Source organism: Myiozetetes cayanensis, unplaced genomic scaffold (genome assembly GCF_022539395.1).
Source record: "Myiozetetes cayanensis isolate MyiCay16 unplaced genomic scaffold, myiCay2020 scf2-11, whole genome shotgun sequence".
Classification (NCBI taxonomy): domain Eukaryota; kingdom Metazoa; phylum Chordata; class Aves; order Passeriformes; family Tyrannidae; genus Myiozetetes; species Myiozetetes cayanensis.
In genome coordinates this window covers 61,254,685-61,320,257 of record NW_026087411.1, presented here as the reverse complement: position 1 = coordinate 61,320,257, position 65,573 = coordinate 61,254,685, and the positions used below count along the sequence as shown (strand labels likewise).

The 65,573-nt window shown below is 40.4% G+C and overlaps 1 protein-coding gene across 1 annotated transcript; it reads right to left on the bottom strand.

Moving 5' to 3' along the window:
- Positions 1–6,463: 6,463 nt before the first annotated feature.
- On the bottom strand, positions 6,464–42,455 carry SOGA3 (SOGA family member 3). Its single transcript, XM_050315976.1, is given in 9 exon segments — positions 6,464–6,574; positions 12,853–13,188; positions 14,476–15,651; positions 15,992–16,066; positions 34,928–35,086; positions 38,753–38,977; positions 39,310–40,043; positions 40,046–40,249; positions 42,358–42,455. Coding segments are annotated over 7 exon segments (2,610 nt in total). The 5' UTR covers positions 40,176–40,249; positions 42,358–42,455; the 3' UTR covers positions 6,464–6,574; positions 12,853–13,077.
- Positions 42,456–65,573: the final 23,118 nt, after the last annotated feature.

The window sequence follows — 65,573 nt, the reverse complement described above, 5'->3', positions numbered from 1 at the left end:
TTCATGCTATCTGCTGAGATCCAGTGGCTTCATTTGTAAATGAAAAAGTGTTAATTCCTGTCACCCAGCACATTCAAACTAGGAACCGTAATAAATTATAAATTAGAAAAAATACCAACATCATAAAAACCTCTTCTGCTTACAGTATAATTCCCAGTGCCAAGAATCCCATGACTCTTTATAAACATCCATTCTTAACTTGCTCTTACAAAGAAAGAACAGAGCAGGCACCTCTGAACAGCCATCTGCCTGCCCTCTCACAGTGCACAAGGCCATCACAACAGCTTTTGAAAGAAAAAGAATAACAACATGAAGAACATGTGGCTATTTCATGGGAAGTGCTGTAGATGAGAAGTATTCTCACATTCAGAGACTTAACACTTGACCTCATCCTGGGCTTTCAGATTTCACTTCCAAAGCTCAGCTGCTCATGGAAACTGAGGGCTGAACTTTGCCATTTCCAAGAAACAAGAGCTTCATATTGATTCAGCATAGTAGTAAGAAGGAAGGACAGCATCTGTAACTATAACATCATCTCCTAAACCACACAAGTCTTCCTGGAGGAATCCAGGAATTAAGTTAGGTTTTGATGGGATAGAAAAAACTAGCAAATAAAAATACAAGCTGATAAGGCAGCAAAAAATTTATTGAGGAAATCCTTCTACAGATGATGGTATTTTAAAGGTGTCTATCTCCCTTTTTCTCCAGGCATGTGGCTTTTGGAGAAGAAATGTCAGGCAACTGAAATCAAGGGCAGCTATGACACATCTTAAGAGGGGACCTTAGGTTACCAGTAACCTTGAGGTATCACTTGCAGGTTTATCTGGTCCTGCAGTACACAGCAATTTGCTTCATTTTCTTCCCCTCAGCCCCATTCCATTCTTTATCTCTTTTTTTGTCTCAGCCATGCTTTCCTAATCCATATGCTAATAAAGAACATGATGAAAACAGTCTTTGTTGACATTGCCAGAACTAGTAATAGCCAGAATACCTTTTCATTACCATCATTCCAAAACATTTCATATACCTAAGAAAATGAAGTTCAACTACTTACACAGATCACATTACTAATTTTTGGAGTATTCTCACCTTGGCAGTGAAATTAGGTACAACTCCACAGAAAAGTCCTAACACAAAAGGAAATATGTGGCAAAGACCAACATATCTGTAAGTAAGAACTGCAGATAAAATATAAGACAGCTGACATTAGGGAGTTATGCTGCAGGCTGGTTTAACGGGCAGTGTATGCCTGTAATTCCTTTGGCTCTGGCCATTTTACTTCTCATACTTTCACGTCAGCAATCTCTGCCATACATTCCTGTGTTTCTCAGCCACAAGACAGTGTTGGCAGAGAGCAAGAAAAAACTGATCCATGTGTATATTAGATGAAAAATGTGAAAAGCTCACAAATGAAAAACCTTGCCTCTATATGTTGCCAGACTCAGATAATGCATTATAGTGCCAGAGGGTTCTGCTGCAGGGACAATTTGGGGATAAAAGAATAATAAATAATTGCCATAACTATTTCTGGAAGGAGATGCATTGCAAATGGCAGGGAGTGAGCATTTGTTAGTATGTGTAAACACAAGTGGCGTCAGGACTTTCATGCTATTTACTGTACCTGTTTACTCTCCTAAAAGCCATCCATAAATGGAACAGGTTCTAGCCAGAATGATTCTATATCATGCAGCATTTAATATATGCATTCTTTTTAATATTACCATTTACCCCAGCAGACATTGCCATCTAATTCCTTTTTGCCAGATTAAGATACCTAGATATTTTTGTTACTGTGTATTTTCCTAAACCCCATATTGTTCAGAGTATGTACTTGAAAAAACCTTGTATAATATAGGCAGTGTGGCTCATGCCCAGCAGAACTGGCAGCAGTATGTAGAGCCAACAATCTCATAGCACACAAAGTGACATTTCACCCGCTGCTCTTTATTCATGACTGTTAAATGAGCAATTGCAAATACTGCTTAATCCAAGGTTTTTCATCCAATTATTATCTATTAGAAACTTCCAATGACACATAAGAAATAGGATAAAATTCAGAAAAAAAAATTTTGAAGTGACTTCACATCACTTCACCCCAAGTGAAAATGGTAGTGCTCAGAGCTTTGTTTAGAAGTACCTCTTCTATTTTCTTCTGCATGACTTTCCATTGACATTCCCATTCTTTCCTTTCATTGTCAAATCTCTCCAACAATTCCATCTTCTCTTTATTCCAGTTCCTCTCAGTATTCTCCAGTTGTTTACGCAGGTCCATGGTTACAGTCTGTGAGACAGCAAAGAGAGCTCTGCTTTTTTTCTTTCTTCCCTGAATGATTCCTGGAAGTTTATCAGAATAAGTCTTACTTGTGTTTGATTCTAGCTTTCAGGGAACAAAAAACAACCAAGCAAATTCACCAAGTTCATAACTGAAATGTGCTTTCAGGAAACAGTATCATATGATTGCTTGATATTTATCTGGAGTGTGACTGAAATATGGACGAACTAAGTGTTATAGGACATAAACCCAAGGGCACAGAGGCCCAGCCTGGAAAGGGGAGGTGAGACATGCATTCAGCATCACAGAACCCAGTAACATCTGCCACAGTGGGCTTTGTACCATGGCCACTTTGCATCTTTGCCATTAGTCTTCACTATAAATGTGTTTTCAATGAATTTGAGCCTGTGTAATACTGAATGGCACTTCAGGAACATGGGATCCTGCAACATCTGCCCTTGAGGATAAAATATATTTTAGGTTTGTTTAAAAGACAACTGCAAATGTAAAGGTATCATGTTTACTCATGCACTCCTTTCATGCCTGCATGGAGCATAACAAAGATTGTGACATTCTTTTGACAATTAATGACTGTAAACTTGATATATGCAGAAAATTCTCATGGCAATATGAATACTTTGAAATACATGAAGGAAAACAGGACAGGAAAGCTAATAACAGGTACAAACACATATACAGTAGAGAGCATCATTCTACTATATAAAGGACTATCAGTCACTATAAAGACTTCAAGCTTTTTGGATTTACAAATCTAAATCTATACATGTTAGTTTCAGGACCAGCATAGGGAAAACTACAAAATATTCTCCATTAGGACTAACTCCAATCTAGTTCAAAACCTTTCTCAGAATATTTAACTAATTTGTACTTCAGTTTCTTCTTCCCCTTAAGAAGTCTTTAGCATCTCAGTGTCTCTGAATGAAAAAATTATTATATGAACCACCAAATATTTGTATTTTAAGGGAAATATTTTAGATCTGCTCAAGTGGCTTTGGAGAAAAGCAGCTACAGATTTTACAGATCTGGTGTTACTCTTGACTTCTTAGGCTTTACAACAGAAACCCCACTACCATCAGCACATTTACTATGCCAGAAAGACCAAAATAACACTCATGCATTTAATTATGATGGCTCCTGTGGTATAATGGCTGGTATACATATGTTGATACTTCAGTTTGTTAATTTTAGTTTTCAGAGCCAATTGTTTTGTTACTTAAGTGGACATGGAATCTAGTTCTAGTGATAAAACACCTCTGCATTGCTTTGGTCCCTTGCCAGAAATCAAATGGGCAGGCAAATGAATTACCAGAGGGTTAACTAGGGCTCAGACCACTTTACCTTCCTGCAATTTGTTCATTTCCCTGACTGATGATCAGTGATTGTAAACTCACAGGAACTGCCCATTTCATTGCCCGCATTTTCTATGATACAGTAAAAATTTATTCCTGAGCTTCGCACAAAGTTCTTCCCCATCCCATATGTTATTGAGCAAGTCTTGTTGATTCAGCTGTGGCTACTGTGTAATCACCATTTACCAGTGTCCATTATTTCAGCTCACTGGGAAGATGATGCCAAACTTGGAGTAAGACTCTTTCATGAACAAGCAGAAGAGCTCAGATGAAACCCAACAATTTACTCAGGTCTTTGGGTCATAGCAAGTCCTCCCACAGGATCTCTCAAGCCATCATGGGCCCAATCTTAATTCAGGGCTCTCAAAACAGTTTACCCCAAGCACCTGTTCTTGGGGCTCTGAAATGGCAATCTGTCCCTCAACTGCCTACAAACGCCTTTCCCTTGCCTAAAAACATACAGGGTAGTTTTATAAAGACATGAAACTCCTTGAAACTAAGACCTGCTGAAGGACAGCACAGTGTCTCATGACAAGAGAAGCCAAGCCCTGGTTTGCTCGCAGCCTCTTAGGGAATGCAGCCTGGCTATAGAGACTGCACCTCTCCAGGCCAGTGTTTCAGCTTTGTGCCAGACTTCAGTAAGTGCTGACCAAAAGCAACTTGCAAAAAAATAATATTGCATCTAAGATCTGTTGCAGTCTAAACATCTATTGATAATGAACTTTAAAAACATTTCCATACTGTCTCACTTTGCTAACTCAAAAATTGAAATTTTTAGTACAGTCATTAGCTTTTGCCTTTTTTTTTTTTTGGGGGGGGGGGCTACATTTATGCTTTAATAACCTTTCAAGCTACCTCTGAGAAACAAACAAAAGACAACTCTCTGCTCCCCTATAAACCTTATACAAATGCATGTCAGAAAAAACTTTTAAAAACCCCATGTGCAAGTGCTGTGAAGTCATGAACAAGACAGGAAGACACAATCTTGCACAAGTGGTGATTTTGCTAGTACACTAATAGTAATAATGACCATACTTTAATCAGCAGCATATTACTAGAAAGGTCAATACTGTATAGCATATTATTTTTACACATATAAGAATAGATATAATATGTACTCCTTTAAAGCACGAATATAGTGTTGAAAAGGCCCCTGGTGTTTTCTTAGTACTATTGCCATGTTTGCATTCATCTTAACAGTTTTCCATTTCTTCATATGGAAATCTGATTATAAAAAGAGATGAGACCATGAGAAGGAAATCAAGCCTTGAAAGAGGTTAGTTACAGAAGTTACAGACAGCCACTTGTAGCTCTAAGGTTCACAAAAACGCTTGTATTGCTTCTTACACTTCTACAATTTCCTGTTGACATAAATTCTGAGAAGAAAACTCATGTTTATTGATGTTAGCAGCTGAATTTTGGGGGCGGGGGTGTTGCTTGCTTTTTCCCCTACTAGAAATAAAATCCACTGTGCAGTCCTGGTATATACCCTCTGTCTGTAGAGTGCACTGAGATGTCCCCATGGGTATTTCACGTGGCTTAAGCAACACAAAGGCATGTAAAATGCCACATTATAATTTGCTCTGTGGATCAGAACAGTATCTGTGCTCTTGCAGTATTGGCAATTTCTGCATGTCCTAGACAAGGTCAGAAGCTCATTACAACAGTCAAATTCAAGCAAATAATCAATGTTGTCTACATCAGCTGCATTTGCCTTTAGTCCTCCCTCCTTTCAAGCAAAAAATGTTTTAAGCAACAACTTGATGTTAGTCATTATTCCCCTGTATCATACTCATTCCCTTTCTATCCACATATTAAAAATGCAAAATAGTTTGCAAACAACCTCTATCAACTTCTGAAAATAATGTTTGACATCAGCCAAGGTGTTATTTTTCAACAGATTTTAATTAGATTGGATGTATACAGCCCTTCAGAGACACAAATCTTTCCTTGTTTTTACAGAAAAAAAATGAAATTAAATTATATTTCCAACAAAGAGCTGTATTTTGGATGACTAAGAAAATTGTAAACATATGTATTTGTTCACTTACAGTCGTGTGCCATGTGTCAAAATATTGTGTGCTTTATACATAAAAAGAAAGTACAGTTGAGTGAGAGAAGGGAAAGAAATGAGAAATAGAGAGAAATTAGAGTCAGAAAGAAAGAAAGAAAAAGAAAAAAGAAAGAAGGAAGGAAAGAAGGAAGGAAAGGAAAAGAAGAAAGAAAGAGAAAAGGAAAGGAAAAGAAAGGAAAGAAGGAAAAGAAAGAAGGAAGGAAAGAAGGAAGGAAAAGAAAGAAGGAAATAAAGAAAGAGAGAAAGAAAGAAAAGGAGAGAAAGAAGGAGAGAAAGAAAGAAAGAAGGAGAGAAAGAAAGAAGGAGAGAAAGAAAGGAGAGGAAAGGAAAGAAAGAAAGAAAGAAAGAAAGAAAGAAAGAAAGAAAGAAAGAAAGAAAGAAAGAAAGAAAGAAAGAAAGAAAGAAAGAAAGAAAGAAAGAAAGAAAGAAAGAAAGAAAGAAAGAAAGAAAGAAAGAAAGAAAGAAAGAAAGAAAGAAAGAAAGAAAGAAAAAGAAAGAGAAAGAAAGAAAGAAAGAAAGAAAGAACAAGTGCTCACAATGTTCCGTCATCCCTGTTATGTTAACATATCTCTGCCTGCACTGAAGAAACTAGCTGAACTAATGAAGTCTTTCTCTAAGAATAAAGATCATATATAACATACATGAACATCGCATCACACACATAAATAAATAACTGCTGCATCAGTAATATGTTTTCTTTTTTAATCTAAAGTGTTCAAACCCACTGATTTAAAATAAACTGCAACCATACCTTTCATGGAATAAGAAATCCTTTAGAAGTTTCTCTGTCCATTTCTAAGCAGCAGTGAAAGCAATGAAACATATAGCTAGCAGGGATCCAGTTCTGTGAATCTTGATCTTTAAAAGAAATAAGAAAGCTGAGCAAGTCACAATCTTTCAACTGGGGCAACATTTGCAACTCTCTTTGAATAACTCCTCAACTTTTGCAAACTGAAAAACAGTTCCGTTCAGCATCATCCCCGCAGCTGGCTTCCACGTGACGTCAGTGCTTGGAGGATGGTTTTAAAGCCACCTCTTCCAGCCCCCAGCTCTGTAACTTTATATCTCTTCATATTTTGTGTAAACAACTCCAAGTCCAGGACATTTTTAGGTTTTATAGTGCAGTCCAGTCTTTAAAGCTTGCAAAGCAGATAGTGTTAATATTAAAGCTATGACAATAAGCAATTTTAGGTTTCTTTTATTGCGGTCCAGATTTTTTGCTGTTTTTCAGACACAGCTTTCAGGGTTATATTTTTTTGTATGATTATTTTGAGCTTTGCAACTTGATCCTCATAAACTGCTTTTTAAAGGGAGTTTTGTTTAAAGCAGCAAAACAACAACAAAAGGTTTTGTCAGTTAACAGCTATCTTAAAAAGCTAAAAGCAAACCACTCCTCCCTAAAATCTTTTTCTGTACTCTAAATATGCTCTTACTTACGAAGCATGGAATTACTAGGCACTGTGTAATCCTACTGTCTGGCATTCTGAGAATTACAATAATGGTTTCTTTGGGATATACCCAAATATTCCTGGTACTTTATAAGGTTTCTGGATCAGATTCTCCAGTCTGTTAAGACACTTGGTGTCTCAGCAAAGCAAAGCACTTGAAACTGGATGGAGAATCTCCCTTTCACAGGGAAACTCATCTCTGGCATAAGTCTGGTAAGGAAGGTTCAAAAACACCTTGGCCTGGATATAAATCACTGGGACTGCCCATAGCAAGTACTGGCATGGGGCAAGATAAGTGAGTGTATGTGACAAAAATGATCCAGCAAGTCTAAGTCCACAGGAGACCCTGAAGGCAGCATAGCAAAAATTAGCTGCTCCCCCTGCTGAGCCGCAGGCACAAGGAGCCCAGCTCACTCCTTGTGTCTCTGCCCACAACTCTCCTGTTGCATTGTGTGATAAATTGCTTTCATTTGTCAACTGAGAGAGACCTCCCAGGTGGAAGCTCCACACACACATATGACTGCCCTGCTGGGTACTTGTGCCTGGATGTGTCTGTGGACAGTGACTGAGGCACAGTTAGTAAATTTGTATTTCAGGAAACATTTTTCCCCACATGTACCTAGAGAAGGGCCCCCAAATACTTGACCTAGGCAGCATAAAACTGGATAAATCCTGCTATGAGATGGGTGTCTTCGAATGCACTAAGCAGGAGTGACATATATTTTTGTGGGGAGAGCAGCTGATGACAAGAGGATCAGTGAGACAAAGGGCATGATATGAGGTTTCACACAGTCTTGTCTTAGTCAGCACTCTCATCTTTAGAACAGTAAGTTTCTATCTGTGATAAAACCCATGCACAGTATAAAGATTTTAGCTCTGGGTGCATTTTATAGTAAATACCAAACCAGGTTTCAGGGAAAACACATTTTTTCTCCTTATATGGTCTAGCTGTAAGTCTCAGTGAATACATTACTAGGGTGCTTATTCTGCTCCCATGTAACATAAATAATGGGACTCGGGCTGTTTGCAAAAATTTTAAAGATTATTTAAAAATTGAACAAAGATGCCCAGGTACACCACTGAATATTCCTAAAGAAAATCCCCAGACTCTAAACTCTGAGGATTTAAAAATAAAGCAACAGTGTGACTTTCTTTTGTGACATTAGGATCCAAACACCAGCTGACATGGCTGGGGGTGAAGCTGGAGTGCCTGGGAGCAGAACTGAGCCCACAGCTGGAGGCCAGGTGCCACAGCACAGCCTCCTCCCTGAAGCCAGCACAGCTGCACCACTGCACATGAAGACAGACTCCTAATATATGTTTTTTTTTACTCTTATCCATCAGTATAGGCTATTATTCTTTAATATTGCTAACTCAAAGCCTCTCGTCTTGCTATGTAAACATTTTGAAGTAAAAAGAATAAAATTAAAGAAAACAATGGATTAAATCCCAGGCTCAGTTTTCACTCAGGCAAAGGCCCACATTTCTGTTAGTGTGAAGAATTAGAAATATGTGAGACTGAGGAGTTCATTAGGAGACAAGCACTGGACCAACCTCATAGGTCAAAGGGCCACATTAAATTCATCCTAATACGGGAAAGGCAGAATAAAGTTGAGACAAAGAAAACATGCAGTGAGTTCTGAAAACCTGGGATCATTATTCTATATACCCTTAAGTGTAGCAGTAGTGACTTCTGCTTTTGAGGAAAAGAAGTTATTTAACAGAAACTGTCCCTACTGTCCCTCCTCCAGCAGCTGGAGCCAAAGCAGCAGATGTGGCTTTCTGGCCTCTGGCACAGGTAAAATAAGTAGGAAGGTTTATTACATTCAACACACTGCTTCCCCAGGAAAGCATATTTTGTCTATATCTGGTATCAGCTCTACTTGTGTCAAAAGTCAGCACCTCAACAAACAAAAGGTGCAAGGGCATTTTAAACAAGCCCTCTACTAAATTTCTCTTCATCATGAAGGACTGGAGGCAAAGCAGCATGAGTTGCAGCATGGGCTATAATCTGATTACATACTCGAGGTAGTGTGTATTCTCGTTAATAGTCTGTGCTCAAGACTGTTTCCGAGCTTTTTCGGTTCTGGGGCACTAGTTTGGTTATGGCACACCCATTGTGCTATCGCCACATAAACTAGAGACAAAAAGGAAAAGCACTGCTGTCACTGAAGTCAGCCCATCCACAAAATTAGATTCCTGAATGTTGTACACCTTGGTAACACCAGTATATACATTTTGGGAGTGGATATATACAATTGGTATATATATGTATATGTGTATATGTGTGTGTATATATATATATATATAAGATTGGCAGAAGGGAGTAAAAATTCTGTCTCCTCTTACTGTTGTGCACTTCTGAGATAGCACATAACTCAGCGGAGGAATAGAGCCAACAAAGTGTTATGTCATGTCGCTTCTCCAAGGTTACATTGGAAATCAGTGGCAGATAGTTTAGATGTTTACTTTAAATAGAGCCACTGTAATTTTCCTCATAGGCAACTGCATGTGTAATGGCAAAAGTTGGGTTTGAATATCACTTCCCCTGGCATTAAATCAGAGACAGAAATGTAAGCCAATGGGAACTATGTCCATGATACTGATGCCTTTAGAAGTCTCCTACTCACCTATCAGATTCTGGGGTGATTAAGGGAAAGGGCATGTAATACCCTGAAGCTCTGCTTGTTTTTGTAAACAACTCTCAAAGTTCATGTGCAGTTCATCTCTTTTTATAACACATATCTAGACAGCCATGTTTTTTGGCAATTTTCTATTTTCCGACTGCCAGGCATTTTTCTGCACTACAGCACCTGCTCTCTTCTGGTTTTGATTCTGAAACACTGGTGACATGTGTCAGCAGACACTTATTCTATCTCTAAACTGGAACTTCAGGCACAGATATTCTTGGTTGAAAGAAATATCTCTGATCCTAGAGAAGATGATCAAGGGAATTTTTCAGTAGTGGTAAAGAAAATATTTGCAAAGGGATTTTGTCAGGGCACTCAGAGCTGGCTCTAAATAGAAAATAAATACAATTGAATTTATTTGGTTGCGTTAAAGGAAAAAATACATCTGTTCCCTAAAATACATAAAAATTCATTGGAGTGACTGCCAATTTACACAAGTGTAAAAATGTCAGAATTAGGCCTATAGATGAAAGAGTTTTCCTTTTGACAGAACATGGAATTAATTCCTTGGGAACACAGGAAACAGAAAGTAATATTTCAGAGAAATGTTAAATTAAGGCAATCTCATAGTTCAAATTCAATGACTTTTTTTCCCCAGAATGTTAATATTTCACCAGAATGTTACAAAATGGGAACTGTTACTCCACTAGGTGAGACCTGAACTGATAGGTAACCTGGCATATCCAGCTTCTTGCCACATGCAGTTAAAATTTGTATTCTTCATGTTATTGCTCTTCAGAATTACAAGCTATGCAGCAGGCAGAATCAGTGAATCAGAAGCATTCTGTCTGCTTCTGCCCAGCCTGACTCCCCTGCACTCCTGCTAGAGGATGCTGATGTATTCAGCTGCATTTACTCACTCACCTGTGAGGTGGTCTCTGCCCACCAGGCCAGTAACTGAGTGGGGAGAATCTGCGTCCTTTCTTGCAAGCATAATTGTTGCATTTCTTAATGCTAACTTATGTCAGTTTAGCAAGACAGAACATTTATTTGTTTGGCTAGATGTTGTCTTCTGGCTAAGAATAAATGTTCAAACAGATTTTATTAGCTTTCTCAGCAACTTTTTAAATTGCGCAATATCTGGTGTGAAACAGATAAGCAGTTCCAATCCCTGACTTCAAGGAGAATGAAAAAGGACAGGAAAAACACATCTCATTTCTCACTGAGATTTCTCTGTTTGTGGGGCTCCTCACTATTCTCTTTTCTCATCACAGACTGAAAGATTGCGAGGAACTTCTAAAATAATTTTGTATACTTTGGTGTGCTTTTATTTCAGATTGTAGCCTGTGCAATAGCTCCCTAAATGTCTCAAAAGGTTTCATCTTTGATTTGCTTTTTTGATGCCCAATGGAATTAGGGCTAGGAAAGGTCCACCTATATGCAAGAAGAAAACACCATGAGAAAGCAGTTACAATGGGGTTGTAACTGCCAGTGTTTGTGCAGAGATTATCTCCACCTCTTGTCTGAAGACATACGCTTAAATTAAAGTAGCTTAGAAACTCCTCAAAATTAGTTTGGGCCTGACTTTGTTTTTATTTGGGACACCAGTCAAGGCTATCTAATTATCTCATATATATTGATTACAATTTCCTTTAGACATATCTTGCTAACTATAACATAGATAATGACAGCATCCCCTGGCAGGAATAAGTATTTAAATCAAAGAGGTCAACAATTTAAATGATCATCATTACTACACCTGCAGAGTACGATGAGGGAAAGCTAGACAAACAAGGAGAAAAATACAATATTTAATTAATACCAAATATTTTGAGTTTATTATTTTTTTGTTCTTAAAACATAAATTTTATTTCTCCACCTCTCTTTGAGAGGATTTTCTCTCAAAGTGGTGTCTCTCAACAAGTAGCAGAGCACAATCCAGGTGTGAAGATGAACTTTTCTCACTGGGGAACGTGTTAAGTGAAGTGTGCTAGCATAAGTCAAAGGGAATTCTTATTGCTAGCTGCTTTTTTTTCATTACCACTATTATTATTAGATTATTTAACATGGCAACTGCAGGAAAAAATGTCACTAATACACATATTTGTTCACCTTTGGAGAATTCACATTTGTGGGACTCAGTGGTTTCAACATAGGTTGAATAAAACAGAAAAGAAAACTGAGCCCCACTGGGCAGTTCAGATGAGGTTTTCATGGTGGGAGATCTACTGTTTGTAGGAACAGCCCATGTAAGTGTGAAAGAAAGGTAATGAGCCACCTGTATTCTTAGTTCAGCCTCTCATAGGCAAGACAGAATATTCAGGGACTACTGGTGCACACCTACGTACACAAGCTTCCCTCACCTATGGTCACTGGCTACCAATGGTATGGTTAGATGGGGATCACTCAGCAAGCCAAGAGTTACCATGTTCATTCAAAATTCATTCTGAAACCTGGAGAATGTAAAGCTGTGGTAGCTACAGACTGGGAAATGTTATATGATAAATTCGACATGAGACAAGGTGACTTACATCACTCTCATCAGTGCAAGTTAGGCTCTAGCAGGGCCATTTTTCTAGAGCATAGAGAGAAAATGCAGCCAGCCTGTATCTCTCCAAAGACTCCTACACTACTCTGATACCTCCTTCTCAGGCATCTCATTCTCAAGGGCTCCAGCTCCTAGACACAGTTCCAGAGTGCTTTATATACCAAGCATTCTGATTTTGTCCCCTCCAGGGTGTCAAACCCACATTAATACAGTGCTGGAAAACATCATCATCACAGTCATGCAAAATAAATATACAAGCTGTGACATACCACAGCAGAATACACGTGGAATGTGATTTTACCATTCATATGCAGCTAGAACACAATTTCTGTTTCTGGGAGTGGGAAGAGGAAAGTAACAGAGTCCTCACACCCACTCTGCATATTTCTGTTTTGTTTCTGATTTGGCACAAATTAATAAATATTAAAATGGTTTCAGTCACTCAGGAAGCTTTTATCCAAAAATGATAAAACCAAAGAAAGTGAAAAATACCATTTTCTGTTTGCTTACCTGGAACACTGTGGTGAGCAGGTTTCCTATGCAACTGGGTGACTTTTTGGTATGTTTTTTGCAGCTTTTTTGGTTTGGTTTTGGTTTTGGCAAACAAGTAGTCTTCAGTGTTTTTACAGCAGTGGCTATTACAGAAACTATGTCTCTTGCACTTCTTATCTTGGAGGGTGGACAAAATAAACAAACTGAAAATAACACTACAATGAACAGTAAATGATGAATGGCTTACAGTACAAAAAACAGTGTAAAAAGGAAGACAAGTTTAAATATTGTTGTGTATGAAAGGGATGAAAATAATACAAGGATGAGAATAAGTAAAATGATAGGCTGGAACATCTGGGAAAGTAAATACAAAGACAAAGAGAACAGTCAATTAATGGAATAGCAAGTCCAAAGTTTCAACAAAACAAATAGTGAATCAGACTATGCTTGTGGAGGGACCAAGTGCCCATCTCCCATTTACTTCAGTAGGAGTTCTGCATGGTCAAGCCTTGAAACGTCCAATTGTTAAATGTTCAATTGTTGGTATTTGTTTAGAAAAAATACTAATTAGTTTGCTTTAAATTTGTGTAAGTCCATGCAGTGCTCTGCCTTTAAGCTAATGGGAGCTCTACAAGCTCAGAGCTATTGCTAGATCAGAAAGTGAGCATGCTAAATGCCGTCTCTGATTTCATGCAATACATGTATAGTAATTGATTAGCTTTAAACTCACTGTGTCTGTGACTTTCTGATACAAGGAAACAAAAGACTAATTAGTCAGCATAGGAATAAGAATATCTTTCAGCTTCACCTGGCAACTACTTTGACTGTATAAACTAGCAAGACAGCACAAAGTAAATTAACACAGCAAGAGACTTACAAAACATTGGGTAATTCCATGAGCAATAACAAGATATGCCAACTATAAGAATGTATGATAAGATAAGAGTAAGTAATTTTCATTTTTCATGGCAAAAGATCTTGAGTCAGTAAGGAATTAGCTCCCCAAAACCGCTCTGAAACAGTTCTGCACAAAAATGAACCACAAAAAAGATTCTTGTCACTGCTGCATGCAAGCAGTGACCCATAGGCCTTCAACAAGATGCAATCAGTTACAGCAATTCCAATATTCACATTACTGTGTGGCTCTGTGATTCCATAAAGTAGATTCACATGGTTTCTTTTATCCGTGGTTTGCCATATTCTCTATAATTTCTGAAATTTATAGTTTCTTCCTGTTTAAAATTAACAAAATTTTTCTTTTATTCACTTAAGAGGAAACTAACCACTAAGAAAACTATCACATGCACTTATGTGCCAAAAATACTGTCTCTACTGCCTTTAGTGGCAATGAAGGCACAACTCTGTCAAATGCCACTGCAAAGCCAGAAAGGAATAAAATCTTCTACCTCCTAGCACATAATTTTAATTTCCAGGAGACCAGACTTATTCACTGTTCACAAACAACTCTATTGGTAGAACATGTTTTTATATGGCCAATTGGGGATTTTAAGTAACTTGAGAAATAATGATTGTTGTCCACTGTCTAGAGTAAAGAATTTTCATGTGCCATAAATTGAATTTGAGGCTTAATTTGCTTGTCAGAGCCTTTTTACCTGTAGGCCGTAATAAGTAAAAGTCTACCTGACTCACTGACAAAGGTTCATCTGCACTTCGATCATCCGAAGACTTTGGAACTTCGAGTCTGTCAATGAAAGCCTGGAGCTCTTTCCTGAAGGCCTTCATCTGCGCATTGATGCGGTAAAGAAGCTCATGCTCACGTATTCTGCTGCCATCGTCTTCCTCATCCATCAGTCCAAAGAGGTCCCCATTAGCTACATAAATTCGTGCCTCTGTTATGATGGTGCTTGTGTCAGAAATTAGGCGATCTATTGTCTTGCCCAGCCGCTCAGCTTCAGAGCGAATGTCCTTCATCTGCTGCCTGTCAGTGAAGCTTTTCTGCCACCCAGATGGTGTTGGATAAAAAGACCTCGTGGGTGTCAGGCACCGAATGTTGCGCACCTCTTCGGAGTCACTTTCCCCACCTATGGGGCCTTCCCTTTTGCGGTGAGGAGGGCGGGAATCATCATCACTCTCCTTTTTTCCTGCATCACTTTCTGCATCACTGTCTCTAGGACTGCCACGGATCCCAAGATGAGAGGCCAAGTCATAGCGCTGCATGTTGGACATTAAGACTCTGTTCTCATACTGGAGTTGCATGACTTTGCCACTCAGCTCATTGATCTGCATTCGTGCAGCTTTCAGCTCCTCCTGTAACGCTTCTGTCTTGGCGTTGTCATGGTGCCTAGAGCTCTCATGGGCCCCAGACTTGTACTTGTATTTGTTCAGCTCAGCTGTTATGCGCTTGTTTTGTTCTTCCAAATCAGCTACATTTCTCCTCAGCAATTCTGTTTCATCTTCTACTAGCTGCAGATGCTGTCGTAATTCTGACAGGGATTCACTCTGCTCTCCCAGGAGTGGGTTAGTGGTCCCTGAGAAATCATCTCCTCTTAAATCATCAAGCTCTGCTTTTAGTCCTCTATTTTCTACTTCTAGTTCCACTATTTTCCTCCCAAGAATGTTAGCTTCCTCCTCCACAAGTCTCAATCGAAGCTTGAGTTCAGCTTCTCTCGTGGTAGGTGGCCCACCTGCTTCACCTTTTGGCAAGGGACTGTCCAAATCCCCATAAAATGATCTGTATTTTTGCAACTCATGTTCAAATCTGTCTTTTTCTTTATCTATTTTAGCCATTTTCTTCCTCATCAAGGCTGCTTCTTCTTTGACAAACTGCAGCTGGCATTTCAGGTCTTCATTGTCCTCCTTAGGAAAAAAAAAACCAGTATTTGAAGAAGCTTGATGTCAAACAGGAGACCTCCAGTAGATAGTCTTAACTCACAAGATTAATAATCACAGGTATATGGCTTTATATATTATGAGATTTTCCTGCAATCATTTTTTCACTGATCAATACATTAAAAAGAGAGAAGTAAGGACTTATACCTAAAAGAGGAGAAAAGACCTCTCCATTTCACAGCATATATGAAAACAAAGGGCAAAGCAAAAAGCAAGACAAGTGCACATCTGCAAATCATGTACCCCATTTCATTAGTGTCCCTGAAGCCTCCACATAAGAATCCAGGCTACGGTTATTGCAACATACCTCTGTTGGTGTCTGCTGGGACCCTTTTTTTTCTGATTTTGGAAGGTCTTTGCTCCCTCTCCTTTTCAGTGATTGCTGCAATTTCAACAAAAGGAGATGCACTGAGTATTTCACTAAACAGGTATATAATTCACGTATCGTTCATTTTAAAATATAGCAAGTCAAATGCAATTATAAAGGAATTAATTTATTCTAATTTTTGAGATACCAAATACAGAGGGAAGACACAGCTGCCCAAAAATGACACAGCAATGGCATACAAGTAAAGCTTTGGTTTAATCAGTCTGTTACCTTTTTTGTTCAACACATTTTAAGACTAATCTATTATGAATGCTTAACACATGACAAGAGTAGTAAGAAAGCAGGTATCCCAAGTAGTAACTTACAGATGGGAAAGCTGAGACAAGCAGTGAAACCCAGCTTGCCCATTTGGTATTAACCTTCATGAGGCTAAGGCGCTTAAAAATGCCTTAGCCTTAGACATTGTGGTAGGGAAGCTACACAAAAGTATCTCGGAAATCTGTCAGCTGACATCAGAGTACACCTACAAGCACACCTTTCTCCATGTCCTAGTGTGGTCACACCTCTGTAAGAGTACACTGTAGACAAACTCACACATAGGTCTGGTCGCTGTTGTTTTGTTTTCAGAACATATCCAAGGAAATACAATTTAAAACCTCTTGGACTACAAAGTCCTAGTGAGGCACAAAGCATGTTAGCTCAAGAACAGCACCACACAAACACACGTATGCACCATCATATGAGCAAGATTCTTTGGTGTCCTCTCTTCTGCTAGGTAGCCCAAGTGAGTAGAAAAGAAACTCCTGCCTTTGAAGCAGGATGCATTGGAATTGAAGCCTGCTATTGTATCCAGAAAAATCTTATAATTGCTGACAGCAGAAAAGGTTGATAATGGGAAAGCAGTAGCAGTGGAAAATAACCAGCACTATCCCACTGACAACACTCAATACAGATCATCGAGAAAACAGCAGGAGAGAGGAAAGCAAATGAGAGAATATGTTAATACATAACACTCCACTTGCAGCTGTTCCCAGTTTTTATGTTCCCCAGGTAAACTGTAGGCCCTGAGGCAGGACAGCGACAAAACCAACACCATCTCCCTCTGAGACTATTCTCCAGAGAAGGCATGACCCTTCGTGCCTTTGAGAAAACATGAATTTCCTTGCACCAGCTAGGGGAGAATCCAGCTCTATCTAAAAGCCACTCTGTTCCCATAGAGTGGGAAATAAAATGTGTTTGTAACCCTCAAGAAACAGAGTACAGTGGGTGGGTATGCTGTACATAACAATCCTGTGCACTATTTGCCTGCTGGTACCAATAATTCCCTTTTTTCTGCAGATCAACCCCAGTAAAAAATCGTATATTCATGGACTGCTCACTCCAAAGGAAAAGTTAATGCCACAGAAGCGACTCACATATAAATCTGAGCAACCACAAGAGATAATTTTTCATTAGGTTTTTGCTCAAATTTGCTATAGAATTAAGCAATTAAGAAATATTGCCTCAGATTCAGAGTCAGAACTAAAATTCAATGATGTGTCTACCAAGAATCAGAACTGAAATTTTTATGTCTCTTGCAGAAACATTGAGTGCTCTCAGTAGACCAAATAATAAAACCAATCACAGATCATAGCTGGATATCTGTGAAACACAGGCTTCTAAGGTAATCCAGAAAAGACGTGAAAAAAGTTAAACAAACTCATTCTTCCCTCTAAATATAAATCCAACAACTCTGGATCCAGCCTACAAACTGGTTCTTTTCTGGGGTCACTCATCAGTTATCCTATTATTGAAATGGTATATTCTTTGGAGGAGTATTTTCGTGGTTTTCCTTCTGAACTGACAAATTTATAAAGCCTTAAACTTTCAAAGGAGCAGGTTTCTCCTCTGCATTACGACTAATTATACCACTATATATTTCCACTTTGAAAAAACCCTTTTAAATCAGTTAGCACCACAAACTTCTCCTTGGTCCTGATTCTTGCCAATGCCACTGACTGATAAAACAAATAAGGGATAGTTAACTACATTTCTGCTTGATTATCTAAATGCCTTTTATTCACCCTGCTGAGCTCAGCATCTCTCCAGGAATAATGAGGTTCTGAAATGCTGAGCTGAAACTTCTTGTGTACCATACAACATTTCAGAAGATAAAAGAAGCAAGAAAAAGTACTTTTGTAAGTGTGACATGAAAAAATACAACTCGTTTTTCTCCTTTCTCTCTATATTTTTAGTGTTTTTTCATAGTCAGGATAGCAACATTTTAATTACAACAGTAGTTGTGGCTGTGCAATGACTAGACACTACTTTCTGTGCCACTCTACTTGAATTACAACAAATCATCCACCGAGCTTGTATTATTCACCAAGAAATGACAGTGTTTAGCAACAAAATTTTGTAGCAGAAAGCAATGAAGAACACACACAATTCAACTGGCAGGATGACTGGGGTAAATGGATTAGGCCCAGCTGGAACTGGTCTGATTTCTTTATTTATGAAAAACACCATAAGACAGTTTCTGATCAGTAGAGGTTAAGATCTCACACATTTCAGCTGACAGACGATATCTGCAAAATCAGTGTCCCACAACATCGTGCCAGAGTGCAGAGGCAATACTCATACCAAACAAAGAATGCCACATATCAAGAAGTATATCCTGCTATAAATACTACATTTTTGAGAGTTTCTTCCAGAGGTGCATTTCATAATTTAGAGTGGCTACTCTTCCTATCACTTCTCTGAAGCCTTGCACTACTGCACTCTTCCAATCCAATTTTCAACATGGAAAAATTTATTGCTGCTAATGAAAAGAAATTCATCGCAGCAAAATGAAAAAAGGAAAACATATGGCAAAGCCAAAAAATAGTAACTCACATTTGTCAAAGCAAATCTTCATATTACACCTGCAACTAGACACTACTAAAATCATGTGTTGTTTTGACACACTAACAAAACTTAGACGGGGTGAGTGATTCAGTTACCTTCATATATAAAATTTGATCACCTTTCAATACAATTCACCCCTTGCTACCTTTTTCCCATGTCACAGGATACCAAGAAATCTACTGTAGTGCCACTAAAAGCCACCTCTACTGTTTTCTCAACTGTAGCAAAAAATTGGCCCCTCATATTCTAGAACCGGTTTTGAAAGTTTGTTGTGAAGGACAGTTTGGAGGCTCAGATAATTTTGCTTCCATATAATTAAAAAATCACATTCATTTCACATTATTTCACATAATCATTCATTCTAATGATTATGAGGTAAAAAGACAACAGTAAAGCAAGAAATTTAGGACTTCTTTTGCACTATCTGATCTGTAAAGCTTACCAGACAGTGCTATGGTATTAATAACCTTGAACCAAGTTATCCATCTGCAGGAGAAAAGAATAAGCAAAAAAAAAAGCATATAATACTGTTTCTACAATGGGGAGTTTACTAAACTGCTCAAATAATAATGAAACACTTGAACAACACTGGGGATTATAAAACCCATAACTGTGGCACGCATCATTATATTGTATAATCTCTGCTTACCTCTTTACCTGAGAGGTAAAACTGGGTTTCACCTGACTATTCTAGCATTCACTGTAGCCAGCACACATGGGGCTGCATGTGTGTTCTGATAATGCCGAGAAGTGTCCACAGCCTAGACAAGACTGCATAATGTTTGTATTAGATGCATACCAGATCACACACAACGGGCAATTCAGTTGTGATGTTCAGCAGCATCACTTCTCCAGTGACCTTCATTGGAGTTTATCCAGTGTCTTGCTGGAGATGCTAAGCACTGCTCAAGACCAGATGGCATAATCTTTCTCTTGCCAGCCCTAAACTGCAAGCCAAATGTGCAGTGCAAACATCACCTGCCAAGCTCAGTGCTTCTCAGGTGTAAAAAGACCTGAGATCTACTCTGAGAGTAACACAATGCAGAAATAATTGCATCACGCTCCACTGAGTAGGAAAGCTATAAAATGAACTCAAATTCTTCCTACCCGTTCTAAGCTACAGTAAGTATATCATCAATTAATAAAGAATCCTTAAGTAAAACATACCAAGATTTTTCAAGATTCTGAGATTTGATTATTTCAAGTCTGATCTGGGGGTACTGTGTAAAAATTACTGTAGGCAAGCATAGGAGGAACCCCTGACACATCAAGGGATTTATGCATGCACATGAGTCCCATAACAGTGCTTATCCCTGCTCACAGAACAGGCTAAGGCAAAGGGTGTGCAGCTCCTTGAATCTCCACAGCTACCACTGAACCTTTACAAAACTGTACTGCACTCAATTATGGTTAGCTGCCTCCCAAATGTGACACATCTGCAGAGCTTTCAAATATCAGAGTAAACCTACCACTATCTTTACAGTCTTGAAAAATCGATGAATATTGAACTTTTGGGCTATACAAACTCATCTCTGTCTGATTCAGGGAGACGATGACCAGGAAAATTAAAATTTACCCTAAGCTGACTCCCTGTATTTCCCCTTCAATCAGTATGGCTGGGTAACTCATGGAATTGGATGAACTATGACACAAGACATACTTTTTAGTTTTCTGCCACTGGTTTTAATGTAGTAAAAACTAAATGGACACTATCCATTTTGGCAAATTGAAAATGCCTATTCTCCTAAAAAAAAAAAAAAAAGTTTTTAAAATGTCTCCCTTATACTGCAACTCTTATCAGTGCAGTTTGCCAGCAACTAACTCAGGGCACTGGTCTTGTCAGTCATTGGCACAAGTACATAGAATAATACAACACTTTTCCCCTTCCACCACCCTTCAAGAGCAGGAGGAGTCTTGAGTATTTCTGTATTCCTCTTCCTTGCAAAATTAAGGCATGAATGTAAAAGCAAAGGATAAATGAAATACAAAGATGCACATCCTCCCTGTCCATGAAGCAAATGCTAAGCATATCCTCACTCACTCTAGCAATGCTTTCTTCATGTTAAAACTGGTGTATTTGAAAACACTGCTGAGAATGAATACAAAATGAAAGCAATCTTTATTACTTCACCACAGAGAGAAAAATAGTTCTCATGCAGTCATTTGCATGACTTCATATTGCAGAAGTGAAAAGAGGAGCTGCCTTCCAATATTTGTATTATTTCATTTACTTAGGAGTTATTTCAGTTATTATTTTCAGATCCATTATTCATTTGCCAATTAAATGAGAAAAAAATAAAAGGGGAAAAGATACACAACATTTGCACTTTATCTAGAGAAACCTTTTGCAATTTGAACCAAAACCACATTGCCAGAGCATATAATGGTAACTCTGTGGTATAACTAGGTAAAAGCATTCTTAGCAGTGCATAAATGAAGCAGCATATTCATGCTTCAATTACATTTGCTTCTGTCTTTTCCTTATTTGAAAAAAATCTCAAGCAACAGGAGATGAAAGCTGCCTTTTCAAAGCTTTCACTATGGTTTGGTCAAATAGCTGACCAAACTCCGATACTTTGCTTCCTGTGATTACGCATTCCTTCATCCATCAGGATTTATGAAATAGTGAAAGCAATTTATCTGAGGAGGAAGAGGTCTCCTGCCATTTGACTCTTTAAAAAGACAGAAGAGTTAGACATGCTTAGTTCCCCAGTGCTATCCAACTAGGCCTCATTATGGATGCAGTCTTGAGTATTTCTGTATTTACTTCCTTGCAAAATTAAGGCATGAGGAATATCCCAGAAGAGATTCCAGATTTTCATGAGGAAAGTTCAAGCAACCAGACTAGGTTCCTTGTCTTGGTTACAAAAATGCACATCTATAAACCAGAGTGTAGTTACTATACCCAACAAAAAAGGTTCATCTAAAAATGAAAAGTAATGAGAAGGAAAATAAGTATGATTCTGCACACAATGTGTACCTCTATACTGCTTCCTGGAAATGTATACAGAAGCCAGTTTGCAAAGTTGTGGATTGATCAAATGTACATTTGTGTTTAAGCTCACTTCATACTAAAGATTTGTATGAAATGCACAGCACTCACAGTCTCTCACCTGGATTTACAGCGTAGGATGGCATCAAACACACGCACATTTGTGTGTGTTTGTAGGTACACAGCAGAGAAAGAAGCTTTGAAGCTTGCCCTATGAGACTGTACACCTCTGACAATACCTCCCAGTTATGGGGACATCTCACCAAAAAATCAGATTTTAGAGTTCAGTTGAATGGATGCTAAAAATTAAGATGAATACAGGTAGGAAAAACTCTGAAATCAGCGCTTGGTCTAGAAGCCTGAGCACTGTGCAGAAGATTTTCTATTAATAGGGGAAAGAAATACAGCTATTGTGTCAGCAACCATCACTCTGTTCTCTGACTATAAGGAGGGGTCTTCTGTTACACTTGGTCTCTTCTTTTGCTTGTATTTTCTTGGGAAAGTTTTACTGTAAAGCTAGCTTTTTGTAAATTGACTGAAAAAATATTTTCCTCAATATAACATATGGGGAAGTTTCAAAGGTGTTTGGGAACTTAGATTATTGAAAACAGCCCACCACAGAAGCCATTTGTTGGCAACATTCCTCACCCCTGTACTGTGTATAATACATTCTCTGCTGCACTTTGTTCTTCATACATCAATCCCCTTACTGCATGTGAGGTATCTGCCTGATGGAAGGTTTAGTACTTTGCCCACAGACTCACACATGTACAGATATATGGCACAGAACACAAGCAGATGCACAAACCACTGTGCCTATCAGTACCACAGGGAAAATGCCCTGCTTGATAGCATGCAGCTGCCTCTGACCTCCTGTTAACTCCTGTGTTTTGTCTGAGAAGAAAGTCAGCTTGGAAAAACCCTGGATTCTCTTGTTTAACAGAAGTAACTTGCAAACTATTTCCTTTCTCCCTTTCCAGAACTGACATTTTCTGATGCCTGTATGCTCTGCTGCAAAATGGGAAATTAGATTCTGCTTGTTGTTAACAAGTAACTATCACAGAGTTGATAAAAATCACAGAGAACTTGAGGCTGAAAGATCTAGTCCAGTCCCCTGCTCAGTGCAGACAAGTAGGCTTCTCAGGGCTTGTCCTGTGCAGTCCTGAATTTCTCCAAGGATGGAGTCTCCTCCTCTATAGGCCATGTTTGACCACATTCATTAAAAAGTTTGTTCTTGTCCTGTCACTGAACACCACTGAAATGTGTCTGAATCTTTCTTTGTACCCTCCTATCAGGTATTTCATAGAATTATATTTCTTGGGCCTCCCCAGACACCCTGCCCATGGGCCCTGGAGCCCCATTTCAGCTCAGCCCAGGAGGTTCCAGGTCCTGCCTGAGCTATGTGAGATGCAGCGAATGTGAGTCTGCGTCTTTAGCTCGCCACAGTTGTTCCTATTGCCAGCCACAGACCCTATTGATAAACCTGTGGATTGGCTTTATGGCTGCACCTCAGACCTGACTCATCACCTTGAACCTGATTGATAATCTGGTCACTTTGATGGGGTGAGAGTGGAACCAGGTCTTGGCTGACAAAACCCCTGCCCCGCTGTCTGTGTTGTTCCCTGGAACTCCCCAGATCACAGTAGGAAGCCAGCCCTTGCTGCTCTCCAACATCTCCAGGCTGAGCAGTCTCAGCTCTCTAAGCACCTGTGGAATTTGACATGCTCCAATTCCTTATCATCCTCATAGCCCTTTCTCCAGTATGTCCATGCCTCTTGAGATGAGAAGCCCAGCACTCCATGAGTGGCATCGCCATCCCTGAATAGACAGGAGAGATCACCTCCTTTAAGCTACTGACCTCATTCAGGTCAATAATGAAGATGTTAAACACAATTGGCTATACATTGACCCCTGGGGTTCTGCCAAAAGCCTGAATGTTCTAATAGGCCTCACCCTGATGAGCTTCTGCAGGGTCTTACACCCACAGTCCTGGCCACAGCCCCAAGAGCTCCACCTGAGCTCCGATCTGGGTCTTGTATCCCTGCCTGAATTACACTGTAGCTGTATCCAGCTCTGTCCTAGCTGTGGATGGCCATGGACCTTCTAGATCTTAACCCTCATCTGTGGCCTGACTTCCTGGCTTAACCTTGCATTTTTCCCTTGGTTATTAGACCTGTGGATTGATACCTAAGTTTAACCTCAGATCTCCCTGTCACCCCACGATCGGGATTCCTGGTTGATCCCAGCTGCCATCCCTAGGCTGGTTCTGGTCACTTCATCGGGTACTGCTAAACTGGGCCCTGGCTGTGGTGCCCCAGTCCCTGTCTGTGGTGTTGTGCTTGGCTTCTCCTCCCAGTTCTTAGAGCAGCTGGCACTTGCTGTTTGTTGACAGGTACACTAGCAGGCACCAGACTCCAGATGGACTTTGCACTGCTGATCGCAACTGTTTAAACCCAGTAGTTCATCAGATGGTTTTCAGTCAACCTCACTGCCCAGTTATGTAGCCCATAGTTTATCAGCTTGTCTAGGAGAATGCTATGGTAGAGCTTCCCTACACCATGAGGATGCATACATTTTCCCTCAACTTCACACTGTAGCTGATATACCTGTAGAGGCCTTTCTTGTTGCCCTTTGACATCTCTTACCAGATTCCAATCCAGTGGGTTTTGACTTTTCTAACCCCACTCCTCTGTGTTCTGACAGTGTCTCTACATTTTTCTAGGATCACCTTCACTTGATTTCCTGCACAGCGGGATGGACCATGGCTATTGTTGCAAACAACAGCCTCACCACACTTTTTTTTTTAAGTGCACTGGAAACAAACACAAGAAATGTTATGAAGCATTTGAAACAAAACATTAAGTGGGGAGGTGCCTTTTTTTTTTTTTTTTTTTGGAGAGGGCAAAGGAGAAGATGAATTTGAAAGAGAAGGACCAGGCCAAATCAAAAGTCTAGAGTATCATGCTACATTTTTTGCATTCTATGTGCCTCAAGGATGCTAGTTAACAAACAGTTCTCCTTCAGGAACTACTTACTAATCACGTATAGCAGCACATTAAGAAGCTACCCATGCTTCACTTGGCTTTTCTGATTCTGTAACTACTGGGCACTTTATGCCAGCCACCTAAGTTCTCAGAAGGATCATTCTAAAAAAAGTAACAAGTAATATATTGAAGAGTAAATACAGCAATTTCTGTAACAGTTTTGCTGTACATGTCTCTGTTGTCTGTGTTCCATTTGAGGTCTTGCCAGTATGTTTCACCTCTTTTTGCACTGGAAACTGCACTGAGGTTACTCCCTGAGGGCCCATGACATGTTCCAGAACAGCCATCTGTACTATGACATGACAAGGTTCTCCTTCCTCACACTGACAGCTGAGTTCAGCCAAAATGCAGGCAGTGCTTAACTCCATGGTGCTACATCCTGCTTACTCTTCTAAAGCCAGAACAAACTACCTAGGGCTGTGAGGCTCTGCCAAACTTCTATCAGGAACACAGGAACCTAAAAGACACACTGGGAAATTCCATGTGCAGAATAACTGAAAAGATCTACCAGGTTACAGGGTGTTCCATTATTTTTTTTAACTGTAGATTCACTAGCAGCACCAGAGATTGTAAAGACTAAAACCTGTTTCATGTGGCGTTGCTGAAGAGCTCAATTTAAGACTGAGAAAGACAGCCCTGAAACCAGCAGTGACCACATGAACTAAAGAATCACAGAGCAATGGTAACTTTCCTTTCAATCTGAAACATGCTCAGCTTTGACACATTGCAAACGCTCTGTTATTTCAGGTGTTTCTTTGAAGGGACAGGTGCACTTCAGCAGGACTAAATACAGTTGTATAAGGGACAGAAAACATGTATAACTTATTCACCAACACCTTGGTGAGACTTCCAGCAAGATGATGACATTTGGTATATACTGATTCCATATAAAAACGTGTATCTAGACCTCTTGTTCAGCACTTTGAAGATGTCTCTGTTCTTCCTCCATAAAACCTTCTAAGTGATAGAAAGAAATTTTGCAAATTCACATGGACTTCCTTTAAATCTAGAGAATCCTGGCCCACCCCTTTTCTCCCATTCATGTTTTTGTCACAGTACAAAGAGGTTGAATTTGTCCTCTCTATCATGCAACCTCTTTCCTTAAGAAACTAAGGAAATCATACACAGTGTCTCACAAAAAAATTCCCAAGACCTGGCAAAACTGGTTCTAAATAAGATGTTAGTTAGAATTTGAAAAGCATATTATATTATTTAAAAAATGCAAGCAAAACAACAACAAAAGAATGAGTGTGGATTATGTACTACCTGTGGATACAACTGTGAAAGGCAATATGATAGCTACTGAAAAGCCAGCTAAACCAGAGACTTCACTTTTACACTTTGAAGTTACCTGGCAATTTTTCCTTTCATTTGAGCAATCAAGCTTGGTACCTCTATGTCTAAATTACACGTATGGACACTTGAATGTCTATTTGAGTAAAGACATGCTGAGAGTGTGAAGCACAAAAATAAAAACTTGTCTTCTGTGACCAAGGACCATTACAGAGCCCTGTAATACTGGATTTCCCTAAATTTCCTCTATTTGTTACTGTGGTATCATATTTTGACAATCTTAGTGAAGTCAGTAGCAAGATTAGCTACTTCTGCAGATATAAAAGGCTTTCTTTCTCCTTTAGATCTCTAGAATGTCATACCCTAAAGTCTGTAGCAAGAGAAATACTCTTTTACAGCCTGTCCCAAGGGGAGTTCATGATCACAAGCTATTTTCTCTGGTAACCAGTCACCACTTATGCCACAATTATCACACTGCCCATTATTCTTACAGAAAACTGGGCATGCCAGCTATATTGGTTTTGTCACTGCTGATGATTGACCCTTGCCAAGTAATTCTTAGCAGTGGGAACTCACATGGCAGCAACAGACTGGACTTGCTGTTGTTTATCTCATTTGCCATCTCATTTGGCTCCACACCAAGACAGAGAACCTTTGCCTAGTTTTTACACTAGTAAATTAAGTGGTCAGGGACTGTTCTCAGAACCTGCTTCTTTTCAAACAAACAGGACCACATCCAAATTGTCAGTCAGGAATAAGCTCTGACCCAGGCTAGACCCCAAATCATGCCCAAGCCACTGAAGCGGTGGTAGCTAATCCAGGTCAAAACCATCTGAGGGATGTACAAGGAATTACTTGTCAGTTTTCAGACTCTTCTTTAGCCTGATTTACTTTACAAATATAGTTTTTGACTGATGGAAGCAATTCTGTAGCAAAGAAAAACTTTGAGAAGAATGATCCAAGGAAAAAAAGGGTCTCAGGTGCTCGAGATCATGATGTTGGGACTCCTGTCCTTTCTCTATAACATAGTTTCTATGTGTTTGGGAGCTCAGCTCTTATTCTATGTTTCCATTCTAGTTGGGGGATTTTTTTGAAGATGGTAATTATTTTTTTTCCTTTAAAATACACCTTATTGCAGAGACTCTGATTTTATCTGAAGACTGTATGTAATATCAATAACACCTTTGACAAGATAGCTTGCAAATCTAAGGGTGCTGATAACTACTACAGAAATGAAGGAAAACAAAGTAAGATTCTTACACAAGGAAGGAACTCCCATGTTTCCACAAAACCAGAGTAGCACCATTATGCTTACAGATTCAAGAGAATAGATCAGACTTTATTTTGTGATGGCTAAATTAGTTTCTGTATTAAACCTATTCCAGATATACTCTCTCATTACAACTGCGAGTCTTTCGTTATTACTTCCCAATTAACCATCAATCCTGCCACTCCTTTTACACATCCTTTCAAATTTTCAGACAATTCAATAGGAATTCAGAAAGCAGCACACCAGCTTGAATGACTGAAAAATATCACCTCCAGGCATCTTTACTCACAAAATCTCTTCACAATAAGACATTTATGGAGCTTTATTCATTGGAATCATTCACTATTTATCGCATATGTTTTGGAGTATACTACTATTGACCATCAGGCTGTTTAGTTTTAATTTTAAGTAATTCTCTTGAAGCAAATGGCTGGTGTGAATTGCTGATGGTTGTTACATAATTAAAATCTAATTTTATGAAGTTTAAGTGTAAACTGCTTCTAAAATGCACTTTTTCCCTTACTTATGGCATGACATTTTCAGAGAAGCACTACAACAGATTTTGTAACAGAGATTAATATTTTTCTCCATTATGATTTTTTTCTCATATTCAAAGAACTAAACCAATGAAAACTCTGCTTATCTCACTCACATACTGTGAAATCACAGTGTGCTCTGAGCAAGTATGTCAGAAACCCACCCTCACAGATTATGAATAGCATGCCTGCAGAGTACTGCTTTTAAAGGAACAAAATATTTGGGCAAGATACCAAGGGTAACAGAGTATCACAAAAGCAAATCTGAAAAGTAACCAGGGGTTATGCATCCACTTGGAATGTGGTGCTCAGAAATCACTGAGCTAGCTGTGCTTGGAGATAGAGAACGTTTTTTCTTTCTCTTGTACTAACTCAGGCAGACACTTGTTTCTCATCTCTTTTTAAACAACCTCCTCATCATCCTCTTGTTCTCTTCACCAAAGCAGATTGAATTTGGGTGAGGCAACAAACTGAAATTTCAGATCATGGAAACTCTCTGCTTAAAAGTACTATTATTAAAAGTGTAGCTCATACACTCAGTGTTTGGGTACTCCAAAAGACCCAGGAAGGAGCAGGTCTGGTGAGAGCCCTATTAAACCCTCCCCTGCTGCCATCTGGTGCCAGGAGCAAGTAAATTACTGTAACTGTCCAAAGAGTACTGCTTACTGCACTGAGCCTGTGAGGCTGAGCAGCTACATCAGCAGGTGTACTAGCATCTTATCTCTCTCTGCCTTGACCTTGCTCCCTTCATTACCAGCTGCTTAAAATGAGACTCTAACTCTGAGGAAAAATGAAAATATGAAGTGCAATTTTTATGTGCTTGGTAGACAGTATGATGGAGGAGACTCAAACTTTCCCTTTCAAAGCAACACAACCAAGTACCCATCTCCAGTGACTCGTATGCATGCAGCATGGGCAACAAACAGAAGCTAGAAGCCCATGAACATCTGCACAGTTACGCCATCAGTGGAATCCCAAAGCTCTGTCAAGATAACTCACATGCCTGGAGTACAGCAATGGACTGATGAAAACTCTAAAGCTGGGGAAGAAGGCTTTTGCTCTACACAAAAGAGCAGTTCAATTGCATTTGGTGTTGTCTTGTAACAGGTGATGGGCCATCTGGGAGCTATGGGTACGAATCAGAGGACAGAGAAGCACGGTAGCATAACTTGGGGGGTATCTTCTACTGATCATCTGATGCATAAGAGAAAATAGATGAAGCATTTTTCAGACAACTAGAAGTCACATGATTTTTGCAATTGATTGAAGACAATTTTTGCCACAGGTGATTAATGTCAGCTGTGGGAATTACCTGCTGCAAATAAGGAAGCATTGGTCAGGGGTTTGATAGTCAATGGTAGCACTACTATGAGACTGTAACGGTGATGAAGTTTAAGGTTCTGAGAGAAGGGACCAAGAAAAGTATCAGATGAGAAAGTTCTGAAAGCATCCAAAAATTTAACACTGCTGTTGGATAAGGTTGCCTTGCCCACTGGAAATGCTGCAAACCACCATTCATTATGAGACTTGTTTCCGGTTTCTTGCAACCTCACTACATTTTAGTTGTTGCAGATTTTCCATGTCAAGCATCTGTCCTGGGATAAGTTACCAACACGGTTAATATTTTTGAAAATTTTAGCAAAAATATTCTATTTTTTTAAGATGAGAACATCCTTGTTTGCTCATAATAAATTATTCTAGCAACTGTTCTTTTGAGAAGTTCCAGTATGTCTGTGTTCCAGAAGATTTTTGTGTTTATACATTTCTGTTTATACTTTTCAAATTCATCAAAATCATGGCATAACCTCTCAGAAATCTCCCATTCCTATACATTACCAGGTAATTATTTGTTGGAGTTTTAGTATAAGTTGCTGAAAATTCTGTATTTATGAACTACCACACCCTCTCCCACCTCAGCTATCAATCTGCACATTTTCTCCAGCTGACAGATCATGTTCCAACTCCAGGGCAGAAGGCAAAACCTAACAAGTCCTGTGATTGCTGTTCCATGAAAGTCTAGATAAAGCTGAGTCTAGGCATTAGAAGCAAAAACCCTCCCTTCACTGCTCACAGTGATATAGCTGCTGTCTCCTAGCACAGCGAGTAATCCTTCACAGCTCTCGGTCCAGACACAAAAATGAAGAGCTAAGGCTTGGAAATAAGGAAAGGAACAAAACAAACAAAGGCAGCTGACAGATTTATATGAGGGGGTGGAAGAATCAGGGGAAAAGGACAAATTTTGTGGCAGAGAGAAGCTGTAACTAAGAAATGGGGATAATATATCTGAAATAGAATAAGGGCTAAATGAACTGGAATATACTTGAAATGCAGAGAGGAGACTGGACACCCATGAAGAGTTGTAAGGATGCAGGGAAGGAGGGAAAGGTGGAGGAGAAGGACAAGACTGGTACTTAAGAACCAGTAGACAGCAAAACAGCCACTACTACCAAGCATCCAAAAAAGAAAAAAAAATTTAAAAAAAGGAAGAAGAAGAAAAAACAGACATGGGATCAAGACTGAGTGAGAGAACATGGAGAATTTGAGACTTTCTGGGTTATAGATGAAAGACTTGAAATAAGCAGTTGTGGTTAAATGACAGGAGAAGGGGCTTAGAGAAATAAGAGATACTGGATTTTTATCAGAGACAAGCTGGGCAAGCTAGTATTAGTGATTAAGGGGACTGGTGCAGGAACATTCCTTACCAGTTCTTTCATAGCTTTCCAGTTTGGGGTTTTGGTGTTTCATTTGGGCTAGGTTTTTCTGTGGGGGAGGGGGTGGAATTTGGTTTTGTTTGTTGGGTTTTTTATAGCAGCTTTTGTGGTGAAATTTCCAGCTACCCTTCTGATTTCTGTGCAGCCTGAACACTCAGAGATGTGTAGAGAGCTGATCTGTGCTTAAATGGCAGGCAAAGGTTGCAAGAATAAGCAGAAAAGTGTAATTATTTTCCTGTGGTCCCATAGCATGTTAATATCACAATCAGGAACAGAATTCATTTCCTTCCTCCCAGCTCCAATGTCCAGTTCCCCAGACCCTATTGCCTTCTTCCATTTCCGTGCAGTGTACAAACCAGACAGACTGACGAGACAGGCACCACTCCAGCAAAACGCAAACCTGTGCAGGGAGGCATAAACTCCTCTGCCTGCAGACTGAACTGAAGAGACAGAAGACATCTCTGGTTCACTTGCCATGTAGCCATGGTTATTGCAAGTTCTATATCTGATCAAATACTCTATGCTTAGAAGAAAATGGTGGTTTGAAAACATCACCCTTAAGTGGCTGTAAGAACTGAGCTTGGAGCACAAGCAGAGTAATCTATCTCTATCCAGAAAGATCTATATCCCTGAAAAACACTGAGCTTCTTGCAATTCCATGTCTGCATTGCAATGAGGATTTGTAAAGACCATGGTTCAGTACATCTGTCATATTTTCCCCCTATTTCATTTGCCTCGCAACAAATCACCTAAAGCACAGCTAACTGGGTGTTTCCTACATAGCTACAACAGATGAATGAACTCTTGGTTCCTCCTGTGATAACAAAAAGCTGTACAAGAGTTAGTTAGGCTTTACTAAACAGTTGACAGCAAACTAATGAACATTAATTAATTAGCAACAGGTTGACTTTTTTTATATAACTGAAAAATTACGTCTAGCTACCGTTGGTTTCTCTTTCTTTTAGGAAACAATTCCTCTACTTTGTTTTCAGCTTCCCCAAAAACATTACAATAGTAACCATTAATGAAGAGGAAATCAGCAGCAGTTGCTAGAAATAAAACTAACACAAATTAAAAATCTCATATATCTGTGTGGACATATGCAGGACTAACATTAAATCAAATAGCTGCAGGCTGGGGGACTGAATGTAAAAGTAGCTGATAGAAGATGTATGCATTGCTGGAACACCTTCCAAATCCTGGATGCTTGCAAGCTTCTGCTGCCATCAACAACAATTTCTAATTTGTCATGAAATTTACCATAAATAAAAACGAAGCTCCAAATCAAGAGAGCCAACAGCAATTACCTCTCTACATTAACGGACAAATACATTCACATGCCTATATTCAAACAAATGTTCACTGGAGAACTCTAGATTTGACTCTACACAAACACATCTGCTAGCATTTATCTTTTATACAAGTTTCCAGTCAAGTCTCCATGCTTTTTAAAACAACTGAGAATCCACACAGAGCTTTAGCTTTGGTCCTGTCCTGGAGACTACCTAACAAAAACTTGTACTTCTGCTTCTTGCATTTTCTATTTCTATTCTAACTATTCTATGCTATCTCACACTGTTCATTATAAAAGGAGAACAAATTTCCCCTGACAGTTATACATAAATAGATTTTAAGAAGAATGGAAATGTTTGTGTTTCTGCAGTACATTTAATGACATAAAAATACAGAAATCAGTTATTTCGTATTCTGAGCACTCTTACTACGCTGTGAAACAAAAATGGTTCATTGTCTTTGGAGATTAACTTTGCCATTAATTATAAGCTCAAAAAAGTGAAGATCACAATCCAGACAAAAGGTCTTCCATGCATTTCTATCTACGCTGAGTAGAACTTCCTTAAGTAGGAGGTTCCATTGGTTATAATGGCTGCATTGAAGTGAGAAAGGGTTATAAACCATGAAATTAGAGGAAATAACTAACAAGCAAACAGAAAACTAATATTCTGTCTATCTAACAACAACATTTAAGATGTATGAAACTTTGATTGCCACAGAAGAAGAAAACTTATTTGTCAAGAAAAATTCCAGTGCACTTCACTCAGCTTTGGGTTGTTTTCATAGTTGTTTCATGTTGGCATTTTCATATCTTCTTCACCAATTCTAAATTTAAGTTCTGTCAGAATTAGTATTTTTTACCAGCATGCTTCCATGGGTCCCTCAAGTCTTGGCATATTAACAAAGTGCAAAACAATTTAGCTTTGCTTCAACCTTGCTTCTCTCTGACTTGCACTAACTATCTTCCAACTTCCCCCATACTGTGCTGACAGTCCTAACTTAAAAAGCAGCCTTCTCCTACTGAAAGGGACTCAGCAGCCTCTTTGTAGCACATAAATGAAAACTCCTGCCTAATGATGATGACCCATATAATGACTATGCATGGCAGTTCTTCCCAGTTCAGTGTAAGGATGTACATTTCTGACTCTTTGTCCACTCTACCTCTACTATGGTATCAAGTCTTACTTCAGTTTTTCATTCTGGCTCAGTGACCTCATTCAGTGCCAGTGGGAATCATCCGTTTCAGCTTCATAAAAAACACTATTGTGTAGCACAGCCCCTAGTTTAAACATGATACTGTCTCTTTTGGAGTCTCCACTACCCTTTCATTGATACCAACTGCAAAAACAGAAAGAGTAAACACCTAAGCCAAAGAAAGAAGTGGAGAACAACATGGTAGCAACAGAACCATTGTTCCACATAGTGGGCCAGAGGGAAGAATCAAGATAAGGAGAAAGTGACTAGAGATGACAGGGACGAAGAAGCCTATTTATTGGTTAATATCAAAGAACATATGCTATTAAATTGCACTAAATATCATTGTAATCTGAAGATGTGTAAGAGGAAGTAAGGTAAAAGAAGCTTACAGCAGTATAACCTATCAGAGGGCAGGAGGGTCCAAAGATGAAAATCAACAAGAAAGTAGAGTCTGAATGGACAAGAATTAATGAAAAATTCTGAGTAAAACCAATCGTAAGCACAAGTTGCAAGGATAATTGCAGAAAGATCATGCTCTCACAAAGAAAATGGTCTAGGAAAAAAGGTTGGTTCTGATGGCAGAAACCAGAGTGAAAACAGAAGAAGAAACTCTCAGGGAGATGAGAGGAAAGCTGAATAAGGCTCAGATTTCATGCCCTTTTAAATCTGCAGTTATCTGGGATAGCAGCAGAAGGAGGAACAAACCACCTGTTTATCATCTAACATGCTTGAAATTCAGTTCCTGTAAAGGAAACATATGAATATTTTTAATACTACATCACTTAAAAGCAGTACTTGCTGTTCCTAAAAATATCTTAACTTATCATACAACTGAAATTTTCCTGTTTTTAACAACTGAAATACATCTCTTGCTTCACACAAGATCAAAGAAGACCCTGGCATTCCTACTGGGGTTTATTCCTAAAAGTGAAAATCAGTGGCATTCATTGAATTTTAAACATTGAATGAGAGCTGTTGCTAAAAGCTGTTCTGAGAATTCATTCTTAATCAACAGTTTCTCCTCTTACTGCTTGCTTTGTTATCTCTGTTGGCTTAGCTATTACTGCTGTAATGCAATTTTCTGCTTACTTAATGGCACAGTATCTTGCATTTCTATAATGGCAAATTGAGTAATTTTGAAGATTAATTAGATACAATGTAAAACTATGCTTAGATTGAAAGGCCAGGTAGAGTTTCTCACTTCCAGATAACTCCAAAGAGCCTGACTGAACAAGATGGGGAGATGGAGAGATCCCCAGTCTTGGTGACTGCTAGTCCCTACTAATAGTTAGGAAGAAGGAAAAACTACTAGTCTTTGCAAAAACATGTGGGGAACTTATCTGTAAATTTAGATAGTTCTTAACACGCTTCAGCGCTCTTTCTGCATGAATCTTTACATAGGTACAATGTATCAAAGCCTCTGAACTCTTGTTACCATCAGTTTCACATTTCCCTCCTTGTAGAGGAAAAACAAAGGCACAATTTGATTTCTGTTTTGCCTAGAAAACATTGAATATTTTAGTTTGTATTTAGCTTCCCAATCACCACGTTGTAGTTCAGCACTCTTGCAACTTGCAACTTTTGCCTGTCATATTTTTTGACCCCAAAACAAGTTAGAGAAGAAAAAGTCAGTTCAGCAATAAGAATTTGAGATCTTCAAATAATTGGTGCAGAAGTAAATAGCAAGACTTACCTCCTTCATTTTTTCCAGTTCATTCTGTAGTGCTTGTTTGGCAATTTCAACTTCTATAAGCTGTTGTCTTAATTTTTCATTTTCATCTTCTGTTATAGTACGTTTTTCTTCCACGTTTTCTAACTCATGATGAAGTCTCACTGATACATCTTTTGCAACCTAAGTGAAATGGTATATCAAAAGAAAAGTTAAAAAATAAATTATTACTGCAGTGCTTAGTGCCTAAGCAACCATTTAGAGGCTAATTCCAGATGTTTTGATGAGAGCGGTATGTAAGGAAACATGCAGACAAGGACATCCACAGACAGAATTCTAAATTATTCCAAAATCAAGGCAATTCCTCCAAAAGATGGTACATTGTTCCTATGGACTTCACTGGAAATCCCATTAGACACTAAACCTCAACTGTTTCTGAGGTTCTGTTACATCCACAGTTAAACAGGACCTTCAATATTCCTGGAGACAGTGCATCAGCTACCTTCTCTGAACCACAGTTAGTTTATGTTTTTCAATGCACCAAAGCATATGCCCTTCAAATACTTGACATACAACAGCATCTAAAAGCAGGGCCCATCTTCTCTAGGCCCTCCCTAACTGTGCTTTGTCTACAAATGGACATGTGTTTATTTCTACTCCGTGAGTTTCTCTCTCCTTTATGGACAATTAATCTAAATATTCACTACAACTGGTTCATTTTAAGATTAAAATATGAACAAACAACATTTTTACTGACCATCTTTACCTGACCCAAATGATGTCCAATATTTTCAAGGAAAATGAATACTAAGTTTTTTTGGTTGTTGGGTATTTTTTTTAATGCATTTTCACAGAAATAGAATTAAAAGGCATATGACAAAATCTGACTCCTCTTCATAAAAAGTAATGAGAATCTTGCCCTTCAAGGCACTTGCACTGCATTTTGTGATACCACTAGAAACTATAATCACACACCAAAAATATTTAAATATACACTAATCACTGTTATGGAGGTGATTTAGACACATAGACATGTGGTTTGAAAAGCCTAATTTTCTGCTTTTTTTAGAACATGGGAAATCATAATTAATCCTACTTAGCATTAGCTAGGGGAGCTCAGTGAGCTATCCTTCATGGCTTTCACTAGAATGATCTTTATGTTAGTATGTCAGAGAGTTCTTTGACATAATAATAATAATAATAATGGCCCGTCTTCGCGAGCGAAGATCTGGGGAAGGTCTTTCCACCTTCCAGCCTGCGCATTGGATTTTTTAGGTGAGACACAGTGTGCGCGGAACTGAGCCCACCCTTTAATCCTAAGGTTCATCTGCCGGGGCCAAGCGAGCTTGGACGGTGGCAGCGAGGTCCTTAGGACGTAGGTGGGTTGCCTTTAAGGGCTAACGAGCCCCACCTGCCCGGGAGTGGCCCTGACCGGGAATCGAACCCAGGTCTCCGCGGTGATAGCGCGGCGTCTTTACCACTAGACCAGCAGGGGCTCCTGACATACTAAAACACTAAAGAAAAATAATAATTGTAAGCAAGCAGTCTAGAAGAATCAACCTAGAAGAATCCAATCAGAAAACAGTAGCAGTTAGTGACTCAGCCTCCCCTGACAAGAAACCCAGTGTGTGTGAATTACAGATACACCACCAACCTCCCCCACTGCACATGCACTCAAGACACATAATGCCCAACAGAAAGAGCGAGTGGTGGGGAATTTCCATTATAACTATACTCCAAAGAGACTGCAGAATGAGCTGAGAATCACACCACAGGGCTTTAGATTGATGTCTTTTCTTTCATTTAGTGTTACACTGCTCATCTGGTTGCCCAATCAAAGTAAATGGAGAATCATGGGGGATATTTTAAACAGCATCCTATCAGAATCTGTCTTCAGTCCATAGATACAGTCTGGATTGGTAATTAAAACCAAATTAAAATATCACCACTGGTAGCAAATATTTTGACACAAAATTTGATGGAGTAGCTATTAATGCAGGGAAATCCTACAGAGCATTCTAAGTTGCATGTGAAATGGGACTCATGCAAGATACATTTTAATACAGCTACATGTGAGACTGTATCTATGAAGGATCAAGTCCTCTAATATATTGCCCATGCAAAATGAACAATGCTGTTTTGGATAGTCATTCAGAAGAGGACTTGGAACACTACAGACACCTGCACATGAATTGTAATTATGGTTAGCCAGCACTTGGAATTCTATTAGGCAGAAATCTGGCATTAGACATTCATCCCTACTCCAAAGCAGAACACATTCAGGATTCTTGGGAACACTCTGCAGAAACACTGTTCCTTTCCAAAGAGTCAGTCATATAGTTATATAAAAACATGGGGAAAATGCTAATTAAAGTGAGCCCTTTGTCCAGCTCAACCTTAGGCGTTAGCTGCTATCTCTTACATTGGAAGGCAAGAACCCCAACAGAGGTATTCTCACCACTTCCATCCCCCGCCTGCATGTGTCTGACTTGCTAATACAAAGTAACATTGGGGCAACAAAGAAGCCAACTCTATAAACTGGAATCACAATATTCACTTGGAACATGAAGGCTCATGTTCAAATTCTGCCTGCAAAGGTACATATCTCAACTAAGCACCTAAGCATCTTTCTGAGTGTGCAAAACATCCCCTGTTTTAAACAAAAATTCCCATGACAAAGAGATGTTTTCACTTCTGGCCAAGAACACTATTTTGTTAAGAGCCACATGGGCAGTTGTATTTATAGAATTGTCACAGTCACAACAGCAAACATGGGGTTTGAATATGCATAGAAAAGGAAATCAAATAGAAATTTTAATAAGAATGATGACAAGATGGAAAACTTTCAGAAAAGATGATCCAAACCAGCCCCAGGAATAGCATATCTCAATCCACTATACCAATCAGAAAGAAGTTTAAAAATTACCTTACTCCAAATCATGTATTAAATTTGCATTTTCAACTGCAGTCCACAGAATCCAATGCACCATAGGTAACTAGAATCCTAGCCAGAAGTGTGGCCAGTAAGCTCACACTTGCTATACAGAAGTCTGCACTTCCATGAGAAATGGTGGGGAGACCAGTCAACTGAAAAAATTTAGGAGTCCTGGTTCAGCAGGAGCCTTTCAAAGTCTAGTGGATGGAAGCAGAAATTAAACTCGCAACTACCTCAAGAAAGATTTTTTTTTTTGCCCTGTAATTGGACCAATCTAGACTGGAGATGATTGCTATTCTACCAAGGACAATCTTTAAACAAGGACTGAAACTTCTCCTCAGCAAGGGGCTGTGGTTCATTCAGACTTTATGGATGAAACGCAGATGATTACACGTTGAAATGTGATGGGTTTTGCCTAAGGTTTCAGGTGGATGTGGAAAATCCTGGATTTGCTGAACATAACAGCAGTTTTTTTAATGACAGTAACAGTGTCAGGGTTTCATGTTGTGACTCTGCAAGTATTCAATGTACTCATCCCTTGAAATCTTTTACTGAAGAGTAGCATAATCCTCTCAAAGTCAATGGAGCTATTCAGTGAGGTTGGTTTAATTCTGCAGTGGAAAGGTATGTTTTGCATTCAGCATAAAGTGTCCAAAACCTTTAGCTCCTAAATTGCATGGGAGTAATTTCTTGCACGTTATCTTTACAAAAAATGATTGGACTGAAGATGAAAATAACTGATCTCCATACTAGAAGGGCTTCTATTACCAAGGATAGCTTGGTCATTGCTATTCTAGGAGGTGCACTGGGTGCACAGGGGAATGGATGGAAATGCCTGAGTCATGAGGACTGAGAGCACGGCTGTGTCTCCATCTGAGGTGCTCCCTCCCCTCGACACCTGCTCACATCTTTACCTTGAGGTCCTGCTCCATGCTGCGTATGAGCTCGCTGTCAATCTCGCCAGTCTGGGCATAGCGGAGCCTCTTGCGCTCAGCCTTGCGCAGCCGGTACTGAAGGATCCGGCAGTTCTTGTTGGCTCGCTCCAGTTCGTGGCGCATTTCTTGAAGCTGACAGGCATCCTCCTCAAAGAAACTGTCTCTCATCTCATCCATCTCTGTTCTCAGCTCATCTATCTCATTCTGGTACCAGGGCGAGAAGGGGACAGGGATGCAACAGGTGGGCCAAAAGCACAAATGTCAGCACGTACAGGGGAAGGAAGCCAAAATAGAGCTCCGCCCCGTTGGGACCGCAGGTAAACACAACCCAGCCCATTGTAAGCACCGCAACGAAGCACGGAAGTGACAGTGCCCACATCCCCCACGACAGAGCCATCTTAACGCTGCCTCCAGCGTTTCTGCCGGAGCAGAAGGAGGCCGGGAAGGTCCCTCCCGGCGAGGGCGTGGGTAGGCGGCCTGGCCCCCGCCCGGCCCCGGTTCTCCCCCACCCCCCCTCCGCCGCCCCGGTCACTCACCTTGAGGCTCTCGTTCTCCTCCCGCAGCTTCTCCATCTCTTCCTGCATCTCCTCCTGCAGGTGCGGGCTCAGGGCGCCTTCGGGGCCGCCGCTCCTGCCGTCGCCTCCCGCCTCGCCCTGTCGCAGCCCCTCCGCCCCGGCCGCCGCCATGGCACCGGGCGAGGAGGCGGAGGCGGCCGGGGGAGGCTCGGCTGGGGCGGCGGCCGCGGAGGCGGCGGAGGAAGCGCTGCCGCTGCTGTGATTGCTGACCTTGGTTTGCATCTGGGCGGCCGCCGCCAGCCCTTTCCTGAGGTGGAACTGGATGAGCTCACTTTGCAGGCATCCCTCCTTCCAGTACCCGCCGCCGCCCGCCGCCGCACCGCGGCCCTTCCCCGCACCCGAGGAAGATGGAGGCACCGGGGCCGCCTCCCCCGCGCCCTTCAGCGGGGACCGCCCCGCTTTCCCCCGCCACTGCTTGGGCGGCGGCGCCGCCGCCCCCTCCCGCTCGCCCCCGCCGGCCCCTGCAGGGGGCGCCTCCTCGGAAGCGCCGGGCGGCGGCTCCTCGGCGGCGGCCGCCCCTCTCCCGGCGGTGGCGGCGGGCGGGGGTTCAGCACCGGCGCCGGGCTGGACAGCTCCCCGGGGCGGCCTGTCGGCCGCACGGCCGCGGGCGGCTCGAGGGGCCTGGCCCGGTGGCGGCCGCGCCGAGGCGGCCTTGGCGGCGGCGGCGGCGGCAGCAGGCGGGGCGCGGGAGGCGGCGGCGGGCGGGGGCGCGGGGCGGTGTCGCGGGCCCGGGCCGGCGAGGATGCCCGCGGCTGCTTCCTGCCGCTGCTGCCCTCGGGATGCAGGCGCGGCTCCGCGGCGGCGCCCCCTGCAGGCGGCTGGCTCATGGCGGCGGCTATCTCGGGGACGCGTCCATCATCCGCGCTGTCCTCCGCCTCCCGCGCCGCCGCCGCCCCGACAGCTGCGGGAGGAGAAGACGGAGAAGGCGGTCGGGGTGGGGACGGAGAGGACAGGGAGACGGGCTTCCCGGCAACGGCGGCGGCCAGAGAGCCCGCTCCCTGCCGCCCCCCAGCCCTGCCCCGCGCCCATCTGCCGGGAACGAGCCAGCCGAGGCTGCAGCCCAGCGCCAACGGGAGCGGATCTCGGAAGGGATGCGCAGGGCTCGGCTGAGGCCCGTTCCCACTCCGCCTGCACCTCGGGGCGTTTCCCCAACCCCCATGCCCAACCTTCCCCTGACGGGCCGCCACATTAAGGATAAATCTCCTTCCACACACAAACCTCTCTCCCTCGTCCCCAACACCAAACCTGGGTTGCTAATCCACCTGTCTGCCTGCTTAAAGGCCTCTTCCAGGTGTCTGTCACAGCTGAGTGGGGGAAGGCTGCTCTACAAAGGGCTGCACACGTGGAAGCAACTACAGATTTTCCTTCAGCATTGACAGGGACTCTTTCCAGGGCAAGGTGACTCGGCAATCGAGGGTCATAAAGGAAAGGATTCTTCAATCAGCTTCTAAACACAAATTTGTCCCAGTTTGTTATGCAGAGGCACTGTTAGCATTTAAGACCGATTCATGTTTGTTATTGGTTATGCAGATCAGTAGATTATATAGGACTGAGGCATAATCACTCAGCAGATTTTCAAAACAAAGCAAGGAATACAGCTTCACCCAGAACAAAATGTTATGTAGTATTCTCTGAAGGGTGCTCACTTCAGAATTTGCCCTTAAAGGGTGAAACAACCAGAGTTTTCACTGCCACAACAGATTATGAAAAAGGGCTGTTAAAAGCCATATCATCCTGTTAATGTCGCTCAATATATTCTTAAAAAAATAGCTATGATCCATAAACTGTTTTCACACAGCTTTTATTCAACTGTCCTTAAAGGGAAAACGTGGGCAATAGCAGAAATTACAGCATACAATTCCCTCCCAGAATGTGGCTTAAACGTTCCCTGCTAAAACGGAATAAACTGGGCAAAGTCAGTGTAGACACTATACCGTACCCTGACAATTGGTTTACTCCCTGGAACATACTAGACAATGAGGCTCTGTTTGCTCTCCTCTCACTGGCAGGAGCACAACATTTCCTCTCAAATGCACTGTCATTATCAACCTGATTTAAACCAATATTCTGGAAATTAATTCTCAAAATGATACAATTAGGCAGAAACTTCCCAGGCATTAGTGAAAAAGGCGCATAGGAGTGTAGACCTACCAAAACTTGTATCACAACACTTTATAAAAGATTTGCTTTGCATTTCTATTAACCAACACAAACAGAATTCCCACACTACAGTTTTTTGGAGCTATATAGGTATGAAATGTATAAAAATAAATTAAAATTAATTATCGGGAACCCTATGCTATATTTTAATCTTTTCGGGAACTTTCACTGCAACTAAGCCATCAACCACGACCTACCAGAACACAACCAACACCCTGCATGCCCCGAATTCCAGGATCGGCTACCGCCTACGGTTAAGTTGGCTGATTTTAGATAAATATACACATATATATATACTTTTCTTTCTTTTACTGGCACAACGAAAGCCCCGTTCGAGCACGAGTCCGAAACCTCTGTCCTCACAAAACTCCGCGAGAAGGCACAACCTTCTCCCCAGAGGCAAACCCACGTGGCGCCGGGCCGCGGCGTCTCCGCAGGTTTTCTTATCCAGGCAGAAAAACGGGTAAATAAATGGCAGCAACAAAAGGGAGCAGTCCGGTGGCTCTACGCGTCGGCCCGGGGCTCTCGCCTGCCCGGGGCTTCGGGCAGGGTATCCCCCCGGGCCCCGGCCCTTTCGTCCCGACGGGAGCCCGCCTCTCTCTCTCCGAGAATTCGCAAACGAGGCTTAAGCTTTGGAAGCTCTTCTGCCTTTTGTCCCGCTTTAAAGGCGCGGGGGGGAGGGGAATTTTCGAAGGTCCCCTCTTATACCTGGAGGGTTTGTTTCATCTGGATCCCGAGTAACATTCTCTTTTCGGAGCGGGGGGAAAAAAAAAAAAAAAAGAAGAAAAAAAAAAAAAAAAAAAAGAGAGAGAAGAAAAGGCTTGGATCTAAAGCATCCGCATTACTCACCACCACTTCGTCTGCTGCCCGGCTGGCGAAATGCATGCACGGAGAGCTGGGCACCGCACACGAGGAACGCGCCGCTGCCAGAGCCTCTCAGGAAAATGAGCTGACCTCACTGGGCCTGGGAGACGGAAAAGAGGGGGGAGGGAAGAAAGCAGCGAAGGGAAGAGAAAGGAAGATTAAACAGCGAGAACCCCGCCCAGGCCTGAAAGCTGAGTTAACGTCCCTTTTATTCGCACAGGGTGGAATAAGATTACAGCGCAAATGGGGGAAGAAGCTGGCTGCACGCAAGGGATGCGCCCTCTTTCCCTTTCCAATGCATGCAGGCAATCGATTCTGATCAATTATTTAGCGTCCCCTTCAGGGGAGCCTGCTCGGGCCGTGCAGGGATGCCGGGCGCCTTCTGTACAGGCAGCAGGACGGTGACAGGGCTATCTTTCCTTTGTTCGCCGCCCTCTCCTGCGCCCCCTCGGCAAGAGCCCGCTTCCACCGGGAGGGGTAGAGACAAAGGCAGCCCTCTCTCAGAGTTGGTTGAGATCATTCCCCGGGGTTATTTATCCGCCTGAACACAGGGACTAATGCGTCACTGACCCTTTACTCGTGTCGCGGGCAAACCCCAGAGGTTACCGTCCGGTTTACCTCTCTGTTCTATCATGAGGTGAATTTACCTTTGCTCTGAAGCACCTCAGACAGCTCTTAAGACTTTGCGATTGAAGTCTTTCCCAATTACAAACAAAGAGAAGCAGAGAAAAGGCTTGCTTTCCTTCCCCTCCCCTCCCTGCCCTCCGAGGAGGGTCCCTTGCCATCTGATGGCTGTGCGTGGGAGTGTCCCGGACCCACCTGTGTCTGTGTGTCTGTGTGAACATCGGGTAAGAATAGTCTCGGGGGGAGCAGTACTCGGGTTTGGGTTCTTCTCACTCCTCCTGCAGCAGCTGGCAGGTCCAGAGGAGCTCCTGGGCTCTGCCTCAGCCCCGGCAGCGCCTTCGCGGCGGGAGGGGCGGAGGGCACTTCGCTCCAGCCGGGGGGAGAGTGGGTTTCCGGGCTGGAAACTCCTCCCGAAGGATAATTTACTGAGGATTTCGTGCCCATAGGTGTACTAGCATATACATACATGCATGCATCTATATACAAACTGTATGTACACATATACACCGTGCATACATATATACATAAATGTGTGTGCATACACACGTGCAAACACACATATAAAATATACATATATATACATGGGTTTATATATTGTATGTACATGTATACTTATCTCTGATGTTCTTGTGCAGTCCTTGCGGGAGGGCAAGCTTGGGGAAGGGCAAGCTCAGGGGAGACCAGCCTCCCCCTTTCCAGCTACCTGTCCCCCACAGTCCTCTCCACCTCTTCTGATATGTCAAGCAGGACTCAACACATCTAAAACAGCATATCCTGGCATGCAGAAAGGTATTCCCCCCATGCAGGTGCATGTCCTTCAGCCTTCAGCCCAGGGACTGCATGAACAGGATATATATAGATGTGGTGAGTTGAGGACAATCAGAAAATAGGAAATGGAACATTTCTGCTAAAGAAGAAAATCACTGGGATGATGAAAAGCTACTTTTTGAATTCATAATATTTAATGATTTTTTAGACCTTTGAAACTCATAAAGAACAGCTGCAATCATACCAATTAAACAGAATAATTAGTTGAAAACATGAGGGATGAAAACAAAAAATATTTCTGGAGCTGGAGTTGAAAAACTTTCCTATGACAGCACTGGATAGATTCTGCTAAAACATCTGGGATCCTGGTCTCAGGGAATATACTGAATAGAAGCAACCAGGTCATCACAAAAACATAACATTTCGTCTACACAGTATCTTTCAGAAGGACAAACACATTTACATTCTCTGCATTTAAGCAATTAGCATCCATCCTTTCTGCTCACTTGGTGAGTGAGACTTCTGGATGAACTTTTCACAGAAAAAAATTACAGGATGTGATGACATACCACCTTACAATAAGTTTTATCTGTACCTTTTGCAAAGGTACAGATTCTTACTTTCCTATAGTAGTGTCCAAATGAAAATCAGGTCATCAGATTATTTTCACCCACATTTTCAGGCCATATGTCTGATGGCAAAGATCAATCTTATGGTAGAAAAATTACCCATCTCTCAGTGTCACTTGGGACTGTTGATTTTATTCTCAAAATTTCCATTCTGACTCAATCTTTAGCACTGACACAGTTATAAAAATTGACAAGAGCACAAAAAATATTCTACTGGTATCATTTACTCTTCTGAGGGAAACGGGTATAATCTATACATGCTAAAGCACTCTTTTTCTAATATAAACTGTATTTCCATTACGAAAATTCTCTGCTAGATCTCTGTGGGCACTTTACATCACTTGAAGGTCATGATATAAAAGATACAATAATTATATTTACCCCTGAATAAGTACGGCATGAAGAGATATATACATAAAAGTTAATTTAGTAAAAATTCCATTTATAAACAGATTTTGTTGTAGAGTCTCTAAAACCTGTGGATTGAAATAATGCACAGAAAGAAAGATCTTAACTTCACATAGGAAACAAGGGGCTCTCAGCTGACTGTTGTCATTCAGAAAGGAAGCGCTAACATGATGCTAAACAGTTGCATAAATACACTCAAGTATCAGGCAAAACAATGGACATAAAATATTAGAATTAGGGAGAAGTAGAGAACAAACCACAAAACGTAATTATTGCTCCAACATAATTCCACAGTACAGAGATTTTGATTACTGAGAGCAGTTTTGGTCCCCCATCTCGAACCAGGTATGGTGGAAGAGGGTTAGGTATAGAAAAGGGTGGCCAGGGTCTGAAGTGTCTGTGCTCAAGGAATGGCTAGGTATGGTAGGACTCTTCAGAGTGGACATGGGGTGACAGAGGAGAAATATGATGCAGGTCCCTACAATCTTTAGTAAGGAAGGTATAGAGGGGTAAAAGGTTCACTGTCACTCACAGTCTCCTCCCACACAAGTAGTGCAAAGACTCAAATGTGAATGACAGAAACAAGCAGGCGATGGATTCCAAAAAACTAGAAAACAGTCCTTGTGGTTAAGCTGTTCAACTCCCTGTTACAGGGTGCTGTGAATATGAGGGTCTATGTGAGTTTAAAAAGTGATGAAAGAAAAAACAGTTGGACACAACAAAGGGCAAACATGCTCAAAAAACACCTCTCCACTATTTCTTTGATCTGGGAGACTGTCTGGGAGAGATATTAGTATGTGGTTTTGTGTTCTCTGCTAGCATCCACTACTGGCCACAGTCAGATACCTATCAGTAAGCTAAAAAGATCTGGCTTTGTATGAGAATTCTTATCCTGTTAGCATCACCCTCTAGCTTTGCCCCTCTCTCTTTTTCACCTTCTTTTATTTCCTTCTTTTCTTTTACGTTCCTCCTCCATAGATTTCTTGTCATGCAGAGCATGGGCTGCACCCTGGTAGAGCATACCTATGACTTTTTCATTACTTTTTTGTCTTCAGTATCTAAAAGCATTTTGACTTGATTTAGAGCTGTGAATACCTTGTTTTCTAGTCCCCATTGTTTCATACTCATGTAGTCATATTTTTTTTGTTCAGTCTACAACTGCATTTAGTTGTATGCAGTTGTGCAAGATGAAAGAACACCAGGCTTAGAAGTAGAGGAAGAGAAAGGAGAGGAAGAATTTCTCTTCTAAACAGAGTTTCAGTTTAGGTCATATAGGTCTCTTTTCCTAAGTTAAGCAGAGAATCCCTTTACATAACACTCTAAAGGTATGACCGAAGCATGACCTCCCAGCTTTCAGTAGAGAATACTTTAATAACAGATTTCAGAAGCAGGTTGGAGAAGATGCTTTTCCAGGAGAATGCCTGTATGGCTCACAATTGCTGTACTTTTACCACTTGCTTACTCACCTCCCCTGCCCTCTTGGGAATATGCTGGGTTATGCTGGGGCAGAAAGAGAAGCTTCTGGAGCGTGCTGTGCTAGTTCATGGTACTGGCACTAGCCCCAGCTGGCAGAGGCTGCAGTTTATCTCCATGCCCAAGAAGATGTGCTGGACACAAATAATTATATACCAGACCGGAGTCCATTTTCTCTGTCCATTAAAAAAAAAAAAAAAAAAAAAAAAAAAAGGAAGTTTGGGACTTTTAGCATGCCAGTCTCTAATATCAACTCGCCAGTTGACCAAGTGTGCCAAGCAATAATTTGAGAATAAACAATTAATACTTTACAAGTGTTCTCTTTTCTTATTTACTTGGAAATGGAAAAGCTTTCCAGATGTGCTGCTGTATTGGGTCTGGCTGAGCTGGAGTTCATTTCCCCATAGCAGCCCTCACAGTGCTGTGCTTTGCATTGGGAGCTCAAAGGGTGTTGATAACACACCAGCATTTTGGCTACTGCTGAGCATCAGCACTGTTACATTCCTTCCTCAACTGAGGCCAAGATCCTGGAAGGGGGGCTAAAGTAGCCAGCTGACCCAAACTGACCAAAGGGATATTCCATACCATATGACATCAACTCAGATATAAAAGCTAAGGCCAGGAGCAAGAAGGGGGGCATTCGTTGTCTCCAGTGGCTGCCTGCTGAGTGTACTCAATCCCTGCTTCTCGGAAGTGGCCAACCATTGCTGCTCATGGGAAGTAGAGAATAAACCCTGCTATCTTTCGCTTCTCTTTGCTTTTGCTCACACAAGCTTCCGCTTTGCTTTCGCTTTAAATACACTGCCTTATCCCAACCCACAAGTTGTTTTCCCACCTTACTCTCTCTCCCCTGTCAGGCTGGGAAGGGGAGTGATAGAGCGGCTGGGTGGGTACCTGGTGTCCAGTCAAGGTCAACCCACCACAACTGCATAGCAGAAAGAGCAGAATTGTACAGCACCAAATCATCATATTTCAAAAAGAAGAAAACTTCATGTTAGATAGCAATAATACTTGGGTGAAAAAGCAAAGCTAAACCCCAAATATTTTAAGTTAATACAACTCAGTAGAAGAGAAATAACAGCACCAAGTAATTTGTTAAAAGAGGCAGCTTGGCATATGTGTTTAACCAGATCATTACATAAAATCGTGGTGGTCTGATTGTCATGCCTCCCTCGTTCTTCCTTCTCCTTCTCTTTGATGGTTGCTCCTCAGCCAGAGAAAGCTGTAGCATGGCATATTGAGGTTGCACCTTCTGTTCATCCACACACCCTACCAAGGGGACAGGATGCCCCATCAAAGGTACAGAAATATCATCTGCACCCTTCCTGGCAATTCATCCCAATGGAAGAAGTAGATCATGCTGCTTTTCACTACTGTGGAAAGGAAACAGCTTCAGCCTTCATATCTGTAAGTGATCTCCTATATCCTGGTTCAGGAAATCTGTATGTCATGCACCGTGTCTTACCTGTCTTGGTTTAACCCTTGCATTCAAATACCTGCCTGGTTTCTCAGCCTCAGAGGCTTGTAAGAAAGCACAAAAAATTGAAATTGTCATGAAAATTGGAGAAATCTTTGGCTCTGTCAATGGAGAATAAAACCAGGTGAAATTGAATCTGTTGCTCTTAAAATAAATAAATTTTTATGAAATAAAGGCTTGGTTCTATTTTTTATATCATGCATTTCATTCAGCCTTTCTGAAGGCTTCAGGAAGATTTGTAGTCCTGATTTTTATCTCTACAGCAATCAATTGTACCTAAGGTTCAGAGATACTGTCAGAACTGAACATGCCTTGAAACAGGCAAGTGCCGCTCAACCATTTCTAATGATAAAACAACTTCTATCAGTCTCTCTCTGTCTCTCCTGGAATTGCTATATCTTATGTTATTAGCATGATCAAAAAAACCTAAAATGTATTCATTTGGAACTTAAGACACCGGAAAAAGTCTCACTGTGTTTGTTGCCATCTACTTTCTCATATTCAGAGTATAGGATTGCACCAAACTTGCATAAATCCTATCATGGATACATATATCTGCACAGTCTATATATTGCATTAGTATCTAAAGCTCACTGATTACTTAATGAGGCTAATGGGAGAGGAACAGTACAGAAAATTTTGTAGCTAAGACTGTGGGAATGAAAGCCAAAATATGGAATTTCTGTAGATTGATCAGTCTCATACTCTGTCTCACTGCGTTTTATACAACATGCTCACTGGCTGCTGAACAAAAAAAATATTCCTGTTTGGACACTAACACAGTACCAATATGTTCAAACAGCCTTTTCCAGGAAGACATTTAAAATATAAAGCACAATAATCACAGATGAATGGACGGTCTTAAAAGAAATTAGTCATGAGCAGGCTGTACCCTGGGGTCTGCCTGCTTCCTCCTGAGAGGGAGGCTGTGCCACAACCTGGGTGTCACACTGAGCAGTGACTCATGATCAATATGAAGGTTTTACTGCTCATGTTAGTCTTTAAAGTCTTCATTGTGTCTTTCTCAAGCAGGCTGCAGAGCTTATTACCCCATGGTGCTCCACCACAGCTTAAAGTAAGTGGAAACAGGTTCTAGCATCCTAGAGGGGTTACAGACTCCTTCTTCTGTGCCTAAAGAGAGTATGGCAGAAGCAGGGCCATCCCAGTCTCGTATATCTGGTGACTAACAAAGCACAGTACTTTCCAGGGGTCTTCACAGTTGGTGATTTTTCTTCATTAAACTGTTACAGCTCAGCAGCTGGCCATTGCATTAGTCAGGCAAGTGCAAAACAAAGCTGCACAACTTTAAAGGCACAGGAATGCCCAATTCCCTTTGACTGCTAAGGAACTTAGGAAAGGCAGGGACGGAGTGAGGAAACAGCTGAATAAACAGCATTTTGTTAGCTAAGATGCTTGATACTTTTATTTAAATGTTTTTATTTATTCATCATTTAATGTTAATTCAATTTGTATTTCCTCCTTGTTAATAGAGGACACTTGTTTTGGTGGACATGTATAATTGCTAAGGCTGGGACTGTATCTTGCTTTTCTGATTTCCAGGTGGCATCGCATTACCATACACATATATTTCCAGATGCAAAATTCAACATAGATTTTCCAAGAGCTGATGTTAGACAATTAGATGCCTTTTCACCTGTGATGACTCCTGAATTACTCTCTGCCTTGTTGTCCTCTTCTTAAGGATAATCTCTTTTTGTTTTGTCTTTATTCTCTCTGGTAATTATTCTCTATTACTTGCATTTCAGGATCAGAGGATTTTTGTACAGATCATTTGTGAGCTTAATGTGATTTTCAGAGACAAAGGACTAAGGAACTTCTGAAAATGTTGTGAGGTTTATCTCTCTTCTTTTTTCTCCTAAATACCTGTGAGATCTCAATGTAAGTAATTCTGAAAATAAGCTTTTTCATTTCTATGTTTTAATGGATTTTGAATATGATGATATTTTATTTGTTAATTTACACTTGCAAATGCTATGGAAAAAATCACTGTATTTAAGCAAACTGAAAATTAATAAATCAACAGTGAATCAGATCCTTTGTTCAACAACTTTCTGGGCTTTTTATCAGGCCTGTTATGCTGTTATCTACATTCTGGATCATATCCAAGCTTCTTACATAGTACCCTAGTGCTTTTGGAGAAATTAGAGGACTCTGGCGCACATCAAAATAACAAAATCAGGATATCAGGTTTTCTGGCTGGTACATGTGCACAGAAAAAGCTCTGTAGGTGTATTGAGAAGTACATTTAACAGGTTCATCTCATGGCTTTTGATTCAGGGACTGCATATTTAAAGAACAAATGAGAAAATTATTTGCCCCAGATCTCGTCCCTTGTGATTGCTGGTATTGCTTCTACATGGCTTTAAATGACAGGCAGTGTCGATCAGCTGTGACTATACCTACAGCAGCTTCTGTGCTCTCTCCGGGCTGTGGGAGAGCAGCTCGCTGTGTGAATGAGGCCAGAGCCCCTGTTTCTATGGTGACTTTACCTGAACGTCACCCCATCAAGCAGTCCTTCTTCAATGCCATGGAGCTGGTGAAGGGGAGGAGGGGGGAGGTGGAGTCAAGGAAGGAGTATTTCCAAGGAGGCACGTGGGAAATCAGCATTGGTGTGTTACCTCTGTAGCCTTTATGGTAGTGTCAGAGTGTCAGGGAATGGAAATAAGAGAGCCCTCATTCCTGCAGGCCAAGCTTCAGGGAGATGCTGGGCTCCTCCACCCTAACCCCCTCCTGCATTCTTTGCATCTCACAGAAAGCACAGCAGTGATAAAATGCTGACAGCCTGAACTTGTTTGGAGTCCCAATGGAGTAATGTTATTCAGCACAGCACATCTACCCTAGCGTAATCCTGTAACAAACAACATAACAATCAAGGTTTGTGCAGTAAGGACAAGACCACTGACATTGGAGTCCTGCAACAAGGCTTTGGGTCACATTGTCATAGCAAAATGAAACCCTGGACAGCTCATGCTGTTGTCCATGGAGAATCAGAACATTGTGGGACAGATCTGAGATAATCCTTTGCTGGTGTGAGGTACAAGGGACCATAACTGTAGCAAAATTGACCCTTAAGCTTAAGACAATTTCTTTGTGGTTGAAAAGGATGCTGCAGAATGAGTCTTTCTGCCTCTCCTCTGAGCCGAATGTGGAGTTTACTTGGTACATATCCCAGCAGTCAGCAATAAATCCAAGAGTTTCTGTTTAGCCTAGCTAAACAGTTATTAATGAAATATATACAGGAGAGGATACCCCACAGGTTTCATTCATTATTGAGGGAGGAAGTCCAAAGAAAGCACATAAACTTACCCTGTTGAAAAACCCATACTTACTCAAAAGAGCTGTGATACTCTCTTTCCAAACTGACCCTCTTTTCCCATGCTCCAACTTGTCTTGTAAGAGGCATATGTAAAGAGGCATATGTAAGAAACAAGAAATCCTCATTATTACAGGGGTATTCCCTAAAGTTCTCTGTGACTAAATTTTAGCTCCAGTGAGGTCAATAGCAAATCTTACACTGTCATCAAAATGACCATCCCCAGACACTAGGATTCCTTGACTGTTTTGCTCATTGCTGCAAACTGGCACAGGGTTGCTCAGTGATTTGAGTACTGACAGATTTAATTTAGAAGCTTTACTAAATAAACTGTGATAATGAAAACATATATTTTCAAATCACTGGTTATTTCTACCATTACTAGAAAAAATACGGTCAGTTCACTTGAAATACTTGATATAACCTGAGAACTCCTGTGAAACGTAGTATAGAATTGTACTAGGAATGGACTTTATTAAAACAGTAGTTGTCTTTGCTATCTTTGCGTGTAAAATATTTTTGTATGACAGAAAAAAAATTAAGCAAAATAAAAATCACTTAATGCAGCAAAGTAGATCATCCCACTTTTATAATGAAGTTTTTCTTTTAAGAGGAAATGGTGTAGTTGCTGGAAAGGAAGGCTCTCTCTGCTCAGCTGGTGCTGCCGATGCTCAGGCGCAGAGCCAAGCAGTGCACTCCTATCTTCTGTTTGATACTGGCCATGTACCTTACAACTTTCAGACACAGTCTTCTAAAGTAATGATAATGATAATTCATTACCATCTCTCCCTCTCCTGTCCTTCAGATCTAATTCTGGAATGAGTTACGAAAAGCAGACTAACTCAGGGAAGTTGAGTCTCTTCTCTCAGAGATGACTGAGTTTAATTTTTTGAGGTGAAAAAAAAGTTAAAGCATTTTTATCCACTTCTCATTTGCATACATTTTCCATTAATCAATAACTTTAAAGATGCCTCACTGCATTAAAACAAAATTTCAGCTTTCTTTTTGTTTACCATACTTTTAGTAGCTTGAATTACCAAAAACTCCAGTGCTGAAGACTTCACTAGCATTAAAACCCACAAAAAGACACAAGTGAAAACTTCTATTGAGCCCAGAATATCCCTCTTTCAGCAAGAATAAGTGGCTTCTTGAGTGACTGCTGTGGTGACATTCTCTCTCACCGCAGGATGTTTTATAAGCCATTGGGAGTCTGAGTGCTCAAGTATGACCCTGATTTGCCTATGTTTATTTTTATAACCTTTCAGCCCCCTTTTCTAGGCTGTGTGTGAGAATTTCATCACTATGATGAAGCAGTTAAATTGGATCTCACCTTACGTATTGCCTGCATAATGTAGTGCCCCAGAATTGTTGTGCTCCTGAAAAGATGAGAAACTGAGGAGCTGTCAAATGTATGACTTCCCAGAGTGAGGAATGTTCCTACTACCATCCTTCATTTCCTACTAGAAAAATCAGACTTTCCTCACATGCACAAAGGACAATGTTGATCTCTCAGAAAAGCAACTGGAGACTTGTAGAGATGTTTGATGTGTGCTGCTGTTGGAGTAATACCAATGAAACAGAAAATGATGGGCCTGTGTGCAGGGGCCCATTTCCTAACAGAGGAAGCTGAAGGTGCAACAGGGAGTAATTACAAAAGTTCCGTTGTATATCAAAACATTCTTGATGAGAGTATGAGAAAAGTCTTACTGAGAATGAAAGCGTTCTTAAGTCAGAACTTCTCTAGTTTGTATGAAAGAGTGCAGCTTCTGTTCCCTGGTTACACTCTTATGATCATGCTTGTAATCATACTCAATTCACAGGGATCAGAGTTGTTCTCGGGCTCTGGAGGAGCATTATAAAACCCTGTGCTCTACTTCTGATAATGTTAAAATTCAAGTATGCTAAAATTCAACTGTGCTCTCACCACTACAGATTTCTCTTCTACAAAAACAGTAACAGCCGTCATAGCTGTTCTGCTGTGTCTTATCTGAGAACACACATCTTTGCTACAGTGAAGGTTGCCTTGGAGAGGATTTTTCAATGCTACTTTACTGGGTTCCACTCAATGATTTCCCTGAAACCCATTTTTGCAGAAACCTGCTGGGTAATTTTAACCTCCTTTTTTGTCTGCATTCTACTCACTAATTTTCCATCCACACACCTTTGCAGGAAGAATCATGATACTTCTAAGGCACTTCAAACAAGGGCCATGCAATCCTCCCACAGCAAGAATCAGGATCATATCCTGCTCAGAGTCCAAGAATGGAGGACTACTAAACCAAACACTGTGTCTTACGTTTTTCATATCCATTTTCATGTTATTTCTTCTTTAACATAGACAGCAAATGAAAATGAACAGCAAGAACAGAGTTAATTATAATCAGAAATGACAACTTAGAAGACATGGGTAAGTTGTATACAAGTGGAATTGCTGTTCTTTATTCTTTCTTGTTTTCATCTCAGGGTGTGTCCAGTAATATACATATTTTCTTAGACACTACAAATATTTGCTGTCTTCTGTCCCTTTCTTGGTTTTAGATCAGAATTGTGAACACCATGATGATTAGGTACTGAATTTATGAAACACCACAACACTTCTTTCATTTGCAAAAGACAGTCACAACTGTTTTCCCACATATAAAGCAACAAAAAAAAATGAAGCAGGCATTCTGATGTCTCTCGACTTGGCAGTGGAAACAGCTTCTGTCATTTCTCTGTAAAATGTCAGTGGTGTTAATGAATGGTTTTATTGACAATATTCCGTAATTAATAGTCTTAATACATTGGGTGGGGGGGTTGTTGTTTGGTTTGGATTTTTTTTTTCTTGTTGTCCTTTTGTGGTTTTTTTAATAAAGCAACAGAAGACTCAAGACATCTGTCAAATGGCATTGCTATCTACAACAGAGGACACATGGCTGGTATTTAGCATAGTCACTCAATTCTCCCACGTATATAGGTGGGCAAACCTTTTAAAGCAAGGTCAGAGCAGCAATGGTGAGCCAGAGCCACAAGTCTTTCAGGGGTGGGCAAAAGCCCAGCATGGATCTTCACTGCTTCACGTGTGACCTCCTCAGTTTTTTGGGAATCTAGGATCTGAATTACTGAACCTCCTTCTGTTTCAGGCTGATGTAGAAACAGTAGGGGAAGGAGGAGATATTAAAGAAACCTTGTGTCTTACCTCTGTCATGAAGGGACAAGGCTGAACAGAAACAGTGGGGGCTGTCAGAAGCTGACTCCTCCCTGTCTCTCCTTTGAGGAAGGGGAGAAGGAGCTAGGGGATGGAGTAAGGAAAGGTGTGCGACAAGCAGGTTGTAGGGATGTTGCTAACCTTAATGTGTTATCTGGTGTCACTTGATAAAGCATGCAATGGGTAAATTGTGCCAAGCAGAACAAACATAATCCAAGAATATTAGTATATTTCAATCTTAAGCAAATGAGTAGATTAACTAAATATATTTAAATATGAAGGAACAGGTCATTTCATCCACTAGAACCTCTAATAACTAATCAGTACTTTATACAACTTTGCTTTGTCACATTCCTGAAATGGAGGCATCAATTACACATTTATTAACTGGATAGAATTTGTCCCCAAGTAGTGGCTTGTTAAGTCCAGAAGACTTTACAAAAGTATGAGCCTGCTTTTTACTATTAAAAAAAAAAACAACAAAAAAACCCCAAAAAAACCCCCACAACAAAACAAAACAAAAACCACAAACAAACAAAAAAAAATTACCACATAAAGGGAAAACAAGCAGATTTAGCCAGACAACTCATCTTTTGGAAGTATTTTGCAGCTCTTGGCAAAGAACCTTTTAAATCTACATCTTATAATCACTAACAAAGCTTTGGCTAAGGACCAAACTATTTCTTCAAGCATGTTTAAAGCCCTTGTGCCTTTATCAACCACCTTTTCAAAGATAATGGTGAGCTGCACCAGTGATGTGAAAAGCGCATGATGGCAGAGTTATTTCCATGACTGCCTGGTGAACACATTAGTGCATAGGCAGTGTCCCCTGACCAAGGAGTTCTGGAAACTGCATAGATGAATACCACCCTGGGGCAAGGCCAGCAGCTAGTCCACTTCCCAGACAGCAAAATTTGGGATTCTCCCTTTTAATATTGCTGCAAATTATATAGAAACTATCAATATGTGGACAGGGAATTGTTTGTTTCTGTAACTGTATCCACCCTGAGACTCAGATTCACCACTTGGTTAGTGTTTGAACTGTGACATGGAGACATCATACATATACAAGTGTCATCAAGATCACAGCAGATATTTCTTATAGGAGAAGTCAGAGTGACTCCAAAGCCTTTTCTCTGGGCCACACCCTTTTTCTGTACAATACCACACTACCTGGCAGCACAAGTTTCATCTGGATCAAGCTGAGTTAGTCCAAATACAGCATGTGATGTTTACACCAGTTTAAGGCATTGTCTTGACTGTACCAAAAAGATTGATACCTGGTCCAGTAAAAAGGGCCTATGCTGTTACCTCTGCTAAATACAAACAGAGCAATGCTTTAAAGAAGCCTGTGAATTAAGAAGCTGAAGTCAGTGCTATGGGCAGGGGAGAGTTTGCCAAGTTTTTTTGGCAAAGCAATTGGAAAGCACCATTGTTAAAGATTTGTTTAAAATCATTCTGTAGCAGATTGCCATGATGTCTGGCACAAGGAGCCCTAAAATCACATGTACTCTCTCTCTTTGCATCTGTCAGCTGAGATGGAGACAGCTGACTGAGAATGTAGATTTTTTATTTCAGTGCTATGATTTGGCTTATGTGTATATTTGCCAGTGTATTAAAACCAAATTCTAGTCCAGTCTTCTGATTCTATTAAAATTTTTTTTCAGTTACGTGTGAAACTAATAGATTGAAAAGTTGTATAGCATCATCTAGTGTTCATTTACAAATTTACAGGAACCTGCAGTTTCACCACCCTTACTTATTCAGATTAGCTGGCACCAGTGTGGACTCCAAAGGAAGATGTAAGGGAAATTCTTTATTTCCAGTTGTCAGTCTGTGGACTCTAATGAAAAAAAGAAAAGGGGAGGGGAGGGGAGGGGAGGGGAGGGAAGGGAAGGAAGGAAGGGAAGGGAAGGGAAGGGAAGGGAAGGGAAGGGAAGGGAAGGGAAGGGAAGGGAAAAAGAAAATAGCTGTGTCATACCCACACTGTTAGCATTCACAGATGTAAAATAAGAATATCAAATATTCTGTTGCAAGTATTTTTGAAAATGAGATTAAGCCAGAGGATTTTGGTGTGTGGTTTTAGTATAAGGATGGTAAAAGCCCAGGTTCACAGCCTGCTGTACGTACTCAGATTTGACAAAATATACTATAATACTTTGCTTTTTAAATACTTGTTCAAAACAGAGAATCAGAACAGGAATACAAATCTTCTGCCTCCAAGGCTAAGCATTTTAAATTAAATTAATTACAAGAAAATGGAATAGAAATCCAGGAAGAAGCCACAGACTTCAGAAATTTGCCTTCTATAAAACTTGGTTACTAACATTCACTGCTCTGGAGGGGTTTTTGTCTTTTGTTTCCTTCTTAAAAGCTTCAGACTTAAAGATTTTAAGATCAGTTGTGCAATACTGTGCTAGTATGTGTAAAATAGCTGGTAGCAAGGTCTATGCTAATGCAAAAAAAAAAAAAAAAAAACAAAAAAACCCCAAAAAAACCCCCACAACAAAACAAAACAAAAACCACAAACAAACAAAAAAAAATTACCACATAAAGGGAAAACAAGCAGATTTAGCCAGACAACTCATCTTTTGGAAGTATTTTGCAGCTCTTGGCAAAGAACCTTTTAAATCTACATCTTATAATCACTAACAAAGCTTTGGCTAAGGACCAAACTATTTCTTCAAGCATGTTTAAAGCCCTTGTGCCTTTATCAACCACCTTTTCAAAGATAATGGTGAGCTGCACCAGTGATGTGAAAAGCACATGATGGCAGAGTTATTTCCATGACTGCCTGGTGAACACATTAGTGCATAGGCAGTGTCCCCTGACCAAGGAGTTCTGGAAACTGCATAGATGAATACCACCCTGGGGCAAGGCCAGCAGCTAGTCCACTTCCCAGACAGCAAAATTTGGGATTCTCCCTTTTAATATTGCTGCAAATTATATAGCAACTATCAATATGTGGACAGGGAATTGTTTGTTTCTGTAACTGTATCCACCCTGAGACTCAGATTCACCACTTGGTTAGTGTTTGAACTGTGACATGGAGACATCATACATATACAAGTGTCATCAAGACCACAGCAGATATTTCTTATAGGAGAAGTCAGAATGACTCCAAAGCCTTTTCTCTGGGCCACACCCTTTTTCTGTACAATACCACACTACCTGGCAGCACAAGTTTCATCTGGATCAAGCTGAGTTAGTCCAAATACAGCATGTGATGTTTACACCAGTTTAAGGCATTGTCTTGACTGTACCAAAAAGATTGATACCTGGTCCAGTAAAAAGGGCCTATGCTGTTACCTCTGCTAAATACAGAGCAATGCTTTAAAGAAGCCTGTGAATTAAGAAGCTGAAGTCAGTGCTATGGGCAGGGGAGAGTTTGCCAAGTTTTTTTGGCAAAGCAATTGGAAAGCACCATTGTTAAAGATTTGTTTAAAATCATTCTGTAGCAGATTACCATGATGTCTGGCACAAGGAGCCCTAAAATCACATGTACTCTCTCTCTTTGCATCTGTCAGCTGAGATGGAGACAGCTGACCGAGAATGTAGATTTTTTATTTCAGTGCTATGATTTGGCTTATGTGTATACTTGCCAGTGTATTAAAACCAAATTCTAGTCCAGTCTTCTGATTCTATTAAATTTTTTTTTCAGTTACGTGTGAAACTGACAGATTGAAAAGTTATATAGCATCATCTAGTGTTCATTTACAAATTTACAGGAACCTGCAGTTTCACCACCCTTACTTATTCAGATTAGCTGGCACCAGTGTGGACTCCAAAGGAAGATGTAAGGGAAATTCTTTATTTCCAGTTGTCAGTCTGTGGACTCTAAGGAAAAAAAGAAAAGGGGAAGGGAGGGGAGGGGAGGGGAGGGAAGGGAAGGAAGGGAAGGGAAGGGAAGGGAAGGGAAGGGAAGGGAAGGGAAGGGAAGGGAAGGGAAGGGAAAAAGAAAATAGCTGTGTCATACCCACACTGTTAGCATTCACAGATGTAAAATAAGAATATCAAATATTCTGTTGCAAGTATTTTTGAAAATGAGATTAAGCCAGAGGATTTTGGTGTGTGGTTTTAGTATAAGGATGGTAAAAGCCCAGGTTCAGAGCCTACCGTGCTTACTCAGATTTGACAAAATAAACTATAATACTTTGCTTTTTAAATACTTGTTCAAAACAGGAATACAAATCTTCTGTCTCCAATGCTAAGCATTTTAAATTAAATTAATTACAAGAAAATGCAATAGAAATCCAGGAGGAAGCCACAGACTTCAGAAATTTGCCTTCTATAAAACTTGGTTACTAACATTCACTGCTCTGGAGGGGTTTTGTCTTTTGTTTCCTTCTTAAAAGCTTCAGACTTAAAGATTTTAAGATCAGTTGTGCATAATTGTATACTGTGTTAGTATGTGTAAAATAGCTGGTAGCAAGGTCTATGCTAATGCAAAAAAAAAAAAAAATTTACCCCGGTCTTTCATTTAAATCAACAAAGACTATGCTTCTGTTCTTGATGAGAATTAAATATGACAATTAGATATGACTTGAGCTGAGTAAGGTCATGTGCCACATTCATTTGAGGAAACGGCTCTTCAGAACAGGCCAGGAATATTTGGGAAACTGGACATTTTTTCCAGAGAAATCAGTGAAACCTCAGAGGTTCTTGTTTGATAGGAATACCTGGGGGCTAAAATGAATTCCTTTCAAACCTATTTAAAGTTAAACATGTGTTTCTCTTGCATCCTTTTGATAATCCAAGCCTTATTTTTTTTTATGACCTGGGACAATGGACTAGAAAGCCCTATCCCACAATAGCTGCCCAGTTGTGTGCTGTAGGGTTTTCATTATAGTCCCAAACTTGGTGAGGTTTGTGGCACTTAGTCGTGTTTATGTTTGCTGTGTAATATCAGGAGGTAGCTGTCAGATACAGGAAATATATTTCACATGAATATTTATGCATTGGACACTTGCATTATGGAATTGATGTTGGTATGTATGGAATCATGTCTCAGAAGCAACGTCCTTAGCAGCATCCAGGTATTGGAGCTTGGGCTGTGTTCTAAAAAGACAGAGTAGTCAAGTGAAAGAAAAACATGAAAAAATGGGCAATGGAAATATTTATCCTGTTTTCCAGAAAAATGTTCTGCTTTATAATTATTTCTTTTTCTATCATGTCTCAACTTTGTGACGTGACATCTCTCCACATAGTATCATTAGGTCTCACTTCAGTGTTAGATTAGTTGTGCAAGTATCTGTGAATACAAAGTCATTTCTCTCTTAATACCCATCTATGCATATGTTTGCTCCTTATGGACCCTTTCTGGGTTTATAGTACCATGATTATGTCTCAAAAATTACTGATTTGGTTTAGGAATTTTATGTTAAATATACATTTTAGTTTAATCAAATAGGTTTGGAATTTGTTTTTAGTGAGCTATTCAAACTTCACTAAACAAGAATGAAATCTGTTTTTCTTGAAAATCACCCTTATTTCCTCTGTCATTGCAAATGAAACCGCAGAACCAAAATACTGTGCTGTATACCAATGCAGAATATCAATTAGAAACAACAAGAGTGTTATTCTTTTCCATGACAGAAGCAAAATTAGGCAATAAATGTGAGGATAATTTATACCACTTGTCTTTTATTTTACTACATCTTCTTCCAGTTTTCTTACATTAAAATTTATTTTTCCTGCTTACACAACGAAGACTAATTTGTTTCTTTGAGAAATATTTTTGTTAGCTCTCCTTTCCTTTCTTGCAAGGAAGCTTCTCCCCTCCCCCTCCCTTTTCTTTTTCAGTCTGAGGAAAATGGCTGCAGCTGGAAGAAGATGGTTCACAGTCTTCTGAAAATTTTCTCTGCAGTCTCTGAGTTTCAAGTTCCTCAAAATATATCCTGATTCTAATTCCTGAATTAATTGTTTACTTCTTCCAAGTGGCAAAAAAAAAGCTGTTTTGGTCCAAGTTTCTAATTGATGCAGTCATTTTGCATACTTCACATCAGTAAATCTGGGCACCAGCATCTAGCTACAGATTTACTGCTTTGGAAATTTGTGCCTTTATTTTAATGAATCTTTGCCATTATGGTGATTTTTTTCTAATTAGTTATTCCCACTTATTCTCATTTTCATCTAATTAAAATGTCATGCTAAAAATATAAGTGAAGATTCAGTTAATTTGTCTTATAAATGGATGCATAATTAATGAAAGACTGAAAAATAAACCCAGCTGACAATGTGATTCTAGTATTTTTTGCTGCAGTTTGCTCACTCCCTAGTGATATACAAAAAAACATCCGGAAGATTTCCTTGACTTTGTACGCAGTCTTAGGGTGGTATTTGAGTAACTACTTCTGAGACAAAATAGACGTATTATATTAAAAATTTACTATCACCTTCCTCCATTAGACATGTGTTTACAACCCTGATGCTCTCAGGAATACATCTGTTTTGGTTTTACCAACTTACAAATCTGTGTTCCAATGAATGGAGGCTTTGTGTGGTCTGCCTCAAAGGAATGAATTCCACCACCACAGGAAAATTAGGTTGATGTCTTTTATAGTAGGTGTTGAAGAGGTGATGCTGGAAGACCACAGATCTGTAGGTGCTAAATACTACAGATGTCTGAGTCTGTGGTCAGCTTAAGCTTCACCTTCTAAGCTGAAGATAAGAAAAAGATGTGAAGGTTATGGTGTCAGCTGAACTACCCTCTAAGGAAAATATACCTCCATAATACCATTATGAAAATGAAAACTATAGGTTAATTCAAATTTTCCTGTTTCAGGTCTGATGAAGGGGTGGGGTTTTTTTGTTGATTGGTTTTGTAACCATCTATCTATCGACCTATCTGCCCGTGCATAAGTCACACTGGTCCTGCAAGCAAGCCTGCTCAGGAATTTGAGTATGGTCTGTGCTCCTCCGGAGCACTCTTATCTGAAAGAGTACACCTGGGACAGCATCAGGTACCCATTACATGTCTTGTGTGTAGCTTGCTCCTAAATCCATATGTTTACCTTGCTGGTAGTCACTCTTCTTTTATTATTATAAATTGGAACTCCGGAAATTTTGGGCTTACACTTGCTTTATAGCCATTTATCCAGCCAGAATTTGACCCAGTCAGCTTCATGGAAAGAATACTGCTTTGTCTGGGAAAGAAAAACTGCATATGGTAAAATCCCACCACAGCTATGAATATGGTATTTCCTAAAATATGAGTGATTGGATTTGATTTGGAACATTATTCATTATTACTGGGGGGAGGTAGAGGTTGGGGTTTTTTTGTTTGGTTTTGGATTTTTGTTTGTTTGGTTGGTTGGTTTTTTGGGTGGCTTTTTTTGGTTTTGAGGTTTTTTTGTGCTGCTACGTATTGCCCCATTCAGTAGTTTGCTTTTGTTAAAAAAAAAAAAAGAAAGAGAGAGAGATAAAGTGAATAAAACATTATTACCATACTTCACCAAATTTTATCAGAACAATTTATAGTCTGGATTGTCAGGATCTGCAGCTCTGCAGCATAGCTTCTTCTTTCTGGTGAAGCAAGATCAGCAGGTAACACAGGAAGGCTTTTGCAGAAGGGAGAACAACACGAGAATGATGTTTTCCAAAGAAGGAGAAATGCTAGGTCCAAGGATGTATGGAGAAGCCAGGATACGATGATGCAGCACCTGCTGCTAGGTCCACTACACACACAATGTAGTCTCCCCTCAGATGCCTGAGGTGTTACCACATGTGTTGCTGCATTAGTGGTAGAGCCCACTCATGGTCATGAGGTTTAGCTGATGACCTTCACCCACAACCACACCAGCAGCAATTTGTAATCCCTTTTACAGCCCTGTTAAGTGGTTTTGCTGGAGGGCACTGAAGCCAGAGAGATCCTCCCTGCCAAATTTCCCTGCCTGTGAAAAGAAAGTCTGTTCAAAACGATAGCTGCAGTCATCAACAACAACAAGTATTAGTGAGCAACCTAAATATATCCATTGTTCTAAGTTTATCCAGTGAAATACATGAAGAATACCTTCAGCTACAGTGTGGTCTTGTTTTCTCTGGAACAGATCACAGTCAAGGAGTACTCACAATTACTGGTGGAAATGTCAGGGCATGAAAAAAGGTGCCAGGTGATAGGGAGGCTCATTCATAGCAATATCCCATCTAAATGAAAACCCATTCTTCTTTTTCTTAGGACAGTTGCCCTAAAATGAAGTGCCCTTCCTTTCAGTGCTATTTCATACGATTGAAGGATAGTGACAGCCCTAGACAATCTAAAGATTTCACACCTGCAAAACTCTGTATCCGTTCTGACTTCACTCCAGAGGGAGTACTGATACCTCTTCCTCATTGGCTTTCCAGTTCCTTCCTCAGAGTATCCCACCAGGACTACGGAACTTAATGTTTTGATAGTCTGGGGATTTAGGGCTGACATTTTTTCATGTAGTCACCTCAACCAATCTAATTGATGCTTATCAGCTTTTCTGCAGTTATCTTGAAGCAAAATCTGTAGCCCACCTGGAAACTGTAGAGTTGTCTCTTGAAACTCGACAACAATTATGTAATTGTTATCAGACCTGAAACTACCATCTATCATAATCTACAATCTCTTCCAGCACAGACTTCTGTTGCAGTGTCTGTGTGGGCACATCCTTACTGAGTAACTGGTAGGGTACTTACTAAGAGAGCTGTGAATAGAACAATGACGCTGACATTACTAATAGCCTTCCTTAATCTTCCACTTGTTTAAAATGCTGACAGCCCTGAAGGGGTGCTATGACTCAACACCCAACACCACCACCACCACTCAAGTCCGGCTGACATCACGTGAACCCCACCCTCCTCTCCCTCAGGACAACAAAACCAACAGGACTGCATACCAAACTCGAAATGCCAGATATTTCTCAAAGGAAAACTGCTATCCCTAAAGACTTGAAGAAACTTCAGTAACATATTTGCCAACACAGATAAATGCAAAATTGGAGTAAGAGCTATAAAATTAATTATAATATTTTTCAGGAAGAAATTGTTATTGTATTATTGAAAAATTATTATTGACTCCTTAAAGATTAATTAGGTTGTTGAACTCCTTTTATTACCATAATAAGCAATAGGCTGAAACTTTTAAAAGTGAAGTAACTCAGCAGAGTTTGTCTAAGTAGATGTACTCAAGTTTTGGTTTTTACCATTTAGCATATAACACAATTTTTCCTATAAAATAGCTCAAAATTGATATAAAGCAAGCATTATGTCATCAATTTCTCTTAATTCTGTATTGTAAGTCTTTTGAGAAAGTATAGTTTTGCATTCAGACTAGTAATTAATATTTTTATGATTTCCCAGACCAGTGTTAATAGGGTTTGTTTTTCAAGTGGTAAAGCAGGAGGACAGTTTTTCATGCACAATAAAGTTCCACACAAACATGGAACCAGTCAATTTACTATATGTAATCTGTCATGAGGATGTAAATATATGGTATCTCTGCAAAAAAAGTGAAGAAGTTTATTCACCTCTCTTTACCTTAATTACCTAAAGCAAAATAACTCATAATACAAATGGCTGGTATCTCTCACTAGCAAATTCAAACTCTCCCCCTTGACTACAGAAAACCAGAAAGAATTTAGGCTTCTCATTTGGACACTTCTTACAGTCATGGTAAAAACAAAAAGCCAGCCTCTCTTACTCCTTCATGTTCCAAAATAAAATTTTTGACCTAGTGCAATTATGAACTTTGTGCCTTTTATTTTATTGAGTCACAGGTTTCCTCCATACATCTTGTGACCTAGTTAATGCCTTTCAGCATCCTTCCTTTTAGATGAGCCTTACTGCCCACTGTCTCAATTAGATCCTTACATATATATGTGTGTGTGTATATATATATATGTGTGTGTGCATGAAATCAACACAGTTCTTGGCATTTATCCTCAGTATTATTTAATAGAATGTCTTACTTCAGTTAAAAAAAAAAATGTACTTATTTCAGAAAAGTAGGTAAACCAATATTGATCTTATTTCATCTAAAAATATTTTTCTCTGTCTAAAGGTAAACTTCTAATTTCTACTCCCTCTACAGTCAGTCAGGAGCAATACTCCCCTCAGTGGTGTGTTTTAAATGAGTTACATTCTGGATATGCCTCATTCTCCAGTTCGGCTATCGAGGGAATCTTCATAGCTAGATTAATGTTTAAATGTCCACAGTGAGGTTAGCTAAATCCCATCTCCCGAAAGTTAATGAAAGAACAACTTGATTATTTGTAAACTCTGCAAGGCAGCGTGATTAGGAAAAGCATTCTGGAATCTATGTTAATCTCTGTTGAACACTGTATTTCAAAAGCCTTTGTTTCTTTCTCAGTAGAGGAGCCAAAAATAATAAATGATCATTGAAAAATCATGCTATTTAGATAGAGACTAGAAAGACTCCTTAATACATAGAAAAAATGGAAAAAAAATTATTTGAACTGATACATTTCTTTTAAATTTACTATGAAAAGTTTGCATTCACTTTTGACTTGTTCCATCCACAGTTTAAGGTACTTTAGGCACACAAAGCCCAACTGAAACTCACAGAATTACTTCAAAGAAAAGGCGCATTTGCTAATTTTCTCATGCAAATAAAAGATTACATAGATAACAAACCATATGTTTGCTGAGTGTTCTTTTGCAACTGTTGCTTATCTGAGAAAAAGCAGCTGAAGATTATATAAAGCCCTAGAATTCCTAGACGTGGGTGAGAGTAAGGCAGCTGGACAGTTTCACTTTTTTTTTGGAGTGTAACTTGGACACCCCTTTTATCAGCGGAGGCTTGGCCTTTTTATTCCCTTGCAGGCTACAAGATCATGGAGATTTAGTAGGAGCTTTTAGGACTTTATAATGATGACCATTTCCACACAAGACAAGCCAGTACTTGCAGACAGGCTGATTTGGCTACTTCCAACACTCTTATGACCTGAAGGCTGCAGGCAGTTGTCCCGAGGCCAAAAGACAAAGATGCCGGTGGCAGTGCCGGCCCTATGTCACTGCTATTCCTTTGTCAGCGCTCTGAGCCCTCCTCAGAACACCTCAGCCCTAGCCCCACCCTGCCTTGTGTGTGTGCGGGGGTGAGCTCTGTGGCATTGCTGTCCCTTTTTTACCCGAAGGAACTAGGCTGGGAAAGGGAAGCTGACAGCTAGTAAGAAACACTGCAACAAAAATTTTGATAATGCATACTCTACAATCAGTATTGTAACACCTCAGCCATATGGAAGGGTGGGTATATGTCATGGGCAGCACAGATTTGGACATCTTCTGATTAGACTGATTCCTCTTAAACATCTGCTGCTG